Below are 72,089 nucleotides of genomic sequence, written 5' to 3'. Positions count from 1 at the left end.
GAACTTCTCCAACTAACAGTGTTTAACCAAAACACAGAATACAGCATATGTACATTCTGACCCATGCAGAGTCCCTCTGAATGCCATCAGGCCACAAAACCTCCTATCTTTCCAATCATGGCACCTCAGTTTACCAGGCATAATTTTCTGCTCTGGAGGTTGATGACGCAAGCTGGAAGTCTGCACTGGATTGGAGGGTAAGACTTACTTGCCACTCACTTGTAAAGTCTGATTTCTGCAGGCAATACAGGAAGCCCAGAAAATCTATGAAGACATATATGATGACTATATGAAAAACCCAGGGGGGAAGGTCAACAGGACTATCTATCACTACCACTTGGCTGTGAGTAGTCCTCCTGAGCTTTAATACCTTGCACTACTATTCTACTGTCACATTACCCTTTAAAATTCAGAATGCCTTCCACTGAGGTATGAAAGAATAGAACTGTTACTTAAAATGGAGCCGGAGACTCACAACCTGGTGTTCTGACGGCTCTGTCAGAATTCTGTTTTTCAGATCCCAAGTGGTCCTTACCTTTGAAAATTAAAATGGCCAGGCTTTTAAATTTCAGCTGATGCTTCTGGTCTTTGCTGTGCAGAAGATATGAGCATTATGGCCCTTTTGGATATTAAAATCCAAGAATAAACACTCACAAATGCAGAGAGAGGTAGAAAGGTCTGAATCTCTCTGGATTTGTCAAAGAAAAAACTGTGACCCATGTCCCAGGACCTACAATGTGGCAGATCCTGTCACTGACTGAACCAAGTAGGTAAAGAACCAAAAGCACATGTGTGACTCAGTTCAGGCCACCCAAAAAGTTAGTGTCTGTATCAGAATTAGAACCTGTGACTTCCTGAATCTTATTTGTGTCCATCCGGTATCTACACTGCCTCCCACAGAGATCAAGCCCAAGCTTTGTTGCTCCTTACAGCATTCCCACGTTCTTTAGAACAAATATTTCACAACCTCAGACCCTTTTGTCCTTCTCACATAGCTGTTATTTCTGACCCAAAGAGGAATTCCAAGCATTTTATGGGAGATAGGCAAACAGGAAAAACAAATCCTCTAAAACACTCTGATTTATTACTGTCTCCAAACCCAGCACTATGTTTCGTCAGAAATAAAGATTCTAGCATTCTCTGTTGTAGCTTTTGTGCATTACCCATAATTCTGTATGCACTATTTGAACTTTCTGCTTTCTCCCTTTAACAACTCCTGTTTCCTTGTAAGCCAGGGATCTGGTTTTCCAAAATCCACTTGTTTGCTTTCTTATGAGATACTGTGATAAAAATCCCTTCTGGAAGTTGTTGTCAATACAAATTTGCCTGTTTGCTATGGCTTCAGACAATTGAAACTGATTTTTGAGAATTTTGGCCCATGCGGCTGGAACTCTGCCAGAGGTAGCAGTTAATATAGAGAATAAATTTATTACTTGATCTGTATTGTTTCTTTTTTTTTAGCTATTGTCTCACTTTCAGTATGAAAAAAGTCTATGGTCTCCCCTTCTTTGATTCTTCATATCTCTCTCTCTCCCATTTAGCTCCAATGCTGTGGTAAAGATAATATGGAACAACAAATGGGATTACCCTGTCCAGAGAATATCCAGATGCCAAAGGCAAGTGTCCTGTGTTCTAGTTGTTTTAATCACCTTTTCATGTCAATTGTTTAGTAAAATTGGAGATATTATATAAGTAAAAGAAAGGAAGAACTTCCTTTTTACATTGCAAATTCCAGCATGAAATTCTGTATGAAAGGAAGCAGACTGGAGGCAGAAATAAGTTAAAGGTCATATTGAATATGCCCAGCCCTCATTTCTGAAGCCTGCTTGCAGCATCCCATGGTAACTGAGACAATATTACATCATCTGAAAAGAAAAGTGGAAAGGACGTAGTAGAACAGGAGTCCTAAACAAAAAGCCCCACGAAGGCTGAATTTTGGCAAAGTGCCTGCCTTAATAGTGCATGGAGACTCCCGAGAAGAAACTTTGCTGGTGTTGAGAAGGATACTGTTATTTCTGTCTTTTGTGGAATCTACTTGTGAGTACAATGTTAATCTGAAGGGCCAAGTTTCCTGATTTAGCATGGCCTGTCATATAAAGAGTTTTAAATTTAGGGAAAACTGATTGTAAGAAAATGACTTGTATGTGTCAGCCTGTACAGGCAAGAGGTACAGATGTCTCACTAGAAAAGGGAATATGCTGTGAAAATTGTCCAGCAAGACACAAGGCATAGATGCAAGAATTAGGACAGTAATGCAATACCATTTTTCACGTTTATCTGTTGTTTAGTGAGAACAGCTGACAGACCTGGTTGGAGTATATTTTTCTAGGAGTAAAAGTCTTTCAATTTTGTTTTTAATAGAACTGCCTGGTTGAAATCCAGAATGTAATTGATGCTAATCTGCATTTAGTTGGAATTGTTGGAATTGCAATTGCTGGCATCACAGTGAGTAAATCCATGTTTTCACCCTCAAATCTATATTTGAGCCCAGTCCCTTACTCAAAGCTTTGTGGAAGGTGTTTTGCAGCAGCTGGTGCGATTCCTCAAAGGTGCAGCTATTCTTATCACTTTAAGTGTGTCCTCTTTCTGGGAATTGCCCACATCGGCGCAAGCAGACTTGTGTGACTTTGTTTACCAGTTCATTTTGTGTCCTTAGACAGGGTCCAAAGTATCTAATGGTAATCTTATTTTGTTGTAATAGCAGGAAAGTGGAGTGCACATGAACCAAACTGAAAAGCAAAAGGCTGTAGCAGCATTTCGTCTATTCCAAAACAACTGCGGACTGATGCTTTAGGCCCTTTGAAGATCCATTCCTTAGATTTCATAAGGAATAGAGAGTACCTACCCTTCGTATAGAAATGGCTTTCCAGGAAAATGCCGGCTGTAGCATTGGTTCAATGTGAAAGATAGTTTATAAACTGATTTTCTAGGTCACGGGTCCAGTGATCAGTGTGTATTTTGTCAAGGGAACAGGATTTAAACTGCATAGTGTTCAGAACGGCATTTCCTTCCTAAACGCATAGTACCTAGTTACAGGTAGCCATTTCATCGAGTTGTGTCATCAAAGTGTCAATACCTCTCCTTACAGTCCGCCGTTTCCCACAGCCTGCGTTGCTGAAATCCCACGGTCTGCTCCTTCCCGGCAAAGCTGTGACCAATAGGTGTCACCCCGGAGCAAGGACAGGGCGTCAAACACAGGCTTTAACAGAGAGAGTTCTGCAGCACGTGTGGTGTGTGTCATGACTTCCTTCAGGCTCAGAAATGCGCAGCAGTCTGAAGCAGCGTGAGGAGACAGAATATTAGTAAAGAAATACACTTTTAGCTGCTCTGAAGAGCAGGAGGTTCATGGACTTATGTGGACACTTAAAAGCAGATGAAGGGTTTATGTAGGTTAACAGAAACTGTGGCGTGTGTAAAGGGCATTAAACCACCTCATGATTTGCATAAAACGTGAAGATCTAGTCAAAAATCCAGCAAAGCAACATGCTTTGGGACACGTGGGACAGAGTTCCAATAACCTCCATTGCTCAACAAGTATACGCTAGAAAAACGAACATCTCTTCTGTGGCTTCCCATTTCAGATACAGCAGAAGCTATGAAATTATAACCTCTTTAGCAGCAGAAACATGTCTGTACATTTTTCTGTGCTTGTTTCTGACACTTCATGGGGTATGACCGGTCAGCTGTCTCCTTCTTTCTTCCGGAGGTGTGTGGGGAGGGGATATGAACTCAGCGGTTTAACTGCCTGATAGTATTGCTCATCTGCCATCATTAGCAATGAAATGTCAGGAGGTAACTGCTAACTGCTTTGGAGATTCAACCTGTGGCAAAAAAAGAAATTTCTGGAGACTCTGGCAACACCCACTGTTCTCTGCTTTTAACATTGCCTCTAGTTAACTAGTTCCCTAATATGAATGGAGTTTTATATTTAATGTGTAGTCTTGGTCTTGAGTAGTACCTCTTAAGAGCTTAGCTTTCTCTGTAAAACCGCAATGCTCAGCACCAGTTCCAGAGACCTGGTTCCTCTGGAATCATTCTCTGCTCTTACTCAAATGTGTATACAATATTCCACGTAGAAGCATTCTGAAACACAGAACCTTTTGGTGCAATACCAGGCATAATACCAGCAGTCACAGTTATTGATGTCAGTGAAATTTACATTAATAATATTAATGTTTGGGGCTGTTACGCTGGCCTTAACATTTAGAACAAAGAACAGTGAATCTAGTGCAAGCAGATAAAATCTTGGCTTTGAGTATCAGTGAAATCTCTTTTATGTTAATTGCCTGATGTCTTGGGGTTTGTAGATGGAAGCTACTTGCTACTCTGCCGTAAGAACCTTCAGATTGTTCTGATATGCAGACTATTTTATAACTGTTTTGTAAGTGAATCCCTAAATTGCATCCCTTCTCTTCTAGATCTTTGGCATGATATTCAGCATGATTCTGTGCTGTGCGATCCGTAACACAAGAGACATGATCTAAAACTTTCACTGCACAACTATGTCCCAGGAGTTCCAGACTAAGCTTTACAAGAAGTGCTCTTCTACCCGATTTAATAATTGTAATGCATTTTAATTAGTGTTTTAACATACTGAGAGGAAAATATCCCATTAGGTGAGCAGGTGAATTGTATTAGTTACAGTAAAACTGAAGTGAACAGAAAAGGGTTTTAAAATGTCCTTTTTAATGAAAAAAGCAAAGGTGCATCTAAGACTAATTTGATTTTTAATGTTTGTATATGTGCAGTTAAGAGTTTACACAGCTATAGACATTGTGTAAGCACATGCATATCTCTCCTTACAAATATATATGCACATGAGCAGGTACCTGTATAGGCAGTACCTTGTTTAGGTAAGTATGTGCAAATAGAATATGTTGTGTGTGCACATTTGCATGCATATTATTCCAGACTCTCACTATGCAAGAGTGCACATGCACCCACAAGTACACAGTGCTTGAAACCCTTTCATATTGAGCCCTGTTTGCCAAGAATTAGCAGAAGAACAAATGCCATTTTAAAAAGTAATACCTATGATCCATTTTGTAACTGTTCTTTCCAAAGCCCAAACAGAGTAGAATTAATAAAATTGGACTTTATTAAAAAAAATTTAATGCCTAAGGGCCTGCTCCAGCAAACTTTAATTCATGTGAGTAGACCTATTGACTTCACTGTCATGCAGAGACTGGATTATTTTTTTTTTTTAGGACTGGACTCTTCATGCAAATGCAGAAAGCTCTGGGGGAGGAAACATGTCCAAGGAGATCCAGGCTAAAGGAAGAGGGGGAAAGAGGTGGGAAGCTGGCAAGATAATGCAGTCATTTGGGAGCAATTGCAGTGCAACGTGTGCTTAAGCTTCCCAAGCTAGCCTGAGACACACACACCCACACGCAAATCTATGAGTTAAAGGGGCCACTAAAAGTTTTATTCAGAAGTCCCTTTATCCTGCAAGACTCTATATGGTATATATACTGTGCAGGAGTGGAGCCTATATCCAGAAAAGCAGCAGCTTTGTCACATACTCTGTAAAATCTAACTGGCCTGTGGAAGCCAACTGAAGAGTGAAAATGGTCAGCGAAAGACACGCAGCACTTTAATATCCTCTGTTTCTGCTTCTGTGACTATCACAGCTTCCACGGGACTCTTACCTCAACCCCTCACCCTTTCTTGCGGGTGTAAGGCAGGAAAGAAAGATGGGACATTTTTACAGAGCCGTAAAGTAAATTTTCTTACTGGCGCCTTTGGATTGCATGTCAGGTATAAAAATTACCCTGTGTGCTTGAAATACCTCAGGGCGTGCGTTTACATAGTTTGTTTCTATATTTTTATTTTTCTATTTGTCGTATTTATTCATAAGAGAATGTTCCTTTTAAAACAGCCTAGAAGGGAGAAAGGTTGTCCCCCGAAGGGGAAAATAAGTTACATCAGAGGCTCAGAATCTCTTAATGTTTGGCATACTCGAGATAATTCACCATTTCAGAGAATAGCTTTTTGCTAACAATATCCACATAGCAGCTCTGTCTCTCTGATGATCACTAGTTCAGATTTCTGATGCAGTTGTTCCATACATGATGGGGGAAAAGTTCAGCTAAACTACGTATCTCATGGAAATGGTCCATGATGTCTAACAGAACTTGGCGTTTAAAAGTCATGGGGTCTTTATTCCACTGAAACACTACGGAAAAAATGGGATTTCAGAAAATGTGTGCATTCTAGTGTGCATGTTTGTGGGCAATATATATCCGTCATGATATTTATCTCTCATTTCCCAAAGAAACTCAGACTCCTATGACTTTTCTGTTACTTCAGGATTGGAAATAGTGTTGCTGTCTTTTACATAGATCTCTCTTTTCAAGTTGTTCAACCACAAACTGTGACACTGAGACAGCTGTGCATTAAATGCTGGGTATGCAGCAGGCACTGCCAGCTGAGCAGTTTCCAGGCCTAGCTTCAGGTACCCAGCTGACAGGGAGACATTATATCGTACGCCAAAGAAGAGTTAGGTTCCTATCACTCTGTTCACAGCTGAGTAGCGATGGATGCCATGTAAAAGTAGGGCCTGGGACCTTATTTTGCAAGCATTTGACCAGGAAATAGGGCCCCTGTCTGCTCCTAAGAAAGGCTCAACTGGGAGAATGACACTGGCAGCAAATCCCTGAGGTTCTCAAGCTGAAACTAAGAAAGTAAGTTTCTCACAGCAGACAACTGACATAGCCAAAGCAATTTCCTGGATCCCAGGTACACCTGATACTGTCCCTACAACTGGTTCTGCTCTAAACAGATAATGAGATAGTGTACAACTGGGGTGTTTTCTCCCAAGGTAATACTGACAGAAAGAAGAGTGTAATTTTTGCCATTCAGAGCAAGAATTCAGCTTTCCAGGAAAACCAGTAAAAATAGCACAATAGGGAAGCCAGTGGTTCAGGTTCCAAGATTATTGCCCTACAGGTATAGAAGTTTACTGCAAATAAAGCTATTTCCTTCTGTTACATTCCCCCCTCGTAATGACAGTATTTTATTTATTTTAAACACATCTACATATAATTGGTTTTAATTCCTCAAATTTGTAGCACCAGAATGTAATGATAGGACCAGAGTTTACTTCTTTATTTGTTTACTGTTTCTTGAGTAAGTTGGAAGATGCCCACTCCTGCTTTTGAGATGCACTGGATAAAAAGTCAGCTTGCAGAAACTTCTGTTGCTTCCCCAGCCCCCCACTCCCCCAGAAGTACAAAAACATCTAAGTGCCTTATGAAAACAGGGAAGAGTGGTACAAAGAAACCTTCCATAAATTCAGACTTGAACAACCTAACCTAACTTTCTGCTGAAGTGTTTTGGGTTTGTGGGTTTGGTTTTTTTTTTCCTCTGAACAGTGCATTTGTTTTTCTGAGGACAATTACTGCTTATACTCTAGGGTTTACTGCTATTTAGGTATACAGGATACTTGCACTGCATATCAGGAACAGAATAATACCAGTTACTGGTTTAGTTCTCTAAGTTAATAGTATAATTTAAGCTGGAAATCAACATGTTACGCACCTACTAGTGCCTTTAACAGAATCCAGAGATATAGCCTCTTGTGTTGTTTCCTGCTGTTGTCTGCTGTTGTGAGGTGCATAATATATTTGCAGTTTTCTCTGCATCTTAGTAACTGAAAGTCTTTTTTAACTCATTAAGGGACAGAAAATACAGCTGTTTTTCCCCTGTCAAAGCTGTAAGAATTCTTTCCTGTTGCTTTTAGATCATAGCTAGTTAAGAACTCCAATTTCCATTGACTAGCTTGAGCAGCCCTTTTTAAATGCTCAGCTGTCTCAGGCGGGCTTATGGCTATCAAAACTGGATATATGGTGCCCACAATTTATTGTGCTGCTGCTCTTTCATTTCAGCTCTTGAAAGGGCAAAATCTTTGATCTTTGTCGGCAGTACAAAATCATTTCCAAGCAACTACACCATATGTCTTCAATAAGAAAATTTTTCAAAGGTGACTAAATCCAAACCAGTATCTAAACTTCCTCAAATACAGTTCACGCTCCAGAGTTGTGTGCCAGGATTTAATTAACAAAGTCCAATGCTTATATGCACCAGGTACATAGTAATTGCCATATAAGTCAGCAGAAGTACCCATTTAGTTCTGTCCCTTTTGCCTCTTTCAGAGGAAAGTGACAAAAGATCAAATCTCTCCAGGTGATAATTCTGAAAGCACATCACACATATTTTCTTCTTTTCCTGTCAAACAGTTTGTTCTAAAGCATAAAGATGTAAATTGTTGATGCCCTTATTATATCTCTAAACATCATTATTCACATTTCCCTTGTCTAATTTTTCTAAGTAACTGACTTCAGTGGGAGCTTCATTTGTTACTGGAAAAACTCAGCCGGTTTTGCTATCTTGCAGAAGTTGTACAGGTGATGACACGCAGCCCTGTAATATCCCTACAGTAAAGATTCATATTTCACTTTTCATCATCCTGAAAGTGATAGTTTTATAGCCAAATATATTTCATATGTATTGAAAAAGAAATTGAGTTATCTTAAGCCTTCAAATGCTATATTTTACAGCCTTTGGAGGCTACTGCTTAACAGCATCAGGTGCTGTTCCTAGAAAATGTACATAAATAAAGGTTTTCAATCTTACTTCTTCCTCTCTATTGGTGCTGCAGCCACTGGGTTCTCCAAAACACAAACCACTTCCAATATAACCTATTTGTTTCTATAGCACAAATTCTGATTTTGGACAGAACTGGCGTATCGGGTTATGCTACAAAGTCTGTAGCAGAATTACCTCTATGGCAGCTTTCTTTGAGAGAAAAAAACAACTTATTCTGTTGCCGAAATCAGCTTTCACGTGGCTTTAGCCTAATGTGTTCTGAAGTGGCGTTTTACCAGCTTTTCTGTCTTGAGTTTGAAACGACTTTCTAATAAAAATAACCCGAAATAAACGACTACCAGAGAGAACTTGTCTCCGTGCCCTCCAGCCGGCGTTGTCAGACCCAGACGCCCACAAACTCCCTCACGGCACTCGGTTCCGCGAGGAACCCGCGAGCGCGGCGCGCGGGGCGGCCGGCACGGCGCTGGGCCCCGACCGCGGCGCCCAGCAGGGACCCTCCCACCGCGCAGGGCGGCCTTCGCCTCACCTTCTGCGGCCAGAAGTGGCGGTCCGGGCAGCAGCCGAGGCGGCAGGGGGGCGCAGCGGCCACCCGGCGAGGGGCTCCTCAGGTCGGGACGCGAGCGCAGACTGCGGGGAGGGGCTGTGGGGAGCTCGGCCGTCACCCTCAGCGGTGCGATCGCCACGGGCGTGCTGCAGGTAAAGGAGCAGGCCTCGGCGGGCGAGGCGAGGCGAACGCGGCCCTTCGCCGAGAACCGGAGCCGGACTCGACCGGGCGGCAGCCACAGCATCGCCACGGCTCGCCTCAGGGACGCGCGCGGCGGAGCGGACCCGCCCACCGGGGAGGAGCAATGGGCGGCGCTCGGTCCGCATTGGCTACTCGCAGTGCGGCCCGTGCGCGCCAGCGCGCGGGCGGTGCTTTGTGCTGGCGGCGAGTGTGGAGAGGCGGCGGAGTAACGGCCGCGGTAGCGGCGGGTCTCTGCGCCCGCCGCTCGAGGCGGCAGGGCAGCCGACGCGCTCTAAGATGTAGTAAGACCGCGCGCCGGTCCGGCGGGGGCAGGGTAAGAGGTGGCTCCGTGCGCGGGGTGGGCCCGGGTTCCGCCCCGCCCGGCCCCCTCAGGCCGCCCCTCCTGAGCGCTCGCGGGCCCGCCGAGGCGGCCGCGCCACACGGCAGGGAGCGGCGCCAGCCGGTGGGTCCCTGCGGATGGGCTGCGCGCGGCGCCCCCTGGCGCTTGGGCGGTGCTGCCCGCCGGCGCGTAGCCCCGGCTCCAGGCTGCGGCGCACGCGGCGGGGGCGCAGCTGCCTCCCGCGGGAGCGGGCGGTGCCTCTCCGGACGAACCGGAGGGAAGCCGAGCGCTGTCCGCTTGCGTTCTCCTTCCCCAGTTTCAGAGGCCTCAATTCGTTCGGGGTTGTGCTCCTCAAAATCGGCGGCAGCGTGGCTGCCGCTGAGCACCCGCGTCAGAGGCCGCCGGCGCGAGCCGACGGGGAGCGGCAGCTGCAGCCCCGCGCCCCCGGGGTGTCCGCGCTCCCCGCTGCGGCGGTGGTGGTGGCCTGAAGCCCGGGCGCTTGGCTGAGAGCTGTCTAGCGGCAAAGAAGCTGGAGTGAGAGCGTGACCCAGTTTTCAAGCCTCTCCCGGGTAGGAGAGGCCTCGCTGATGTGACGACAGTATCGCTGTCGATGACGTGTAGAGGACAGGTTTGTTCCCGCGTGGGCTCTGGTTGACCCAGCCTACGTTGTGTTTTGTGCGCCCATGCTTTTCTGTTACTCCCTCGCCAGCGTCAGGGTGTTGAGAAGAGGTGAGGATGTTAGGATTGTCTGCAAATCCATTGCCTAGTTACTTGAAAAGGCGTCCTAAGATAAATGAGGTGTAAACAAACCCCCGACCCTGAGGAGTCATCACTTCAGTAGATTGCCGCCGTTGGACCTGAGGGTCTTAAAGTTGAACACAAATGCTGCTGAAAGGCCAAAAGGACAAAGTGCGCCGGGAGCATGTAAATGTGTGTTTAAATAGATGCATTAACACCACCCAAATGTCTTAATTTGGATTTTTCTTAAGTGTACAAGAAGCCGTGTTAGTTATTTTCCTCTCAATGATTTTGCATAGGCGTTAGCCATAAAAGTAGACTGCTGGTTTTTGAAGGCGTATGTTCATACTGAAGACAAATCTGTCAGTCCCAGGTATAAGGAAGCATTATAATAATTTTGCAGTGCTGCTTATTGCTGTAAGTAGGCCTAGTTCCCTTTTTTATTTTGCTGAGTTCACATGCTGCTAAATAGTAACCTGACTTAAATTTTCCTGGGCTAAATACCCTTTTTAAAGGCTCAGACACCTTGAGAAGCCGCTGTCTGATCTTAAAGCTGAAGATTTTGTTTCTTTGCCATTTACTATGTAACATAATTGCTGCTTTGTTGGGTAAATACCTGCTTCCCACTTTTTTCCTGTCATTCTCTATGCTCTTCACAAACTAGAGAGTAGCAATTCATGTTGCAGCTATTCGCTGAGAACTCGGGAGTCCGCTGCTCTTTTGCATGCTGTCACTGTACAGTTTTTACAGTTGTGTTGGGGGCTGTGGAATACCAGACTTTCTCTCCACCAGAAAGTCTTTTGTAACTTAATTGAAACTAACCACTCCTGGTCCAACAGTTGTAGAATTAGTCTTGTATATATCTAGCCGTAACTGGATTGTTTAAACCATAGGTGTAAGGGATATATCTTACAGAAGTAAGGCTCCTACTGTTCCTGCAAAATCCTCTGGATTTTCTATTAATTTTAAATGGTGGTTTTGGAGAATATGAATTTTCAAACCTTGCTTGCGAAGGCATTTCTTTATCACCAAATTTTACATATGACAGTTATAGTTCATGCCTTGTGTAGTAATCCGTGACAAACATGTAAATGCTGTCAGCTTGTTATTGCAGTTACCCTGCACAAAGCTTTTGCTATTATCACAGAATGGTTGAGTTTGGAAGGAACCTCTGGAGGTCGTCTGGTCCAACACCCCTGCTCAAGGAGGGCCACCTAGCAGATTGCCTTAGTCTTTCACGGAGGCTATGCTGCAGTTGAAATAAAATGAAGGTGTTTGGAATGGAGTATCAGATTCCAGGAACATTCATGAAAACTGCAAAATTGAAAGCAAGATTTTTCTAAGAAAATTAAATTTCATATTTGTATCCTGTGAATTCTGGTTCCTTTATTTACTATTTCAAGCAAAGTGTGAATGGAATATCTAATTTCTTGGGAGCTACAATTGTATTTCTAAAAGTGAATTTGTGTAGACGGAAAAAAATATACCTTGCATCTCGGTAGTACTTTTAGGTGTTGCAGTTAATTTGACCCTGGTAACTCACAAGAATGCAGTCAAGCTGACAGGAGATTACTATTTCGGACACTTCTTTGGCAGGGATGGAAACATTTCTTTTCTAATATTCCAGATCATTCATGTTTTGTCTATGTCAGAGTTTTGATTTTCAGGTTGATTAAATTGTTTTAAGTACTTTGATTCACCTTAATGGCCTTTCTGAATGTAACACTTAATTTAAAAATGGAAGTTAGTAGAATTTTATAAAAATGAGCAGTAATGAGTTTACATCACAGTACGTAGTATTAACTAGGAATCTGATAGTTTGCCACATACTGACAATTTCTTGTCTGTCATTATATGCTTTGCATTTCAATCTGAGTAAACTTTGGTAATCAGGTTAAAAACTCATCTTGTTGGTCAGAATAGATGTTTCCAGACTGATTTATTTCTCTCTCCTGCTTTGAATGGAGTTGGGATTAATTAACCTATTTAATAAATGGTAGTGGCACAAACAGGTGCTGCCATGGTTGTAACTGATGCGATACAGTGTAGGATTAGAGCTGGGTAATGAATATATCAGTAGGCTGAAATTACCGTTTAGACTTTGCTCCTGTACATGAGAATAAGGTTACATGCAACAAGCATGGCAAACTAGATTATTATGATTCCTGCTGCAAAAGAATAATAATATTACCCTTTCATGATCTTTTCTCCCTCTGTGTTAGAAAGGGCTTATTGTAAGTGAAGAGATGGTGGTGTAGGACATTGGTGCTGAAACATGCCAGGTCGTTATCACCTTTCCCACAGAGACGTTGAAAATTCAGTTACAGGATGCTAGAAGAGTGGGCAATTGAATATTTATTTGTCATCCTCATAGCGTATGCGTTTGGTTCGAGGATCTATTTCTAAGTATTAATTATTTGATGTTACTGTTAAAAATTGACTTTTACACTTTCATGTAGAACTTTAAGGCTCTAAGTATTGTGGCAGTTGGCATTTTTTCAGGTTGTACTTTTGATTGCTTGAGGGCTACATTCAATGTAGGTAATTTTTTTTTGTACATAGCACATGGGTCCTGGAAGGGAGGGCCGGGGGCAGAGAGAATTCTTGGGATGAGAAAGGGTGAAGAGCAGGCTATTGATGTCTTCAGTGCTAGTACCTAACCTCTGTGAGGTACAGGTTAGTCACTGCTACTTTTCATAAGAAATTGCATGAGTGAATGGAGATACTGCGATGGATGGTGGCAAGAACATCAAATATTCCCGCGTCGTCCTTAATGAGGGATGAGGAAGAGCAAGAACTGGATTTTCAGGAGAAAACGTAAGGTAATAAGTTACTTTCTGCTTAATTTCAGCATCACAGTACCTTATGAGTAAGGTCTGCTGTTCAATACCTGGTTGAAAGTTTGTAGATACCACCCCAAAGCTAACTAAAGTATGTAATGTGTCAAACCTGCTGTGCTCAGAAGAAGAGTGGCACACTCTTAGCAGCTGGGTGCGTGCACACAGAGGCCATTAAAAGACTTTACAAGTTTTAGGACCGTCTTGCTGAGCTGGGACATTTCTTATTTTCTTTTTAATACTTTTCACCTGTTAACTATGGAATGCTATGTAAACTTAACATATGCTTCTCTTAGGACTGTTCCTTTTCTGTCATCTACTTTCCCTTGTTTGCACACTGAATAGTATAGGAGACTATGAAAACTAAAAAAAAAAAAAAAAAGCCCTGCCCTATTGATTTTTCCTAACTGGTTATGTGGTTGTCTCTGGATGCTGTTAACAGTCAACCCCTAAAATGAACTCTTCACAATAGTTCCCTGCTTGACTCTGGGCTTAGCTATGGAATGGCACCTTGTGCTGCTCCATAAAAAGTAATCAAGCAAAACTCTTGGGAAGGTAGATAAACAGTTTTAAGGTCTAACTGGCACTTACCTGCACCATGAGGCTTTTCCCAAGAAGAAATACTGATGTTTATGTAAGACACAAGAGAAGTTTAAAAGGTCAAAGAATGTATAGCAGATGTATGCAACTTCCCTCCCACACAAACAAAACTAGAACTTTATGTTAATACCAACAAAAGCAGGAGTATGTTAGTAGGTGTGTCATTGTTTTTTGCCTTATTTTGGTTTTGCTGTAAGCAAAAATAAACAGAAAGACAGACAAAAAAAAAATCTATGCCAACAGCTGGGAGTACAGTGTCTCTGAGGGTTATCAGCAGGTTAATTCTCCATGGGTACAATGGCAATCTTTGAGTACAGCTGGCGGTTCCAGGTGGGCATAACAAGTTGGTCTTCATCTACATGGCTGTAGGGATCGTTTGGGTCTGTTACTTGCTAAAATAAAGCAAATCTCTGCCTGGATAACTGAAAGAGCACAAATGCTGCTCTCCTGATGTGAACCTCTGGATAAATCTGTTCCACTTAATACTCCACTTTAAAAGTGAAGATTGTTTTACATAAAGACACGCTTGCAATCACTGAACAACTGAGAGAGCTATAGTGAAGTAACTCACTTTACAAGGCAAAACACAGGGCTGGGAAGGGGTGAAAAAAGACAAAGCTTTTGGTAGTGATTTAACATGTTAGTGGCATGTATTACCTGAAAATTGTATTTAATGGGTTTTTGAACTTTTAGTGCATCTGCACAGAGCTGCAAATTCTTAGCTCTGAGATAGGTGGTTTGGTTTTTTTTTTACAGTTACATGTTGTTAAAAATCCTTTTACTACCATTTAATTTGTTTATACACTTAGATTTTTTTTTTCCTGGCTGCATTTGCAAAGACATGCAGAATGGTAGTGCTGTTCCTCAGTCAAGGAAGCATGGAGAATTTTATTTTTTGTCAGCCCTGTTCATGCCTTGACTGTAGTCTTGCTGTCCTGTCTGCAGTACTCCTGGATCAGCAGAGGTCACCTTACTTGAGCAGGGACAGTTTAATCAAACTGTGCTTTCATCACTCCTGTGGTATGTAGGTAGTAGAGGTGAGGTGCAAAGTTGCAACTCTGTCGCTGGATTCTGTAAGCTTTTCTACTTTGTTTTGGAATCACTTAAATCAGGTGAAAACTAGCTCTCATTGTCAGGGATTGGTTTAGTACAATCATAGCTTGCCAGAGTCATCAGGTCTGATGAAACAGTAGCACTTACAGGGGGTGGGGAGGGGGGGAATCTCAGTGCAAAGGAAACATTTGTAGTTGACATTTATTTCCTTATTCCTGGGTCTGCGCTTCTCACCTGTGCATGTTCAGCACAGAGGGTGGGGCTCAGCTCCTTCCTACTCACAAGGGACCAGCTGACCTGTGTGGGGAGAAAGTTTTTTTTCCCCGAGTTTCACTTTGATGGTATTGCACTCCCCTGCGGGAGAACAGAGTAGCAAGATTTGAAGCTTCACTGATTCTTCAGTGCTCACAGAGAGACAAGTGTTCCAATGTACTTAATAGAAAAGAGAGGCTTACTCCACTAGTGCAGACATGAAAAAGTACACCTAATGAACAGAGGTCTGGACAACAGTTGTGATGACATGTATCTATAGTGTAGATAAGCAAACTGTATGTGCTTAGTCCCAGCTGACTACACTGAAGCTAGGGTCCTTTTAGATTACATATATGGAAAAATACCGATGCTAATACGAAGGCTGTAAGTATATGTCAAAATCTAATTAAAATGTTCAATACTAAGAGTATGTGTTGCCTTTTTTTTAACTCTCAAGTGTATAAAATGTTTTGTCTCTGAGCATCTCTTCACAAAATAGCTGGAATTAATGAGCAAAGGCTTATACGTACACAGTTGTTTCTCCTTCACCGAAGTAAATTACAGGTGTGTTCTAAATACAAACCTGCAGTCCTATGATGCTGCTTTTGTGCACGGCACAGGATATCCAGTTAATTGAAGTAACTAGCAATACATCTTTAGAATAAAACTTTGTGCACACCAGTTTGCAAACCTGTTATGAAATACACTTTTATTTATGTTTAGTTGTGAGCAGAGAGGTACATTTTGACCACATTCTGTTGGAAGCTTACATATTACAGAGCTTCTGTGGTTTAGTGCAATAGTTAGTCCTAACCTTCTCATGAACGCAGTCACTATAATCAGTGTTACATTTACCACACTTGCAGCTCACAGCCACAGGGTAGGAATAATACGGGAGGGTGTGATGAGGACAGCCCGGAATCAGTGCTGTTTGATACAACATCTCTTTATATGTGCACACGTTCTGGGACAGAGCACTTTTGAGTAGCAGCTTCTTGCCATTGCTGTCCTACAAAGAAAAAAGAAATGCGTTGTTTCACTGAAGCATACATGAGTGTCAGCAGACTTTTGACATTTTCTCAAAGGTGCAGAAGGCAAACCTCTTTACACTTAGACTGGCTCTGATATTTTCAGCGTACTTCTGTTCAGATCTGTAATTTTGAATCTGCATATGATTGGGGCTCTCTACCCCCACAGGTATGTTCACCTTGCTTTTATGGTTTTAACTAATCTGCTTGGCTCAGAGTGCTAACAATGCTTTGTCATTTGTATTCGCTACCTACTGACCAAGGTGGAACTTGAAATGCTATGTTGAACAATAAAGCTCAAGCATAGTGTTAGGCATGCCTACCTGCGAGATACTCTCCCTCTCCACAGCTAGCTGTCGTAACAGTAGTGAGAGTAGAAGTTACCCAAGTAATTTACATTAAATAAGTGACTAAATAAAATCTGCTTCTGTTCCATCCTGACCCCACCAACTGACTACAGAGGCTCTGCAGTGACAGCAGCAGCCAGTTCTCTGCTATGCCACTGGTGTTATAAACTCCGTAGTTCCAGAAGCTTGGTATTTCTCATCCATACCTTCACAAAAAGCTAACTTGAAAACATGATAGTGTGATTTTTCTGTCTGTGACAAACACTATTAGAATTGGATCATTTACACACAGTTTTCCAGTGAGAATAGGCACTTGTTTTGCAGTGATGGCCATTATAGAAACAACTGCCAAAACCAGAGTAACGTCTTGTACCCGAGTCATGCAAAATCCAGCGCAGATGGTGGTGTTGATGGCCAGGCAGTAGGCACATTCCCTTTTCTCCACATGGATTATATACTCAGAAGGAGCACAAAGTGATGCTGTTTGACCAAAAGTCAGGCCAAAGAGCAGAGACATCACAAAGAAGGGACTCATTGCTAGATGGGAGAAAAAACAAACAAACAAAAAAAGCAAACCCTAAGTAAAATCAGATGTGCCTTCCAGCCCTTTTCTCAGAATTTGACAAGAACAGTTACAATAGTCACAGATTAGAAGTAATCTTAACTTTTTTAGCTACAGCCTGACAAGTTCTTTCTAATCTCAGAGCTTTAATTGAAATAGTACTAACCACTAAACAGAAAAGAAGGGTAAACAGGCCATTAACAACATATAACAAATTCACTTTTTCCTCCACTAAAGCATATTACATGGAACTTTTCACTAATGAGTGATAAAATGCTGACACAGAAAAATAACAGGAGCTAAAGGATTTGCAAATGTGATGTATGTGAGAGAGCATGAGCTCTAGAATTAACCAGAGATGCTAAAATAATATCACTGGTTTAAAAATAATTTTCTAAAGAAAGCTTCTTACAAACTGTTCCAGAGAAAAAGAAACAGCTGTGCGTATCAGGCATACCACTGTATTTTTTACTTTCCAGTTGGCTTAGAGGCATGATGAAATGGGAACACTGCCAAGAATTAAATAATAGATTCAAACAAACTACAATAAAGAACATCAGCAAGGAGTTCAAATCAATGAATCCCCAATTTATCTGTCTCTTGTGTGGACCTCATTTCTCAGACCTGCTGGGGGATCCCAAGAACAAAGCTTTGATTAGCTCCGAGACAATTCCAGGGTCTACTCTATAGCCTCTAAACTACAAACTTTAAATGACAGCATATACAAACATACGGACATCACCCTCTAGTCTCTTCCATCTGTCAGTTTCCCATAGCAAAAGCCATTCATTACACAGTCTGGTTTACCCCATAGCTGCAACAATGCAAGTCTGGAAAGACCAACCTCTTGTCAGCTGAATTCTTCCCTATTACAGGAACCCGATTCTGCCTTGAGCTGGGGGAGGCAGTGACCCAGCATAAGCTCTGTGTGTGCTTTATACTCTCCAGGCTAATTCCAGGCTGATCTTACTGTTTATATAATTGCATCTGAATTGCTGCTTTCTTATCACAAAGTCATCTATTGAAAATTCATACTGAACCACAAAGCAAATGTGATAGGAACAAATGTGTCCACGATATCCTAACCTGGAAACTGGAGCTGGAAATCTAATTATTTTAACAGTCATTCTCCTCTCAGGCTTTTAAACTAACCACTGCTTTAAAAAAGTTATTATTGATGAATTTAATCGCTACACAGGACAGCAACATCATGACAGGAAGGCTAGCAGGGAAATGGAGTCATCCTGAATCACATATGACTAATTCTATACCTATGTTTTGCAGAAGTTTAATGAAGTCTGGTTCACTCAGTTTGCTCGTTACTGGGCAGGCGCAACTGAGAGATGCAGTGTTATGCACGTAAATTAACAAATCTCAAATCAAAGCAATTGCTCTGCAGCATGGTTAGGTACAGCCTGACTTACCTACTCAAACAAAACACACTGAGAAATTATCTGGCCTTGAACCTATTGAGCATATATTGAAGTAACAAGCAATTAACTCTGAAATACTAATTGATAGGGGAAAAACTTTTAAGAAACCACTCCTTGTAGCACAATGAGAAGCAAAACATTGCACCACCACCACCACCAGTGAAACTGAGATGTCCATAGATGAGGGGAAAAACACTCACGTTTAGGACTTTGTGGAACACCTGGGAGGAGCAAAAGAAAGGGTAGAGTCAGCATGCACGTCTTGCACTGACGCGGCACAAAGCCACTGTCCTCTACGGCTTTATCAGCGTTCAGCCAGCCTTCTCACTATGCTTATTCACTGCAGCTCTGTTAACACCAACCCTTTCAGGTAATCACCTAACTGCCATTTGGACTTTGATCTGATGTCTGTCTTGTGCAGGTCAACCACATTCTTGGTTTAGGTAGCCATAAGAAATATGGTAAAGCTGAGTTTGAGCTTGTTAACATGGTCACTTTGGGCTGTTGGAGGAGTGATCCAGCCAGTCTCGGCTGGTGTTTAGCTAATTTGTGAATAATATTGTCTCCTTTTCCTGTGGTTTTGGACTGCTGCACCCAGCTTTGTGTCCTGGACTAATTCCCCAAGTGGGTTTTTTTGGTAACATGGTAGAGTTCTTGTTCTGTTAAGACTAGCCAAATGCATTCTGTTTTCATGGAGTCTTTAACTATGGGTTAACTTCTACCATATAACTTCTCAGGAATTAAATATAACTCTTTCTGGCTTAAGGACATAAGCACAGCATTAATTGTACTCGCAGTAACATCTGTCCATCTACACTTAGCAACAGAAGTGTAACAGTCTTATTTTGATGCTACTCCAATACGTTATTTAACTGTATTTTTCTGACGTATTTTCAATGTAGTTAAACATACAGGCTATATGAGTATACACATACATACGCCCATATGTAGATAATATGTGTGTGTGTGTATATACATGTGTGTATGTATATACATGTATGTGTATATATATGTGTGGGTATACACACACACACACGTACACATATACACTACATATATGTATGGGTTTGGTTGTTTAAAACTTTAATCACAGAAAAGAATGTTGGTTCTTAAGCGTATTTCAAAGGAGACAACGATCCTGAAAGGAAAAGGAAACAATTCGTAAAACTGAATCCTGGAGAGGACAAAAAGTGGCCAAAATAAGAATAAAAAATGGCATTCCTAAAGCAAGAATATCACATGACCCTTGCATGCACAGCTGAAGTAGGTACAGCTGATTCTTTTCTCTACAGGTTTCACAGAGATTTACAAGCACAGCTTTATGCAATTGGAGCTATATTTGTATACACTGGTTCTGACAGGAAGACCCCCACATCCAGGTTTAAAGTGTCCTCAACGTATCCTATAAGAATAGAGGCAGAGGACAGATCAGAGTATGAAGGCATATATCCTTTGCTGCTTCAAAGTGCTAATTTCTCTGATTTGAGAAAAATGGATGTAACTGGGGGGGAAATTCAGATTAGGGTAAAAAAGGATTAAGAATTTGCTTTAAGAGGATTTAGGGAAATGTCTGCAAACATCAATAGCAAAGAAAAAATTATAACTGCTTGAAAGTCTATGATAGTGAAGATTAAAAAGAGAATGCAACAATAAAAACTATAGCGATGAAAAAAAGGAAAGCAAACAACAATCACTGTTAGAAGTGAGAAAGTGTAGAAAACTCACATGGGAAGCTGGAGACTAGGAAATAAACTTCTGTCAGGACAGAGGCCAACAGTAACGTCAAGGGACATTACTAGGATGAAGACAAGCTGTTGATGCAGAGTAAGTGCAAAGTCTTCAGTAAGTACATGTGCATTTGAAAATGTAGTGGCTGAACAACCAACATACATATTTGCAACAAAAAATATTAAATAAATTGTATAAGGAATAAATATTTTTAAATCAACATCATTAGCTAGCTAATACTAATTTTAACAAGTCTTGCAATACTGAGGAAATTTCAAAACATTAAGAAAAGTGCTAATATTATGCCAATATTTAAAGAGAGAATGTTGACCCAGGTAACTCTCAACCAGTTAGCCTGGCATCTATCCCTAATAAATCAGGTAAAATAACAGAAAGTTGATACAGGATTTGAACAATAAAGAATTAACAGATGAGAACATAATTAATGCCTGTCAAGATGGTATTATATAAAATAGGTCATGCCACACAAACCTGATTTCATTCTTTGAGGTGATTACAAATTTGGTCGTTAAGGCAACTACATAGATGCAATGTCCTTGGTTCCATCTGTCCAGAGCCCTACTGTCACGAAGATTTTGAGCTATTAGGCAGAGTCCAACATGGTGTATGCTGAATGTTGGGAATTATTAATTACTGGAGCAGGTAGTATAACTTCAGCAGTGCATCTATTCACTGCAACTTTTTTACCCAGCCTCTGAATGCACTGCAGTGCATTACAGAAATATCTGACCAAGTATTAAGCATGAAAACTCATTTATCTGGAAGCACAATAAATTAGTCTGAGTGGAGCTTGAAACTAATGTGACTACTGCTGCTCATACTCAGGTTAGGTCCACACTGATAAGGACACAGAACCTCTTGGCTACTACCTCTTCTTTGCTGGCATCACGTTAGCTTGCCCATCTGTCAGAGATGCACTAAACATCACCAGAGTGATATACACATTCACATCTTTTCAGCAATTTACACAAACTATTAAGCTGGTAGAAAAACATTTCCTTTATTGTCCTTCTGGATATGACCATAGAGTTCATTCACTACTGACTTCCGTGAACACTTGATGGGAGTGAGATCCCACTACCTACTGGGAGCAGCAAGACGAAAGACTGTGGCAGGACGAAGTCCAGTGTGGCAATCTATGAGTGCCCAAAGCTTCTTTCATACAGTTTCCTAGAATCCATAGTCAAAAATCTTATGGATTAATTTCTTTGGATCAGCAGGATCCATCCTGCTGACCTACAGACTATTCAGTGATAGAAATTTTTAATGTGTTTTTACAGCCATCAGCTTTGTAGCCTTGTTCTGGAACAGCCAGTTACACTGTTAATTATTTATCTTTAACCTTTCTGTTAACTAAACCAATCCATTCACTGACATCAGTTATTTTATACTTTCATTAAGTGAAAGACAGTACGCTGATGTTCTACAAGAAGTGTTTTAAGTGATCTCTGTAAACAGAATTTAGTAATCATAAAATCATTACCCAGGAATCTCTGTAATGGGCTAAAGAAATTCAGTGCATACCAGAAGCTGATATGTAAAAGTAATTTAATAGGATTCTCTATCACTGACCAATGCCTAAGATAAAAGTAGGAAGTTATCACACATTATTCCTACTCACTCTTCCCCTGTTAGTAGTACAACACAATGAAAACTTTGTGATCTTATGAGCAGGTTAACTTACAAAGCAGAGTAACTTGTTTCCACTGCATGTAGCACTGTGGATATTAAAATAAAAACATGTCCATGCTTGCAAACAACAGAGAATTAGAAGCTATGCTGATGAAAAACAGACAAAGCCAATCAGATTTCTAAAAGATTAGTATTCTGGTAGAGGAATTACTTCCAACTCCATCCTGTTGCAGACCTCCACTGATAAAAGGAAATAAGATCTTAATATGCTGCCATAGAAACAAGTGTTTTTGCCAGGTTTTGCATTTAAACAGACTGTGGCTGCTGAATTTTCAAAGCTAATCTGTCTATTGCAAGTCTCTCTGTAACAGCTTGAAACATAGCTCTCATCTCTTAAATTTATAGATTCACAGATGACCACTCTTCTCTTTCTTTCCAAGGATTAGCTGCAGCATTTCCTATCAACCACAGGTTAAAATAGCAATTCTCTTTGTTGCAGATCGTATGCCAACGATACCATTTATGGTCTGAAAATACTTCATAATCCTATTTGCTGTTTGGCTCATATGATAGACCAGTTTGTACCTGGTTTCATGTCTTTGGAAAGTGCTAGATATTTCTGTTTTTCTAAGATATACAAGTGCTACACTGAGGACAAAATTTAAAAAAACCCAAACAACAACAACAAGAAGACAGACAAGCCAGAAGCCTTCTGCAATATTATCAGGGATGAATCACCCAATATCGTAACAATGCTAAGGGGTAAAAGTCACAGGCACTTTTCAGTTTCTAAGGGTTGTACTGTTCTGATTTGACTGGCAATTTGACTGGCAATCTGGTAAGTAGTCAGCAGGTAAACAGACAAAACCTTCACTGATGAAGATCTGGTGTGGAGACTTGACGCTATGCATGTACAACTGACTTTTTTTTAGATCAGAATTTAAGCTAATCGTATATGCTCAGTACGAACATTAGGGTATGTTTCTGTTTCTTCTTTTAGACTTTGGGCATGCAGTCCTGTCAGATGCTGCTCCTACCCAAGATGCATTCCTCTCTTAGGCAATCTCATATGCCCATCTGAAAAAGAAGTGTCTACCACAGCTATGACAGACTGTGAAGGCCACCAAAGTGAATGCCTCCCAATAAGGAAGCCACTCTTAAGATTCCAACTAAAAATTAACATGGCTGTAAGGAAGGAAAAGGGAAGACTGTTCTTCCTCATGAACCCTTCCCCCCCAAGATACTCCTGGTAGAATCAAGGCAAACTAAATTAAATACTTTAATATCTAGGGACAGAAAAGGTTGTAGGAAGAACACTGTTAATTGTGCTGGGTTTTTCTTATTAAAGACATTCAATTCCTGTAGCAATTTTTTCAAAAAAATCCTTTTAGTTCAGAAATGTAAAGAAATATTATTCTTACTGTTTTAAAAATAGTTGTCCTTTACAATAACTATCATGCATACCTGAGGATATTTTTAATACATCTTTTTAATCAAGATATGCTTGGGGAAAACTGTTTAAAGCAATTCTTCCAGTACAGTGTCTGATTCTGAAAAAGCTACTTTTTAAAGCCACTGTGAAGTAAGATCAGCAACTGCTGACAGGTAACATTCCCCTTCCTCTCATGTTACCCAGTTAGTCTCAATCAGGTGAGGTCAGCACTAGCGTGGGTATACCGACTAACATCTAACTCCAGTGCAGCTTCACTGGTTTCCATGGAGACATCCCTGCCTTCGCCCAGCCCCTCAGGGAGGGTATGGGAGAGCCCGAAGTACAGGCACATGCTGGGACACCGGATCTGTTACTCTGTACTACCTGCGAGTCCGTATGGGTGAGTCCTGAAAGTGTGATTTTCTTCAGATCTGTTCTTATTTTCCGCATTCTATTTTGCACTTTCTGCTCTTGCAGCTTTTGAACAAAACACAATTTTAAATACCATTCGGAAATAACTATCAGTTATAGTCAAGTGACAATTATGATGCACCTGGAAGTGCTGGCATATGCTCACCTTGTACTGTAGTTTTAAACTCTGGCAGTGGTTACATTATTCTTTTTTAAGTAAGATAGAAAATGTGGGTTTTCTCAAGTTGTCAAAGTAACCTTGTGGTCCGATTTGAAATACTTGGAATATTGTATGAAGTTTTGTCACAGTTCTAGAGTATTCCATTTCATGACACAGTATGTAATAAAAATACCACAAGGTATGAGTCTTTTGCTGAATCTCTCAGTATTATCCAGTATAGAAGTTAAATATAAGTACTGGGTAATAACAGGGATTGGAACATACATTTAAAAATATTCAACTTTCGAGTAAACTCCCAACACTCTGTACTAATGAAATAACAAGCTAATAATTTTGAAATTTCCTGTGCTTAATAAAGCCATGATGGACAAATGATACTGACTTGACATTTGAATATTTTATGAGATCCAAGACAAGCATTAAATAGGTAAATGTTCATTATTTACGTTCTCAGACTTAGAAATGAATTTTCAATTCAACTTTTTAGGCTTTCCCCTCTAATGCTTTTGTTTTAGGCTGTTGTAACAAACAGGTGTACTAAAAAATTATTACTTATCACATAGAAAAAATAATTCTCAGTTAAAAGCAAGTATCTGCACCAGAAATTTGAGATCAGGCATTAAACATACGGCAGCCAAGATAAGTATTTCAATTGAATCAGCTCTTTTTTTTGATACATATATTTTACAATCTATAGACCCAGCGCTACTCAGTTATGCAGTAAGTAAATTGAAGGATAACTATTATTTATTCCCAAGGCAATTCAGAAAAAGAGGAAAGAGCAGATTAAATAAATAGAAATAAACCCACTGCTGAACAAGAAAAGTGAGACAATATAATGAATGGAATTCAACCTATGCATTTTCCAATCCTTTTCACTTGTTGTTACCTTATGGCAAAGTACTTTGCTCAGGCCAAAGATCATGTATTTCTTATAAAAGAGAGCGTACAAAGACACAGAGTGGATCTGGAAAAACAATAGCAACAAGTTTTATAGCATCCCGTATTTCAGCTAAAGGCAATCAAACCAAGGCGCAAAATGCAGCTGTCAGCTGGAATACAAAAAGGATCAGAATGGACAGAAGCAGTTCCTCTGCTTTAATAACCACATCACATCTGGCACATGTTGCGTGTTACACCATTCGTCACACTAAGAAGTCTTCAGATACCACAAGGCTCAAGCTGGTTGTCACTCTGCCACCTACATTTTTATCATTTAAAAGAGCTGTGAGTCAAGCAACGTCAGAAATGCTGAAACTGAGCAATCGGCTTTTCACAACCATACCAGTAAACATCCTTGAAGTTCTGACTCCAAATCATACAACCCAGGCTTCATGCAGGTGTCACTAGACATGACAGCAGCGTTTCCTGGAATTGCTGGGGCCAGACCGGTTTATTGTAGTTGAAGCCACAGTACAGATGAAGAGCTGTATCAAGAACTTGATGACAATGTAAAAGCCTGAAGGACTAGGACATACTGTTCTGTGAATGGGGGGGTGCTGAAGAGATGAGAGCAGGAAAGTGACAGCACCTGCCTTAGGAAAAAAAAAGAAAAATATTTAAAGTACTAGAGAAAAATAAGATTGCACACATGGTAAATAAGTATGACAGGAAGAAAGAAAGCAGACATGGTAGGCCAGAGCATTGCTCACCCTCCTTGAAGAAGTATTTGACAGAGAAAGAACTGGAGAATTGTCTTAGCAATATTATGAAGGAAAGTAATAATATATACCAACAGTTCCAAATGCTTGCTTCATGTTAAGGTAACCCGATATTGACAGGCTTCCTGTTGGAAGCTGCAGGTCCTCAGCTGCTCCGTTGAAAGTATCTGCAATCATTATCAATTACATTCTTGCTCAGGAGACATATCATACCTCAGACACTGAAGGCCACATCCTCCTTAAAACTGATTAGTAAAGACTCAGAGTAAAAATAAATGTGAGAAATACATCATGTATATATATTTCACTGGAAATAGCATTGAAAAAAAAGGAAATATTATGTTTAATTGATAACAATTAATTACATTTATTAGCACAGGTTAATATACATTTTAAAACCTTGTGAAAGAGGCATTTAGAAATAAGCTTATCTTGCTAATGCTTTTAAATAAAGCATATATATGTATAAATACGTATATATATAACTTGTAGTAAATGGGACTAGCCAATAACAAATATCATGGCTAATGTCAGAATATAGCCTTCAAACATTTATTAAAGTTCCACAGATAAAAGCATCAATATTCACTACTATGAATAGCTGCTAACTGGTAGCTTTCAATTTTTACTTTTTTGAATTGTGTGCTACCTGAAGGATTCACAAGCCAAAGCACATGCATTTATTAATTTTCATTTGCTTTTCCTATGCGAACTGGATTAATGCTGAACATAAAGTTGTTTATATTTTATTTACTATATACAGTTGATTCACAGAAACAGGTATAGTATGAGGTAAATATGATTTTACATCCTTCCTAGTTGATTACATTTCCTGTAAGCTTTCTATAATGGTATTAACAGTATTTTTGTAATTTTGCAGATGATTTCTACAATAGACCACATGACACACTCATGATATCAGAAGGATTATACGATGCACCATGGATTCACAACCCTCCCACGACAGTACTGGAAAATAATGAGGTCCTAACTGATTACTTATTATTTGAGTCTAGATGTGGGCAGTACAGACTTGAATTTTCACCTGTTCAAGGGGAAAGACTTTTGTCCACCTTCAAGACATTTTAATTACACGACTCACTGTGACATGCAGAAATTCTTACAATAGTTAATTAGCATTTCTAATTATTACTGCTTAAGTTTCTTGTCATTTCTTCTCCTACAATGTCAGATACTGTACACATACCACTATACTGGAAATCATGTTTGGTAGATACCAATTTATTTTTCATGTAAAGTCTCAAGGAACAATCAATTTAAATCCTATTTTTTTATAGTAAAGCATTCAAATATCACATATTCTGGAATTAGCAAAGCTATGAACATGGGTAGGCTAGGCTTGATGTGGATTTTGAATCTTAACTTCAAGATTGCAAAACTATAGTTCATGGATCTATATGTGAGCCATAGCCGAGAAAACTAGAGAGTAGAAGTCTCATTATACTCAGAAACAACTGGAATTTTCATTTTTGATTGCTCAGTAACTAGCTTAGGAGTCGAGTCTGCATATCTGTTGAAGATGTCCACAACAGCAACAGTCAAAACTAGAAATATGCCATCTTGAAGTAACAAACCTTGGCAGGTATTTAGATCTTGTACAAACCGCGACCCCTTATTAAAATAAATTACAAACTGCACATGTATGTTGGCATTTCCAGTGACTGCATTTTCTTTTTCCTGCAAAGTAGCTGAAGAGATATTAGTAAGTAAAATCCTCAACTAAAATGAAGAATAACTGACTTTGCATGACATTCTCTGTATCCAGTCAAAAAATAATTAATTAATGTATCTGGGAGATGTTTAAATGGATTATTTTACACTGCTTATGGTAAAATAATCTTTCTTGTAAAGAACAGATATTTGGAATTTGTGTGTTATAAGCAGCTTCTCTGTTCTTCATTTGGTCTAATTTACATTATTTCAGCAGATATATTATAAAAACTCAATATTCCGCAAACATATGAAATATCTTTCCAGCAAGAAAAGACATTCTAAATTCTCAGAAAATTTGCTTGCATAACAGATTCCATTTCCAAATATGGAGAAAAAACAGTATATTCTTTCAGATCTTTAGAGAATATTTGTCAGTTACATACAATAAAAGATTATTACTAATTTCACTGCTCAACAGATAAAGCATAAGGAACCCAAACTACTAGCCTATACATAAAATTGCTACACAAAAAGAATTAAGTGCATATGTTTTGCTGCCCACTTCAGCTGAATCCAGGATTTTGATTTTTCATAATATTTTCAGATGTACCTGTAGTTTTCTTGTTATTTCTAGGCTCCGAAGCAGGTTTTTGTTGTTGTGAAACAAAGATTAATCAAGGATTAACCCAGAAATATGTTATTCTAAACTATTCCTACGGGTACATGGCAGAAGCTGTTAGTCCTTAGGAAGGCTGCCTGGTGATTTGTATCTATATTCTAATACGTAAAGCAACAACATTTGGTCCCACACTTTACATTTCAGCTAAATTATTTAATGACATCTTAACATTGTTTTTACAATCTTAAAATGTGTGCATATTTTATTCCTTATGAAGCTGAAATCTTTTTAAACCAAAGTAATTTAATTGAAAATTCAATTTTGAAAGTTTCAAAACTGTTTTAACATACTGAAATAGTAGCTACTGAAAACAAAACAGTCTAAAAAGACAATTCTGAGAACATTTAAAATGAACGAAAAAGCAAGATGACTTCAGGTAAAAGTGCATGCATTTTAACAGCTTCAATATTTCTTTCACTAAATAATATCTTTTTGTGAATTATGTATTAAGAAAAAGAGAGTAAATTTAAAAGAACAAAATCAAATTTCTTTAAAACCAGTATTTCTAACGCCAGACTTTTTCTTTTTGAAACAGCTTTCTATGTAGTTATACTTATTTCTAAATTTTAAAACGGGCTAATTTGTCTTCCAACTTTTTATAGCATAGGGAAGAAATGTAGAAAATGCTCTGCAGGTTGATGTAGTCATGTATCTATAAAGTTTATGTGTGTGAAGGAAATGAATGTACTATTCAACATATGGAGTATGACAGAAAAATGCAACAATGTATTAACTAATAGAATAATAATACTGTGATTGTACTAATCAAATAATGATAGGGCATTTAGTCTTTTTTTTTATTTTAAGTAAAGAGCTTTTCAGCTTCTTTAATTTTTCTTTTCCTGTCCATTTTAGAAACTGCAGTCCATCCAGCCTCTCGCATTTTTCTCATGGTTGTCAGTTTAAGTGCAGAGCCTGGAGTTTTCACGTTTGATGTAGTTGGTTTCTAAGAAGAAAAATAAAGCCATCCATTAGTTTCTCTAACCAATTTGTTTAACTGTTCGTTTTGATCTGAAGAAAGTTAAGGTACCTTTTTTGGTATCATGGCATATAATTGTGAAGCTTGAGGATAATCTTTGTACAATTTTTTAAACATTTCTTCCTCCGAGACTATGCTCTTAAATTAAAAATAAAAGAGTTACTTAATCACAATATATTTAAATATATATTTTCTTTCCCTCTAGGAATATTAGGGTATGAAAAAAGTTAAGATGTTACTATGAAGCTTCAACAGGTCAATAAAAACAATGTAAAAATCATTATAAAAGTTAATAGATATTTTTGTATAGTGGTACTCTGTCATATAGTTACTAACTGTGTACATATAAATACAATTCCATAAAGGACCAATGAAATAAAAATACACACATAAATACTGCCTTGGATACAGAACCCCACATGCTTTACATATATTCTTAGATATAGCAGTGTGCATAAATAACTGTTAAGTACACTATTTGTTCTCTGATTTTTACCAGGAGGTCACTGTGTTCAGAGCTATCTGACTGAGCATCCAGCTGTAGAATCACTTTTTGCTTTTTCCTCATGCACTGTTCTGAGCACAGATTTGTGCTTTCACTTTGCAGTTTATGTATTGGAGGAGTCTTTATAATATATGTCTGGGAATGAAAAATGGCATTTAAAATTACATTTTCAGTGCTAATTCTAGAATCTAAATCCAAATTCATAACTGAATTTACAGACTGAGTATTCAGGAAGACACTAGAGACATGCTGTGGAACAATTATCTTTGCATCCAAAATGTGAAGCAAAGACCCAAACAAAAAAAACCAAAAAAAAAAAAAAAACAAAACAAAACAAAAATTCCTTCTTTTGTTGCCAAGCAAGGAGAATAAACATGAAGCTATGGAAGAACTGAGTTTTATGGCACACTATATCTAACTTCTTCATGCTTATCTGCAGAAATTCAGGTGATTCTGAACTGTAGTCACTACATGCAGACTATAACCACCATCTAAGAAAATGCGAACAAACAAAACTACAGGAAAAAGCTTTCAGAAAGACATTGATAGTGATATCAAGAACAAGATTGGTTTTACTTAAATAGGTCTTCCACTAGAAGTTAAACTTCTCAAAAACATTGCAATGGAACAATGCAATCCTTTTTTAGAAATGGTAACATAAAAATGGTAGTTTCTATTGCTAAGATACAAATATCACATGTGACCTTCTGACAGGGTAGAAGCATAGGGTTGACAATTTTTACAGCTACACAAGCTATTTTCTGTTCCATAGAGAAAAACGTGCCTTTAGAAACAGACAACACTTTTCTTTTAAGACTAAGTAAAAGAATTCTAGAGACATTATTAAGTTCACAGTCCCTCTAGGACAGGAATTGTTACTGATCAATGATAACACACAATTAAGTAACTGAGCAAGAAAAATGACAAACTGCTTTCTAATATCGCTGTGGAATACATTTTTTTTTTTGTGCTTATCTACCTTTTAAATCCCTGCTTATCACAACAAAAAATAAATAAGCATCTACAGAGAAGGAAGAAATACAGTCAGAAAAATAAAACAAGAACAGTTCACTATTATGAGTTACAAACCTTTAATGATGGACTACCCAAGGGACTTTTTGCAGATACTGAAGGAGGCATTTGTTTCTTTTCCATCATGTTGACTTTTATAGGAATATCATTTGGAGACTTTTTATTTTTTACATTAGTAGATGCACAGTCCAGATCTAAATGAGGTTCAGGAGTCTCAGAAAAATGAGTTTGTATTTTCTAAAATTAAAAAAGGTTTAAATTAAAAGCATTTCAATGTCTTTTGTTGAGTGTACGTAATTTATCATGGAACTTCAATTAGATTGCATGTGTATAAATACCAAATTCTAAAATTAATTAATGATAAGGTTAAAGCTACCTTGTGCTTCTTTTCATTTTCAGGAACCATATTTGCGGGGGGTCCTTTTGCAAGATTCTCCTAAAAAGAGTTATGTGATAGGAAGTAAATATTTTATTTTAGTTCACTTGAAAATGTTTTTGGTACAATTACAGAACACAGTCCACAATCACACTCTATTACAAAGTTCGCACAAATATATGACCCAGATTTAGTCAAACTGCAGCATTCAAAAGACATTACTTTTCTATTCAGTTTCATTTCTTATACAACTTCTCCCATCTCTGCTAAGGAACCTACATACCATCCCCTTTTTAATGGGAAAATAGGACACAATTTTTATCACAGCTGTATTTAAAAAAGAAAGAGCTCTATTTTCTAGTTATTATTTCATCCAAGAAACTGGAAGCATTTTTTTTATTGAAGTAAATGTTCCTTCGCTGTCTTTTTAATACTATTTTGCATTTCTTTTGCCAGCTGAAGAATACTATATAGCAATCACAAAATCACAGAATGGTTAGGGTTGGAATGGACCCCTGGAGATGATCTAGTTTAACACCCTTGTTCACAGCAGAGTGAACTACAGTAGGTTGATCAGGACTGTGTCCAACAGGGTTTTGAATGCCTCCAAGCATGGAGACTCCACAACCTCTCTGGGCAACCTGTTCCTGTGTTTTATTGCCCTGACAGTAATAGAGGTTTTTTCTTGTGCTTAAATGGTGTTTCTTGTACTTCGTTTTGTTCCTGTTGCCTCTCGTCCTTTCACTGGATACCACTGAGAAAGTCTCGGTCGGTCTTCTTTACTCCCTCCCATAAGGTATTCATACACACTGATAATATGACCCTGAGCTTTCTCTTCTTGAGGCTAAACTATCCCAGCTCTCTCAGTTCCTCTTTTCTGTCAGATGCTCCAATCCCTGAATGATCTTCATGACCTTCTGCTGCATTTGCTCCAGTAAGCCCTTGTCTGTCTTGTACTGGGCAGCCCAGAATCGGAAATAATACTCCAGATGTAGTCACACCAGTGCTGAGTATAGGAGGAGGATGAGCTCCCTCGACATGATGGCATCACTCTTCCTAATGCAGCCTAAGATGCTGAGCACATTTCTCGCTCGTGTTCAACTTGTTGTTCACCAGAACCCCAGGGCTTTTCCTGCAAAGCTGCTTTCAAGTCTGTCAGCCCCTGACCTGTACCAGTTCTAAAAGTTATTGCTTCCCCAGTGCAGGACTTTGCATTTCCCTCTGTTAAACTTGATGGGATTCCTGTTCACCCATGTTTCCAGCCTGTCCAGATCCCTCTAAAAGACAGTATAACCACCTGCTGTATCAACTATTTCTCCCAATTCTGTATCATCTGCAGACTTGCTGAGGCTGCACTCTGACCCATCACCTATGTCATTAATGAAGATGATAAAAAGTATTTGACCCAGAATCAGCCCCAGGCGTACATCACTAGTGACTAGCCTCCAGTTGGACTTTGTGCCACATTAATTGCAATCCCTTAAGCCCAGCAGTTCAGCCAGTTTTCAATCTACTTTACTGTCCACTCACCTAGCCCATACTTTTATCAGTTTGCCTATAAGGATGTTATGAGAGACAGTGTTGAAGCCTTACTAAAGCTGAGATAGACAACATCCAGTGTTCTCCCCTCATCTGCCAACTCAGTCATCTCATCACAGAAGGCAATCAGGTTGGTTAAGCACAATTGCCCCTTCATATAAATCGACGCTGACAACTCCTAATCACCTTCTTGTCCTTCCTGTGTTTGGAAATGGTTTCCAGGATTATTTGTTCTATCACCTTTCCAGGGACTGAGGTGAGGCTGACTAGCCTACATTTCACCAGATCCTCCTTCTTGTCCTTCTTGAAGATAGGAGTGACATTTGCTTTCTTCAAGTCCTCAAGAACCTCTGCCAGTTACCACGACCTTTCGAAGATAAATTGAGAGTGGCCTTGCAATGATACTGGCCACCTCCCTCAGCCTTTATGGGTATATCCCATCAGATCCCATGGACTTATGTATGTCCAGATTGTTTAAAGATTTCCTAACCTGATCCTCCTTCACCAAGAGTAAGACTTTCTTTCTCCAGACTTTCCAGGTCCCATTGAGTACGACAGCCTTTTCCTTGTCCTTTGTCATCAGAACTCCTGCCACACTTGGCAGCAGGTCCTGTAGAAGCCTTTCTTCTTGCTCTTCACTTCTCTTGTCAGTTTTACCTCCAGATTGGCTTTGGCTTTCCTGACATCATCCCTGCAAGCTTGGACAGTTCTTCATAGGGTTTCAATTTCTCCCTGCTTCCCTCATACTTCGCAATTAAGGAGTAATGCAAAACATTCACTACCACCAGAAATGAGACATAATGACTTCAGAGAGCATCAAGCTCTTGAAATCGGACTGCAAGTGAGAGCAAGACCTAGAATCAAAAGCACACTTCACAGCTGTCATTATTATAGTGCTTAAGGCCAAGCATGTCACCCATACTGCTACCTTTAGTAAAAAAACCCAAACCCAACCTTCTCTTCAATTTCTGCTTTAAGTTGTTCCTTAAGGGATGACAGTTCGCTTTTCAAACATGACAGCTCACTTTCCTAAAAACAATTAGATAAAGGATAGGGTCAAATATGCTTAACCTGGAAAAAAGAAAACAGTCCAGATGAGACAGTAATTAATAGGGATACTAATTACAAAAAAAAGAAAATTCCATTTGTTCAATAGGGCTAACTTATCCATAAAGTTAGCATGCTGAGAGGTATCTACAACTAATTTTCAGAATGATTCAATCACTAGACTAACAGATCACCAAATTAAAAAAACCAAACATGTAAACTTGAGTCACACCTCCTTCTATTAAAAAATTCTAACTGAAAAAAAGCTCTGTGAAGAAATATTCTGTGAAGGGAAATGTCAGAAAAATACTGCATTTTAAGTAGATACTGTAGAACTACATTTTTGTGAAGGTCTTGAGGGGATGTTGGCTCCCAGAATATTTCTCAAATCTAAGCTTCCCAGAAAGGAAAAAAGAAAAAAAGAAAAAAGAAAATAAAAAAGGCAATGCAAATCTAGACTTGAAGTTTTGTTTTAGTTTTTTTTAAAAAGAGCTGAAGTACTACTAAGAAACAGGTACTTGACCGGAACTGTTCAAGGTAAACAACTTAAAACACTTGTGAGAACAGGAGGGTGGGGGGTGAAATCCAAGTATTTAATACAAAAGGTTTCATATTCAGACAGTGAGGTTAGAACATGATGCACTATCAGGAAAAGTAGACAGAAAAGCGCAGCTACTCCAATTTATTTTTAGAAACATCTAGGTTTTTTAATGCACATAATAAAATCTGTAAGAAAATAACAGTAAACAGAAATTAGTGGGTTGATCTTTACTGTTCAGTCCCACTAAAGCAGACACTTAACCCCCCCAAGTGTTAAATAGGAAGAAGTCCAATATGATATTTATAATTATATTACACTTTAAGTACAGCAGCCCCTCCATTTAATTATTTAGTGCTGAAGAGTATGCCTTACCAATGATCTTTTTGATGATAACTGCTCTTGCTCTTTTATTTTATAAAGTTTTAACTCTGTATCTTTTTCTTCAACCATTTTATCATATTCATGCTGTGTTAAAAAAAAAAAAACACATCCCAACAAACTCAAAACATTTGACTAAATGTTACAATTATAGATCTATCTAGTCTTAAAACATTACTCATTTTTTTCAAATAAGGCTCTTCTGAAGATTCAGAAAGCACCATGAATAAATATTGATGCTTCAGCAGAAACTGTAAAACGGAAAATACACAAGCAGTATTATTTTGTGGGCTGACAGAAAATGCTTTATCTCTGGGCAGCAATATGTGTTCCAGCATATAAAAGCTAGCCATATTATTTTCATTCATGGTATCTGCTAAATATACTGCAAAACAGAGTGATAAGGAATATAAAGTAAAGTATGTTAAGTTAAACTGCTGTAGGTTACTGAGTAATCTCCTCATAAAGAGGCCCAAACTGATACTGAAGAATATGGCATTAGGATGGTATCAAAGGAAGACTGAATATAAAAGAAAAATCCTAGAAATTTAGATAAATGGAATTTATCTGCCAGTAGGCATGTTTTCAAAATCTGAAGATGAATTTGGTTTTAGATAATGAAAAGTCAAGCATGTGTTCAGCTTCATTTTCCTAGACTCAGGTCTTTATTATGAAGTTTCACTTTCTAATTCGTAATATTCTCGCTTTGAAAGGTTTTTACTTAACATAGTACCACTCACTACAAATCACAGAAATCAGTAAAATCTCTTACCTTGTGTTTTTCCATAAGTGCCACCATTTCAGTTATCTTGTGTTGACATCGGATATCAGTCTCTCTTTGTGTTATTGTTGCTTCATCAGCAAGCAACCTCATCTTTTCTACCTGTTAGTAATTCATTTCATTTAATTAATGAACAATTACCAACAATATTTTTTTTAAAAAAATCTTAATTTCTTCTTACCCCTGTGGATGCAATGTATAGATATAGTATCATCTAGTGAAGTCTTCATTTGCTTTTAAGATGCTTTTCAAATCCTACATCTTTTATACATATTGTTAAAATGGGCAAATAAACCTAGACTAAAAGTACATCCATTCTTCCATGGCAGATAAGTGTCATTTCAAGCACTCTGCCTTAACATTTTTTTATATTACCATCAAAAAAGTGTAGGCGGAAAATACTAATATGGGAAAAGTTATAAACTAATTTGCTTATGCTGTATTTATACCAAGAATAGAATTTCTGTGAACAGTATCTTGACAAAAAGAATTTTTAACGGGGTTCTTATTTTTAAAGACATATACAAATACTTCAACTTAAGGTTCTAATGTACTAAAGCTTTGCTCACATGCATACACAAGAAGTTCCATGTATGTTGATAAGAATGCTGTGTAAGAGCAAGGACTCTGGCCAATATAGCTTCATAAAACTATCATGCATCAAAAAATAATTAAAAGTTGCAGTAAAAATTAACTCTCACCTCTTCAAGAAGTTTATTTTCATTTACTTTTTTTGTTTCAATGTCTTTTTGATAGATGTCAACTGTCTCCTTATATTGCTTGTTCATATTTTCCACCTCTAACTGTAATTTATTCACCTTTTGAGAATGCAGAATGATTGCTGTTATTTGTTCAGGAATAAATATGCCAATGATTTATTTTTTTTACCTCTTATTTTCGAGTAGAACCACTCTGTTACTTTTCAGGTATATGATCGAACTATTTCCTATTTAATGTTCAGCTTTTTCCATAAAGAGTTGAACTTTGGCCTGAAGTGAGTTAGAAAATACTCATAGAAACAATGGCAACACCACAATGGGAAAGACAGCCCATACCAGTTTTATGCACCCCAGTCAATAAAACAGTCCTAAAGCTAGGGGCTAGTCAATCACAAAGAATCATTCCAATATAAGCAAACCCTCCATTAGCAATCTCACACTGTTCTGCCGTTTGTACAAAAGACTCTTTAGTATTGCTGGCATGGAATGCAGGGTAGGAAAATGAAGCATAACTGATAGTCTCCTAAGATAGTCTCCTAAGACTTAGCAGGATGACTGTATGACTGTATTATGTTTACAATTAGATCTTTTCTTTTTTTTAATTAAGAAGTGAAGAAACAGTTTATACAGAAATAGTTTATTTTCAGAATTTTATTTAGTTCTAAAAAAGATTAATTTCTTTCAGCTGCTAACATCATTAATGAGCATTTGGTATGAAACAAATAGGAAGAGTCTATTCCTAAGCAGTCACCCTAAATGCTATGAATTCTTCAGAAAAAAGATACAGATGGAGATTTTATTCCCTCCCTTGTAAATCTATTTAAGATTTTAACTGGTTTATGGTATGTTTTCCTCCCAAGTGTGCATTTTTATTATAATTTTTCCTTTTAAGTTTCTCATAAGAATACCCTCAAAACACTCTACATCTGTCTTGAAGCGTGGTACGCAGAACTGGACACGATATTCTAATCAGGGACTTACCATTGCAGAACACAGTAAAAGAACTGCCTAAAGTGAATAATGTATGTATTTCTTTTCATTGCTTTGCTATTTCAATGGGGTGGCATTACTGAATAATGTTCAGTACACTATCAACCAAAAAAGAAAGGGAATGATTAGGAACATAATTCCTTGAGATGTCTGATAAAAATATCTGATAGCCACTCAATGTCCAATGATTAAAAATGGAAGCATCTTCCAAAAATTATAGGCTCATTCCTGTAAAATCTGTATCACAGATCCATAAAACAATTAAGAACGTGCTTAACGTGTTATCATTAGTTACAATGGGACTTAAAACATTCAGCCTTTGTGCTTTACCCTCATCTTGTACATGAAGTTATTTAAACCTACCTTCCCTTCATAAATACTTGTTTTCTTGCTTTCTGCAGTAATTTTCTTTTTCAGTACCTTATTCTGTTAAAATAAAGTAAACCAAACACTATACTTCAGTAAGTTAATAGAATTATGTAATGATTTAACTGCATCAACCAGGTCAGAATCTTCAAAATTCCAGCTTTCAGCAAGCAAATAACTCTCTTCTTTTTGTTGTGCAGTTCAGGTTCCAGATCAATTCTCCAAACAAAAGAGTGCTCAACTACTTATTTTAACAATACTGTTACTTCATGACCTTATGAATGACTCCTCATGGGCAACAACAGAGAATAATGAAAGAGAGTGCAGACTGGGAAGAAAAACTAAGATGCTGCTGACAGAAAACGTGCAGATGTCATGACAAAAAATACAAGTTATATATTTTTACAGTACAGTTAATAACTATTTGTCCTAATGCACAATCCTTTTCTACTATTGGTAAACAAGATCGGACATTATTTGAAGTATATCAGTGATACCATGTACTAAATGAAAATAGTAAAATTTTATTAGATACTATTTCTGTAATTGCATTTTTCAATAGTAAGGATAGTTTTAAAAATCAAGTAATTCCAAATTCCTTAATTTGCTCAGAGTTAGGATAAGAAAGGAAATGTTATAAATTACATAGGTATATCTAAAGATATCACACTAGACAAAAACTGTTGAAAAGTAACAGTTACCACAAAATACCATGTTTTATATATTTGTGACTTTTAAAAACTGTACATACCTCTTGTTGCAACTCTTCAATGCATTTGGTTTTATTTTCCACCTGTTTCTTTAAATTATTCAACTAAAAGAGATATTTCAAACATTAATTAATAAAGTCCTAAAAACTTACTCACTGTGTTAGAGATTACTGCCAACGTTCTTAAACATGCATTTGTACAAGTCTGGTTAATTCCAATGGGACGGAAACAAATGCTAATGTGTTACAATGATTGGAGTTTTAACCATAAAGTACTATTAGAATTTTGCTAGCCCAATATCATCAACGTTAATAGCAGTGGACCAGTTCCTCAGTGGCTGTAGAGTTTAGAAAAAAGAAAAAAAAGTAACTTTGCAATTTAAAAAATAATCTTGTATGAGACTCTCCACCGTCCATGAAAAAATGAATTTACATACCTTATTTTCTAGAATCTTCAACTGCTTTTCCTTTCTTGAAATTTCATTTTCAATACTCTTAGCCTGGAATTATAATTATAAATCTTTGACTTTTACAATAAAATTTTGAAATCCATTATGATGTTAAAAAAACAGGTGTGCTTTGAAACTACAGTAAGAAAGTAAAAATATTTGAACATATTTAAACTAAAACTTATATAACATATTGAAAACTAATTCATACCCCATCCATCACTAAGCGGGTATAGGGAAATAAAAAAATGGGGGTTCTCTGTTTGCCTGAAATCTAACAAATCTGGACTTTTAAACCTTCATGTAAAGATTGAACACCCCAGTGAAGGTCCTTGTATTTTAAAATAAAAGGGCTCAGCATGTGTACAGATGATGACTTAGTTGGTAGCAGCACTGAAAGAAGAAAGACTCTGTAAGAGATTACATCCCCAGGTAGAGCTTTGTAGAAAAAAAAAGTTTTACATTTAGATTTTGTCTTACAGGTTATGTTATATATTTTCATGATAAAGTACATGATATGGCATACATTTTCTTCTCTTTCATCCAGTTTACTTTTAATCTCTTCACCTTTCTTTGCTATCTTCTCCTTCAAAGACTCCAGTTCACTTCTAAATTCCAAATTAATAAGCATTAATAAATATTTACTTAATAACTTTAAGTTCTTTTCACTACTGCTAAATAAACCCATAATTGTTCATTTCCTTCACACCTAAGACATTAATGCAGAACAGGATAGCTGTATGTAATACGAAGCTATGGCTAAAATTGTTCCTGTAGCAATAGGTATCACTGACTTGTAGAGATTTCTATATGGCCAACACCAATACTAACTAGTTTCTGTTTAGCTGTATAACCTAAAAAAAGCATTAATCTAAAAATTACAGAAAGCAGCATATGAACACAACATTTAGACTAACTCTGAAGGAATCGAGTCTACTTCTTTAATAATATTGTACGTTAATATTTGTTTTTACTTGCCTTAGCTGGCCATTTGCTTCTTCCAGGTTTTCAAGTAACTGCTTTGTATTTTCTTCTTTTTTTCTAATATCCTAAGTAAAGACCCAGATAAGTAAAATGAGTAAAATTCAAAGTGACATCTTAAAAAATTCAGACATCTTAAGCAGTATCTTGATCTGCCTTCTTCACAAGGGTAACTGCACTTCTGTTGTATTTTAAACACAAAAAATAGTTCAGATACTCTACAGAACCATGTCAAGTTGCAGTTTACCATATGATTTATATTTTAAATTCAATGTTGTCCTTTAAAAACAGCTGGAAGTTTACAACTTGCCTCATGACTTTCTTGCAGTTTCTTGAGTTCTGTAGCCATATCACTTTTCTCTTGTGCTATTTGTTCTTTTTCTAATAAAAGCTTATTGATATACACTGTTAGTTGTTCATTCTTTAGCCTAATTTAAAACAAATGGTCAAGAGAAATAAGAACATGTAATTTGAAATATCCTTAAGTTAAATTTTTGTTACAAAATGTTACTTCACGCTGAAAAAAGTCCAGACCTGTATCTACAAATTTAAGCTTTGCAGCAAAGTTACAGTGATGCAAAAAGGTGACAGAAGGATGAAAGAAAATGAGAGTCAACTTTTATATAAATATAATGGTTGTTGAAGACGACGTAGTTCAATATCCAGCTCAAAGCAGGGTTAACAATGAATTCAGAAACTCTCTCATGTTAACCCAACTAAGTCACAGAGATATGGAACAATTACATACATATAAATATAGAAAATACAGTTTATAAATGTAAGTATATAATGGATATACTGTGTGCATAGGTTCAAATTTTTCATTAGAAAACAATCATAGATAATTTTGTTATATATTAAAGTAACTTCTATGTAACACAAAAAATTAAACTAATACTATATTTTCAAAAATGATCATACGCCTCTCGTTCAAGATCTGTATTCAGTGTCATAAGCTGTTTTAAATAATTTTGTTCCTTTTCAGCTGTACTAGTCAGCTGTACTTTCAAATCATGGATTTCTTTCTGCAGAAGAAAAAGAAAGTGTTTTGAGTATACATATGTAAAGTCATGAAAACTATTGGAAATGAACTGACAATACAAAGCTTTAAGATGAAACAAAACTACCTACATGCCATAAAATAGCCAGACTGTATCTTTACATCTCTCTGGTGTAATGTGGAAGAAGTGTGAGATACTGAACTCCAATATGAATGCTAAATGTGTCCCCTATTGTAAGTCTAACTAGTCTGTAAAATTACTGACAAAATTATCTTTCCTTGGACATTGTTTTAAATAAAGACATTTGCTTCAGACATCATAAGCTTTTGCATTCATCTACATGAAACAACTTAAAAAAAAAACAAAACAAAACAAACACAGAATTCCAGTACTATGTGATAGAATAAGCATATATTTTGGATGCATCCCAAACCACAAAGAAAAACTCTTCTCTCAGAAATTTGCTTCCATTACAAGACAAGGCAAGCCTTGTAATGTAATAATGTAATGTAGTTTATAATATATAAATGCTTTAAATACTGTTTCCTCCAAATAATTGGTGATACACTGATACCACAGGCCCTAGCAGGCAATTGATGGGGGAGCGGGGACGGGACAGGCAAGTAGGGAGAGAGGGAGGGAAAGAGAGACAGATCAGTTTTTAAGCACAGCACATAATGAACTTCTGGAATTTCTTATTACAGGAGGCTATGGAGACAAATAGTATGAGGACGTTCAAAAACAGATGAGACAAGTGAACATGAATAAGTCCATAAACTGATAGCAAAGGCAACTGACAGGGATGTGCCCTCAGACATCCTTAATACAGCTACTGTAGTAAGAAGAATGGACCATAAATAGGATCCTCTACTACATAGTATCTTCTGCTGTCATTGTCACAAGCAGAGCAGTGCATTGGGTGGAGCACTGGTCTGACAATGTGGTATTTCTTATGTTCTTATATACAAGTGATAATGTGTAACTTAACTATTTGTAAAAATGTGTTACTATCACCCTTTATTCAGACCTCTCTGATTTGGAGAACATTTTTCGTTTCTTTTTCTCTCTCCTGCAATTTTTCTAGAGTAGCCTCAAGATCTTTCTTCTTCACTAGAAGTCCTTCAACTTTTCCCTGTTTAAGAACATTAGTGAAACTCAATTTAGAAAATTCAATGCACAGTTTATAAGGAACATACATGGTAAAATGCAAACCTGGTTTCACACTATCTTACTTTAGCTGATGCAGTTTCTTGTTAGACTTGTAAATGTAAGCTCATAACTAAAATAATCCTGTATTAAAAGTGTACTTCATACAGCTTAGACTTCTGTAACAGAAAATGGCCCTGTGTCACAGTTCAGTAGGGTTCACAGAGACCAGAGCTAATTACCTCAGGAAACTTCCCCACAAGTAAGAAAAGAACACCCAGTACAATGGGAATACATGGAACAGGCTGTTATAACACAAAAGACCTTTCTGCAGGCTCTTAAATGCTTTCTACAAAAAGACACACGCATCAACACAGTATGCAATGCTTCTAGATACTAAACACTGCAGTATGGAGGACACCTCATCATAACTAACACCCCACAAACAGCAAAATAATCACAACAGATTTGTGAAGTAATAAACCTATGAAACCTATGAAATTGCTTATTAGTTTCCTCATTTTGTCACACATAACCTTTTCACAAATTCCACTGCCTTTTCTGGGTAGTGTCAGAAGCTTGGTTATCCTTTAAACACCAAAATGAGGTAAGCCTTTACAATGCTTAATTTTTAGAAGATTATTATGAAGAAAGCTAGCCACTCAAGAAATTATCTTTACTGTTGAAAATTAGTTGATCCCTCAGCCTTAAATGTCATATATGTGGTGCTCACAAGGTTTGAGCTAATGTTCATCACACACACACACAAAGAGTATTTTTCAGAAAAGTTCAGAATGAGGAAAGAGAGAGTACTAGGCATAAATAAAAATGGGAAATCTTTATGTCCAGAGGGAGTGGCATATGAATAGGTGTGAATGAAGAGGGAAATGACCATAAATGTTGACAAGGACAACTAAAACAAAGCAGAACAAAACAAGAAAAACAGCGGAAAGAATCAAGTCCTTCAAAGAAAGCACTGAAATCATCTAAAACACAGGCAAGAAAGTTTGGTAGCAACATAAAGGCAGATTAGACAGTGTTTATATATGGCATTTAGAATCATAGAATGGTTTGGGTTGGAAGGAACCTTAAAGATCATCTAGTTCCAACCCTCCTGCCATAGGCAGGGACACCTTACCACCAGACCAGGTTGCTCAAAGCCCCGTCCAACCTGGCCTTGAACACTTCCAGGGTTGGGGCATCCACAACTTCTCCGGGCAACCTGTTCCAGTGCCTCACCACCCTCATAGTGAAGAATCTCTTCCTTATATCTAATCTAAATCTACGCTCTTTCAGCTTAAAGCCATTACCCCTTGTCCTATCACTACATGCCCTTGTAAAAAGTCCCTCTCCAGCTTTCTTGTAGGCCCTCTTCAGGTACTGAAAGGCTGCTGTAAGCTATCCCCAGAGCTTTCTCTTCTCCAGGCTGAACAACCCCAACTCTCTCAGCCTGTCTTATAGGAGAGGTGCTCCAGCCCTCTGATCATCTTCGTGGCTCTCCTCTGGACTTGCACCAACAGATGCACATCCTTCTTATGTTGGGGGCCCCAGAGCTGGACGCAGTACTCCAGGTGGGGTCTCACAAGAGCAGAGTAGAGGGGGAGAATTACCTCCCTTGACCTGCTTGCTGATCACGCTTCTTTTGATGCAGCCCAAGACAGGGTTGTCTTTCTGGGCTGCAAGCGCACATTGCTGGCTCATGTTAAGACTCTCATCAATCAACACCCCAAAGTCCTTCTCCTCAGGGCTGCTCTCAACCCATTCTCCACCCAGCCTGTATTTGTGCTTGGGATTGTCCTGACCGACGTGCAGGATCTTGCACTTGGCCTTGTTGAACTTCACAAGGTTCACACGGGCCCACCTCTCAAGCCTGTCAAGGTCCCTCTGGATGGCACCCCTTCCCTCCAGTGTGTCAACTGCACCACACAGCTCAGCGGCATTGGCAAACTTGCTGAGGGTGCACTCAATCCCGCTGTCCATGTCGTCAACAAAGATGTTAAACAGCACCGGTCCCAATACCGACCCCTAAGGAACGCCACTTGTCCAAAACATTTAAGATACTTAAAAAGCAAAAGAGACTTCATATGAAAAGTAAATGCCATGAGACTAATAAAATGAACATTTACCAGTGTTTTTGACAGCTCTTCAAGTTGCATTTCTTTGTCACATTTTAGCTTAGTCATCTCTTCTACAGCACATGTAATGTAAAATTAATTGAACAGAAATAATTTTACATATATAGCAGACAGTATAAAGCATTTATCCCTTTGCAGTACCCAAGTTTCAAAACTTGTTGGATTAAGTTCAGAAATTGTAAAGCTAAATTATAACCTAAATTATGACTTAATCTAAATGTAGAGTTGGAAAAATCATTCAGAAAGACATTAGCAAATATATATCTGAAGAGAAACTAGTCATTCGTCTTAAATAAAATGCAGAGCCTATTAAGTTTTCCACAATCATAGCTTCAAATAAACCATGGACTGTAAGAATGTTTACAAAGGAGTCATATCCAAGTATTGATGCATCTGCATTTTTCCAGAAAAAAATCTGGACTGCTGAAGATATTCACATGGATATACTGAAAAAGGAAACCACTTATTAATAACTTAAAAATGTTTTCTATGTGCACATTCACATTACTGGTATTTTTTGCAAGTACTGGATAACAAACTCATTTTTGCTCTGGAATTCTCACAAGTCACATCTCACCTTGTTCTAGACAAGCATTAGCAGTTAACTTTTGAATACTTATCTTTAGATGCCCTCAATACATACAAGGACATCAAACAATATTTCTCATCTATCATATCAGGACAAGAGACACATGCTGCACACTGGGAAAACTGCTAAAGATATATCTCTTAATCTGGGGGCTAAGAAGCGCATATCTAAATCACAGGATATCAAAGCAATACTTAAAGTTAACCACTGTCAGAGTGATTCTACATCCAACACGGGGAGAGTGGTCTGCAGGAAAGCTTAATGCAAGTGTTTTGTCTCTGCTACAAGCTACAGATGTCATTCCTGGAATCTACTGCTCAGCAGTCTAACACTACCTCTCAAACAAGTCTGCAGTGCTATCAGTCTTAACTGGAAGAGTGCAGAGAAACCAAAATTACTTCCAGGAGAATCCATGCGTGGTCTTACTATTGGAGGCCTGCACAGCACTGCTGTTTGACTGTTGCCAGCTACAATGACTACCAAAGAAAAAGGAGTCAGATGAGTAAAAATAAATTTAAGCATTCCTGACAGGTACAGGATACTGTAAAACCATTCTTCCAAGCAATAGGGACACATTTTTCCAAGCAATAGGGACAGTCTATTTTCAGAAAACAGCAGAAAACATTTTTATTACTACCTAACTCGTTTTCTTTTTTTCTACAAATCTTACCCAGTTCAGCAGACTTATTTCTGAGCTCCAAGGTAAGTAGTTTTGACTCATCTTCATATTTCTCCAATCTAAGAAAATAGTAATTAAAAAAACCCAACATTGTATAATACAAAGCACTGCACCTGAAACTTAAAGGACAATAAGACAAAGTCTTACCACAAGCATTTTAAGAACATTTGCCTTTCAACAGGCATGTGATATATTTGTCTGCAACGTGTATCAAATTTCACTTTTACAACTTCAGAACAGCAGACATAAAAGTAAACAAATATATACATACATAAACCTGTATTCCTTAAATAGAATTATGAAAGTCGGGGAAGGGGAGCAAAAATTTGCTTTCTTATAAACCAGTATCAACCAACACAAATGAAAAAAATTACATTAAATTCTCTGCATTTAGACCAGTGTGTCAAAAAAACCAAATTTCAGCTTCATAACCCTTTGTTCGTGGATTTGTCATAACTACAATTACTTAGAAAAGACCCTAATGCCACGTACCCAAAATCACTGTTTCTTGAAAAACTCATCTGTGATAATGTATTAAAATACATCTTTACTGCTCTTTTCTCATTTTTAGAAAGGTTTATTTTAGTTGCTATCAGGTCCTTTGACAAATACATAATTTTTAAAACTACAGAAAACCTGAAATACTTTAATAATAGGTGTCAGCATTAAACAGTACTGTTATCACATACTGAAGAATATCTTCGTCACTAAATGTTCCACTAATAAAGAACTGTCAAGTACTAAATGAGATTACTGCTCTCTTAACTAAGAGATGCATCCACTCAAAATCAAACAGCATAACCGTCTTCAAGTGCTAATAATTCAAATATCCAGACAGGTGAAGGACTTTAAAAAAAAAAAAGCTATCAATGATTACAAAAAAGCATAATTACACCAGATCACGTATAAAGTTTAGGTTTTATTCCCAGCAGCTCAGTATCTAGTATTTTACCTATAAGACCATTCTTTGAATTTAAGCTGTTTAATTTACCTATTTTTCTCTTTTTGCAGCAAGCTTTTCAAATTAGAAATAGAAGTCTCAAACTCCTCTCTCAGGGATGCATGCAAAGCCTTCGTTTTTTTACATTCTTCCACCTGTGCTTCTTTTTCTCCAGTGGCCTGAATTAATGCTTTCATTGCAGTCTGCAATTCAGTTTCTAAGTTCTTTTGAGTAACCTATGAAAAATTTATATAATTTCTAAACATGCTTTGCAACAAACAGATACAAGTGTTTCATATCTAAATTATCAGTAATTATTTATGCAATTACCATCTAATCTATTTACACTGGAAAATTATAAGCAAGCTGTACCTCTGTGTTTTGCAATGAAACCTTGACCTCTTCCAGTTCCGCCCTCAAATGTTCTTGACTGATCTGGGATTCCTTTAACATTTCTCCTTCATGTCCTAAGCAAAAAGATATGTGCTTACATTTAAGAAAAATAGGATATTTAATAAAAAACACTTGCATTTCTATTTTGCAGACAAACACATTCCCACAACTTAATCAAGTTACATAATGTATTCATGTCATTGTTAACAAAAAAGCCTCCAAGATGATTATTCAACTTATTAAGTAACAGTAACCAAAATGTAGAATAGGTATATTTATAAAATTTAACAAAATGCAGCCACTTACATGTATGTGGCGTAAAAACGATTCTAAAACCTTACTCCCCTCTCCCCAGGGAAAGGGAGACTGAAAATTGCCTCAGTTCTAAAGCACAAAGATACTTGCATCATACACTATAAATATTTTGTAATATAAATGACTTAAAAATACTGAAAATCAAGTTCTGAAAAGTAAGTTTCCTCAGTGGCATCTGACTGTAAGTTTGCAAAACTCAAGCAATGTATTTTCCCCTTGCAATCTTCAAAAGCTCTCACTGCTTGACTCACCCTTAAAAAAGAACCCTTCAAAAATAGTTATACTTCCAATCCCAGTCAATCCTTTATCTATTTGCAAATCAGATTCCATTTAACAGCTGTAACATTTTGGAGGATTATTTGGCAAAGATATGAAAATATGTCTTGTTGAACACAGAACAAGGCTGCTATTTATGGGCTACTGAACAAATATTATACTTTGAAGACCCTTCACTAACTTGATTTGAAACAGATCAATCCAGTAATGAGGAAAAACACTTTTATCTATTATCGTGCCATGTTTATTATACAAGTCCAACTGAAACAGGAAAAATCTCCAGAACAGGGGCAGGGTTATACAGTGTCCTGGTAAAACTTAACTTCTGATAGAGAAAAGGAACGACAGGGTATATGGCACCTTTACAGTAGTATAGTATGTTTACGCTAGAGTTTATTGAAGAGTAAAAGAAAAATCCCTCAGAATGAAGCTGGCATGTCAATACAAAAACAGTGTGTAGCCTAAGCCCAAAGAGAAAACCTTTGTTATGAAATAAGGACCTAGATTTTATAGATACACAGATTACACTACCAGTACTGATCCCACTACCAGTACTGGTCCCACATCAGCAGCTTCTATTCCAAACAAAAATATGGCCTGCAAGGCCCCAAAATTCTGCTGCTGACTAGTAACAGGGTAAAATTATCACAATCCTGTTTCCCATACTTCTATAACCAATTACATTTTAGTATAGCAGAGAGAACTCTTACTTTTTGCTTCTACTAAGTCAGCAATCTTATTTTTGGATTCCTGCAGTTGAGTCTTGATGTCTCTTATCATATCATCTTTTTCATCACTCTGTATGGTAAGAACTGAAATCTAACAAAATTAAAATAATATCATAATGAAGTCTAGAAAAAAGGACAGATTCTCATTTTCATTTGTGCACTGTGTATGATTAGCATACATACTGCTGTCATTCAAGTTAAATAACGTGGTCGGTCTTAGCCAAATATTCATCAAGTCATATTACTCTGGATGAAAAAGCTCTTAGGTTCAAAATAAAATCATTACATTCCAACAGACTAAAGATACTGGAACATCACTAAAGTTACCAGAATCTGACTTAAATGCAGCTCCAGCTGTTATTTTTGTCCTTTTTACTGATGCCCAGAAACAGTCCTTGCCCCTTTGCAATGTCACATCCATCCTTGGAAAAAACAACAGCTCTTGACCTTCCCAGATACAGACAGATGCTCTGCTTCTCAGACTCCTGCTTACAAACTAAAAACTCTTTATCACAATTAATTTCTTCAACTTAATCAGTCTTCCATCACGGCTACCTCATCACCACTACAAAAAACCTACTCTAATCTCAGATTCCTAAACTCTCTTACCAGCCTGAGGTCTGATGTGCATTATAATCCTTCTTCCCACCTTCCTTCTTACCAGGTATGAACTATACCTTTCTTTTAACTATGAGGAGTGATGATGCTTTGCTAATTTTATGCTTCTGCACAAGCCACTTTTATAAAGGCAAGCGTATGTATAGAGAACAGAAAGTGTATTCAGTGTTTACATGGTGCCTTCAAATCCTGTCGCTAAGATGTCCCTTGTTACGATACAGCAGCCTAATTCACATTTTATTCCAAATAAAAAACACAGAAGGAACATACCATCAAAATGTCATTTGCAATATTAATTTCTATCCTTCCAAAATAGAAATATTTTACAAAGAACCAAGCACTTTTAAAGTAATTATTTTCATTTGATATTCAGCAAGTCACAAAAGCAAAACAGAGTTCAAATATTAAAGAAACTGCAAGATTTGTTTCAAAAATAAAGCTGTACTTATTAAATGGTAAAACTGAGCAAACCTGCTTTTCCTTCATACTGACTTCCAGTTTGCATTCTTTTTCAAACTTGTCCACTTTTTCTGCTTCTTCTTTTACTTTTGAGATATGGTAATATCCATAGTTAGTATACTAGCTAAAATATACTCCAAGTTAAATACAATTTCCAGTTTAAGATTGCTTATAATTGTACAGCTGCACAATTTGTTTCCTAATCAGTAATTGTTGAGGTCATGTTTGAAATCATTTTCTAATCAGACAAATTAATTTTTGTGCCAGCTTTCCACAGAATTAGTCCATTATTCCATGTATTACTTAATAGTTCGTTATAAGAAACTAACAGAAATGTTTACTAATGTGTAAAAATGAAACAGGCATGTCGCAGTGTAAATAAAGCAAATATTTAATTAAAATTTCTGTAGCTATACGCTAGTGCATTATCATTTAAATAAACCAACTACATAAAATAAGTAGTGATCCCTAGACTGTACTTCACAGACAAAACTTAAGACTTCGAGTGACTATTTGAAAAATAAAGTTCCAAATCTGACCCAGTGGAAAAACGGTAAAAGGGCCCGGCATTTAATAGCAGGCAGCATGAATGAAAGAGGGTCCAGACTGTCACAGTGTTAATGGTTCACCATTCTAGCACTTCGTGTCTTTCTGGCATAAAACTGCGTGCAATAAAATCTATGAAGTACAAAAAAATTGTTAAGCCTACAGCACAAACATAATAAACAGAATTCTCACATTTGAAACACATTTCCAATTTGGTGTTCTCTGCTTGCACACGAAGCTCTTCAAAGGCCAGTATCATTCTCTAAAAATAAAATTCAATATATATGTTCGTATAAAACTAGGTACTTTCAGTAATGAAGAATTATGGTTATGGATTGTAAACAAATAGTATTACAAGCTCGTTCGTATTTGTAGGAGAAATTTTGTTAAAACCAAAATTCAGAGCATAAACATACTTTAAGAGAATGTTGTAATTATTCAAAGTTGGAAGTTTAAGAATTTCTGTACTCAAGATCTAAACAATTTCAAGGATGAAATATTTTTACTGGTCCATGTTTGTAGATCCCTAACACAATGGAGGAGTTGTTGTGTTTCTCTTAGTTGCTACAACAACCTATAATTAATATTTAACTGTTACACCATGTACTCTCTGACTGCTTAATACCAAGTTCATCCCTCTCAAACAATGATGCCTCACATTTCTCTATTATAAATATAATAGGGTTTTATCTTCCACACTGGAATAATTAATAACAAAAATATGATTAATTAATTTATTTGGCAAGACTGCACTTCTTTTACAAATTAAAAAGGTAAAAACTCTCTTTCAGTCAAAGAATATTCACACCTTATACTTCTTATTCCACACAAAATCACCAGTTTCCATAATGAATTTTGTTGTTCTGTGTCACACTCAAAACTGAAATGAATTTTCTTTGCTCATCTTTATTTTATATTGCACTTTACATTAAATAAAATTATCTAATAGAATAATCCTAATACACCTGACTGAACACAGCCCTGTGCAACCTGCTCTAGTTGACCCTGCTTTTAGCAGGGGAAGTTCTCCGGATGTCCTCCAGAGGATGCTTCCAACCTCAGCCATTCTGTGAAATCACCAGATAGGTGAAACAGAGTACAAAAAGAAGACAGAAGTTATGGCAGTCACCTAACACTAAGCAGATCATACATATCACACAGATCATACGGACTATATCCCAAACACTGTTGCGTTTTATCCAATGAATGTGCCCTATACAATTCGGAAATAATTCTTGAAAAGGAACTGAAGACCTGACTTCCTGCATCACATGATGGTTCTAATCACTTGATCAGAGAACATTCTTTGTACAAATAGTATTTCAACATATGCACATAACTCAACATATCCCTGTAACTCAGATCACGTTTGACCCTTTCAACAAGCTACGTCACTTACTTCAACATTGTTATTAAGTTCCACGTATAGCTGTCTTGTTTCTTCTCTTTCATGTTCATCTATCAAAGCAAGAATGTATCATAAAGCGTTCCTTTTGAAAAAGAACGCCAGCTGTCAAAGCCATTATGCTTAAATAGCATAATGAATTAAAACAAGAATTATAGGCTCTTTTCTTATTAAAAAAAATCATTATGAAACAGGGTACCAGAAGTTATATAATCTGGAGAAAATGTATATTCCACTGAAACATCAAGCAAGCTCAGCTTTTCAAATTTCCTTCCCAATCTCATGTTTTCCTTGAATAGTGTAATTCTGCATCAATTTATACAAGTATATTAATTTTGACAGTATTAATGTTGTTGAATACTAATGTATCAAAAATGTTAGTGTTTTAAAAAACGTAATATAAGGTTCAGCACTGAATTTCTTCCCATCAGCAGAGATACCCACGATCCCAGAACTATCATTATAGAATTGTAACAATACTCCATCCCCACCTTTTTATTTTTTTCTTTCATTTTTGTAATTGATATTATTTTTCCCTAAGAAAATTATAGAAGGGAAAAGTAAGAAACACAGCTGTCAAAGAAGTACAGTACATCTATACACAGGTGTTTGTATAAGCAAGGCTGAAAAGAAACAGACACTTCTTAAGTATCCGGGATCAAGTTAGTAAAATTTTAAAGATTACAATATCAATTCTGAATTTCATATAGAATAAAATCCCAAATCAAGAACATATTTTAAAACCTCAAGAACTTAAACTTTCTTAAGTTACCCAGCTGTCTTGGCTTGGTCAACTTAGTGAGAAGAATGCTCGTTACTCATAGTGTCTTGGGTTTGGACCTTTTTTCCCCACGAATCTGTAACTGCTCTGAACAGGATAATGCCAACTCTGGAAATTTGTTCAAGAGAGCTGGGAAAGATAGCTAGAGTAGATTCTACTCCCTAAACACAGGCATGAAGTGCTATCTCATATGTCGTAATATATGCAAGGTATCCAGATGGGACTGAAAACTGTCAATGGACTGACAAGACTTCAGGAGACCTGCAGTCCTCTGAAGTGGCTGCTAGTGGCTCATCAGGGTTGCTTACACTGCCTTAAACCTGTATCAGTAGCTCCCAGGCTTGTAACCTTTTAGCAAACAATCATACTAACTTCAGAAAACCTCTGGATTTAGCATTACAAAACACGTTTATTAGACCTAAGGCTTCACTTCTAACTTCACTCTGACGCAGAGCCACATACCGTTTACTTCACTCCGAGAAGGTATTTGGAACAGAATGATAGCTTTTTCCTTTGAGAATTTAGAGAAAGCTAGAAGTACATTTACTTTCATAAATCAAAATTTAAATAGCATTTACATTTGGTGGACTTCTCTGTGAAGTGAGTACAGGTTTCCTTGAGCAGATTACACAGATGCCTTGAAGCGCTGTTTCTAAAAGAGGGAAAAAATACCGGAATATGTCGTCACAGGAATGCATGGTACTTTGCATACCTAAGTAGTAACAATGTAAATGCCCTGATGACCTTTACAATTTAACAGCTATGTGTAAATTCCTGTACTAATACAGTTCTCAGCACAAAACCTAATTATTTTCACAAAAATGTATTTGGCTGTATTACTTACTCTTTTAGGAGATCCTTATTTTCACATATCTCATCTTCCAGTTTTAAACTTAGTTTTTCATTTTCAAACTAATTTCATAGGGAACAAATATAAAAACACATTGTTATTGAAAAATATACTAGAAATATACCTTCACTTCTCAAATCTCACATGCAAAAGTAGTTTTCTGCATCAGAAATCTGTTTTATCTGATATTACATGCTGAGCCATCTTTTGTCACAGTTTGCATGAAAGACATAATAATAAACAATAACTTACTAGCAACTTAAACACTTACAGGTATGCAATTCATACATACATTCACACACTACATGTGCACACCTCTTCTCAGAATAACCATCTTCTCAAGGCAAAAGTCAATCAATCAAAGATGACTCAGGTTACCAAAGCCAATGCAAACAAACAACCAACAACAACAAAAAAGAAGGGCCAATAAATTGTTTAAAATATGTATTTCAGTCACGAAGCTGTCCATCACTACCAGCGAGATAAGGAACTGGGATAAAGCAGAGTGTACTACTTCCTGTATGTGTTGAGTACAGAAATATGCATAAGCACACTTTACACATACCAGGAGGATGAAAGCTTATTCAATCTCAAAGAGGTTTCTGCATAGCCACAGTGTGATGTGCATGTGAATAATACAAAGATGGAATGCACATTGTTAAAAAGAGGGAAACCATTTCTAAAAAACAAAATTATACTTTTTCCTTTAATAACAGTACAGCCATAGGTCATTGGTATCTAGCCAAATGTCTTCTTTGAAGTCATCACATTAACAGTTCAACATTCTTCAACCTCTGCAACATCCTTTAATATTTAATTGTATGAATAATATTTTCATACTAAATCAGGAAGAACTTTCTCTTTACTTTACATATTCAATGTATATTGTACAGTACTGGCCTGCAATTCTTGAATGGCTTTACGCTGTGCTTCAATAATCTTTCTATTTTCTTGCAGTTTTCTTTCTTTCTGCTTTAGTTCTGATTCCACAGTTAGTTTCCAACGCTTGATCTTCTCAGCCTCTTTGTAGAGTTTTGAATACAATTCATTCATTGTTTCTATATTCTATTAAAACAGGTTCCACAATTTAATCTCAAATGCTATTTAATTAATAATGTTTTAGGTACATATTTATCTCTTAGAAATATCACAAGAGTAATTTTTTTTTCCAGATGGCGACACAAGCTTCTATACAACCAAGAACCAAAGTTTAAATCTTTGTGCATCCACTGTGTATCTATCAACAGACATTACAGAACAAGTAAGAGACACAAACACAAGTGAAGAATACCCCACTGCCTTCAGATATAGTGACATCGCTAAATAGGTAGCCTTAAAGATATGGATAACTGCACTCCACCAAAAGTCAATAAAAGTTTTGCTAGTATTATCAGTAGAGCCAAGATTCCTTACGTTAGGTTCTTCACACCATTTCCCTCCTCCTATTCTGACAGATACCGCTGAGTTAAGTAAACGCAACTTCAGAGATCTTGTCCAAGACTCCCTGCGATATGTTTTTGCAGTTAACTCATACACAAAGCAGGAAGAAAAAACAACCAACACTGTGCTCTTAGAACATCTTTAAAGCACTGTACAAGCAGCACTTAATCAGTGGTTTAGGCAGGTAAAAGTAGTACAGTAGACCACAGGGAAGTTCTGCAGTTTGTTTTAGGTATGATGTCACCTAACGCTATCCTTGTTTTGGCTGCATCAGCATATTATTACACCCCTGACTGGACTTTAATAGCTGCTAGGGGTAAAAGAAGTTTAGTCCTCAGGGATATGAAAATCATTAGGAGGACTGCAAGAAATATGTTCCATTTTGTTGCAGCAAACAGCACTTTGTATCTGGGAAGCACAGGAAGGTACCAAAAAAAAAAAAAAAAAAAGCTTTACTGAGCTATACTAAAGCAGAAAAACGTTGGTAAAGGCACTATGAGAAGAATCAAATCCTTGAGGAAACCACTCCACTAAATTCATTGTTTTACAGATAAAACAAAGCCAGACAAGGCAATTGGGATAATCTGCTTCGATTTTCCAAAGAATACTCTGACTTCAATCCCTCTGCCTTTCAACAGGCTATTCAGAACCGGTTTCACAAAGACATTGAAGTGCCTAAATCTTTAATTCTGATTAAAACTCCCTGGGGATTAAGATTCCCCAGGCACTTTTTTTAAAAAAAAAAAAAAAGCCCACAAGCATCTTTGAAATCACCTTAATAATCAAAGGTTTCTCTCCAGGCATGTCCACTGAATCGCAAATACCTCCTCCAAGTGATTCAGCTTTAAACAGGAGACAGAAAACTATTATTCCCCTTTGACTACTTCCTTTAGCCCTGAAGCATCTACCGAATAGTGCTTTAGGCACTGTTTTGGGAACAAATTCAGAGGCCCTAAGAAATTAGATATGCAGAGTTTATACTTAGCTGACCTCTTCATCTACATCAGAGCAAAGTTTTACTTGCTGTGAAATCGCATCTGAAATATTAAGAGATTTCGATCAATGTATTTCTAGAAAAATAACAGTGGAACTGTATTTAACAGTGTTACAGCTATGAAATTGTTAAACTACTCATAAAAAAATGTTGACAATATTAAAAAATTTTAAAAGCATGTGCAAGGTAAATGCTTATTTTAGTCTTACCTGAATCAGTGGTTTCACCACGGTTTGGTGTACTCATCATTACAAGTGGCAAATTAAAATCATCATCTGGGCATTTGTTAAAACCCTGCATAAATTTAAAAATTAGTTTCTTATGGGTAGGTTTCTAAAGAAGGATTATAAAACCCAGAAAAAAAAAGTACAGCTATTGTGAAAATAGAGTTTTCCATTAATAAATCTACCTACAGTTTTCAAAGCCCAAGGTATTGGTAATGCTATGGAACTCTCCTGCTTGCTTCTTACTTCACAGTGGCTTTTCAAACTGTTGGTCTTTTGTAGTTTGCTTTATAGACTACACTGCGGCCAAAGTGGAAGCTTTTGATGACAAGAACTTATTAGCTATTGCATCCCTGTACACAGTTGCATGGTAAAGGACTCATTAACGAAAATTATTTTTTTCAAGTCTAGTATTTGAGACTTATTTTTTGCTTTATTCCCGAGAGTACTTCTAAAACACATCTGATTATGTTTTAGCATGACATTTTCATTTTACAAGGTGTTTTAAAAGTCAGAAATTTGTCTTGTAAATAGTGTAACTCATCTCCTGTTAGAATATCACGTGACTCTAAGCATATTTCATAAGGAGCCTCAACATGAAAAAAATATCTTGCTGAATTCACATAACTCAGAGTGTAGCGACAGAACATTTTCACTGCACGCTTCATCCGGTGGGACCAATAAATCAAAGCCAATAAGGGCATCCGAGTGGTGTACTTCCCGCTTACTGTTCCACATTACCCACATCCAAGGTGTATCTATCACCGGTGGCGTACAGCTAAAATACACGGCAGACGCTCAAGAAGATGACTCTCTCCGGTTTTGATAGAAAAAAGTCTTTGAAATGAAAACTTATAATGTACCCCCCCAGCACCAATCTTAAGAGTGTGCAGAAAAATGGGTTAAGCGCACATGCCTTCACGCATAGGCATGCGTGTGCTTCCCGGGACGGAGGTCCAGGACGTCGCTGGGGGACGACCGGGGAGGACCGCTCCCTCCGTATCCCCGTGGAAGGGCCCCGCGGCCTTCCGCCGCTCTCGTCCCGCCGCCCGCTCGCCAGCCGTCGCCTCGACAGCAACGCGACACGAGGCAGGCGGCAGCGCCGTTTACCTGACACAGCCCCGTTGCCGGAGCGCTCGTCTGGGGTTTGACTGCAGACACCTGACCACCGCTCAGGCGCGGCGGCACGAACAATTTAAACGGTTTTTCTTTTTCCATGGCCGCGGAGAAGAGGGCAGGTCTCAGAGCCAACACCTCATGACGGACACACTAACGCCCCGAACTCGTCGGCCGCTGAGGGAGGACAAAAAGGCGGGAAGCGAAAGCGCGCGATCGAGGCGGGAGGGGAGGCGGCGGGCGCGGCGCGCGCCGGGCTGCGCGAGGCGGAGCAGCGATGCTCAGGAGAGCGCGGTTCTGTCACGGCGCCGCATCGCCGCGGGGGCCGGCGCCGCCTAGTGCAGGTCCCAGATCTCGCAGAGCAGGGAGGTCAGCCGCGGGTCCTTCGTCCTCCACGTCACCAGCACCTCCGCGTGGCTGTGGTTGAGGGTGCGCAGTTCCGTGAGGCGCCCGATAAGGCGGGCGAAATGCTGGGGGTCCTCCGGGTGGTGGATCTTCGAGTACTTGTAGAGGATGCCGAGGAGCGGCTCCTGCAGCTCCTCCACGTGCCGCTTGTTCCTCAGGAGCGGGCGGTCTGGGGGAGCGCGGCGGGAGAGCGCGGTTAGCGAGCGGCGGCGCCGCGGGAGCGCGCGGGGCCGCGGGAGCGCGCGGGGCCGTTGGGCGGGCGGGGGCGCGGGGGGCGGCGGGCGGGAGCGTGATGTGCTGCCGCCCCTGAGGGCTCGGTGGGTGGAGGCGGGCAGCGCCCGGGGCAAGCGAAAGCTCGTTGTAACACGCGTAAGAGCTAGCCGCCGCCCAGTTTACCTGAAAAAAACACAGTTGTTGCTACAAGCAGGGCATATTCGGTCTCAGTCACTTTCAGTTCCCCCATGCTTCTGTAGAAGTAAAACAGTGCGGTAATAAACTCCTCGGTTATACCTTGAAAATGAAATAAAATTATCAGAACGTTACTTCAGTGCAGGAATGGGCACTGCTATTACGCATCAGCTCTGTCCTAATCTTTTACGGCTCCAGGCTGTTCCACTGCATGGAATAGTTAGCCAGCTTCGTGAGAACAATGCTAATTTCTAAAGCAGTAACAAAAGTTGTATTGCAGCTGTACCGTGGAGCGTTTGATACATAGAGCTCAAGGCTTTATCCTAGGAGATACGAAAGGTGAACACCGCCTCTTCCTTCCAGGAGGATGTAATGCCTGCGCCGTGTAACGGAGCAGCTCGAGGGAGGGGAGAGGAAAGAAGAGAAGAGAAGAGAAGAGAAGAGAAGAGAAGAGAAGAGAAGAGAAGAGAAGAGAAGAGAAGAGAAGAGAAGAGAAGAGAAGAGAAGAGAAGAGAAGAGAAGAGAAGAGAAGAGAAGAGAAGAGAAGAGAAGAGAAGAGAAGAGAAGAGAAGAGAAGAGAAGAGAAGAGAAGAGGAGAAGGAGAAGGAGCAGCGGCCACGCCGACAGGGTCGCACAGTGTGATTGAGAACAGGGCCAGCAAAGCAAAACATTCCCAAGTATTTTGATTCTGAGGCCTCCGTTACCTGTGGTAGTAGTGGAAGTTGGACTCTCTTCATTGTGAGACATTTCCACGGAATAAATGTTTTTATCAAGGTTTTGAATGTGACAACATGTCCCATGATCAGAAAGTCTTACGTGACCTGGAACAAGGGAGATGACAGTTCCCAACCAAGCTTAATGTGACTTTAAATTTTGTCTGCATCTGCTTTGCAGATAAATACCTCAAAATGTGTGAATTTTTACCAGATCCATGCAGGTAGAAAAAATTGTTCTTTTTGGCATCCAGCACCGAGTTCATTTGTTGCATTATTGGTGGTCAAAGTCTCTGTGTTAAACTTGACACAGTATCTCATTAATATAGCTAATGTTATCCACCACCCCCCCCCCAATTTGTGCAAGCCTCAAAAATGCTGCTCTTTGTTTGGAACCAATGGGAGGAAAACAGAGATCCATTTATTTTTATTTTTTTGGTACACTCTTTGGAAAAAAAAAAAAAAGCCTATAGAAGGTATGTGGGCATTACCGGTACTATTCTAAGTACCACTATGCTTGAACAGGAAATTATTTGAGAGTAAGTGAATTAAAATGAATGGAAGTTGTTTCAAAATGGTGGAACCTCCTACTGGTGGTAATAGAAAGCCTGTTAGTCAAACTTACTTTCACTTGTTGATGGTTGGCATTCACTAATTCTTTGGTTATATATTTGGGCTGAACGTAAAAACATTGCCTCTATTGTTGACCCTTTTAGCAGCGCGATCTGATCTTCGCTAGCTAAACTTTCAAATCCTGCAGAAAAATATACGTGTTAAGAATCAAGGAAGGCTGCGGCTGCATTTAAGCCCCTAACATGAGTTGATAAAATGATTTGTTAATAAATGCCTTTACTGGAAAGGAGGAGCCATAGTTAAAAGATGCATGTACCAAAGACTATTGGGATCTTTCTTGCTAGTTTGCAAGTTAGGAAGGAAAAAAAAAAAAGTGCAGTTGTCAGTGTCCAGTGTTAGAAGATTCACAGGAAGATACAGGTAGAAATTTTGGGACTAAGCAAGACTACTGAAAATTTCTTCTTACTATCTGATTTATATCACATGACCTAAATTTCCTATATTGATTACTGACTGTGGATATTCTCTTTATTCGTTGATACCTCATCTTTTTAAAAATTGTGTTCATCTTTTTACAAACTCATTATCTGCACTTATAATTCAAGAGCAAAGGAACTTTATTGTTTCTTTTCTTAATCCTGATCAAAGCAGGATATGTAATGTAAGAAAACAAACAGCTCATCCTTTTTTTCAGATCTGTTCCATAGCAGTGCTAAATTACATCAAATATCTGCTTTAGACATGTTGATTGACTTTTGTCAATAAGTTTTACAACTTAAAGAGTAATGAAAAAACTATCACCCTCCCTGTCAAATGTTATTTTGTCAACTTTACATTGAAATGTAGTGAATTTAATTGCATGTTCCTTTGTTCTTTATTAAAGGAAAACATGAGTAGGAGCACCTGGTTAGTCCCTTCCATGCTGCCTCTTCCTTTGAAAGAACATCTGGTTTTTTAGTTGATGACTGTAATAAATTGCAAACTGAACTGGATTTCAGAGAATGTGTTAAAATAGTATTTCACTCGTGATGGCATTTTAAAGTCCAGGTACTTTCAGAAAATGTCTCTATGTCAGAAATGAAAAAGAAATGTAATCATAGCAAGCTGTTGAAGTGAATGCTTCTAACTTGTCCTTATGACAAGTAAATGGTAATCCTGATCGTTAGAGTTGGAAGATAAAATAGTTGAATGAGAGTTTTCTTAAAGCCTGTGGTTTTTTTCTGATTCATGCCATCAGTATGGTTTCTGCCTCTTAAAAAAAGAAGAGTCACACTATTCTGTAACATTTTGCAAAGGAAGGAACTTACCTGGAAGTTTTTTTGTGAAATCCACTAACACTTGTACATGGACAACTGCTGTCTCAGAGAGACGGAGAAAGCTTTCCTCGGGACTTGCAGTTTCTTGTAGCTGCATGAAAGAGCATTTAGACACCTGATATAACCAATACACGGTGCTTAGGATAATATTAACTTAGCAATGCAGGCTGTTTGTTCTGTATACATACAAACTTCTTTGCTTCCTCGAGGGGAATTGTGTATTTTTGGTGTGCTGCTACAATGTGGTCAAGAAGCTGATGTTCCCCTGGAGTAAGTTCCATCTTCTCTGGGATCTGTTAAAAAAATAGACCAATCAAGTGACAATGACTTGGGGCAAAAATAAGCGATAAAAAGAGATATTTTAAATAGAAAAATATCTCACTTTTCCAGATCTTGTTGTAGATGATACGTGCTTACTATTCAGTCCCTCGTCTTCCAGTTTTATGTTGCAAAGAAAACTGCTCTGTTGTTTGAAATTCTTCCTGAGTCGCTTTGACTTGCACTGTACTTCAGTCAGCAAACCTGTGAGGCATGGAAGTGTGTATCAATACATATATTTTCAAATAATTACAATTTGAAATAATCACTTCTATTATTATAGATAACACAAGTCTTGCATCACAGGAGCCGTCACCTATAAGGAACTATGCTTCCTAGAGAATATGGCAATGTGTTATTCATTAGGGGAGTTAGTGTTCAGTAGCCACCAAAGGCCTGAGTGTTTGCAGTCTTCTTATGTTATCTTGCTTGTGGCTCTGCGACATACAAGTGTGAGAATTTTCCTTGAAAAAATATTGTGCAATTTTTTAATTTTTTTTTTTCCCCAAACACAAAAGCACATCTGATATGCTTACTGCTGTCCTGTCAAGGTTCAGGATATTTAGCTGTGTCTTGTTAGTACTTTTTTTTTTCTTGTAATGTCTTTGAACAGCAGTCCTCTTAACTTCAGGAGGTACTTCACTTGAGAAGTTGAGGAGATAGATACATTGGTGGTTTCTGCAGACGAGGATGCTACAGGTCCTACAGTCTCCAAAGTTAAGTTCTTCTACATCTAAGTGAAGTTTAGACCAATACCATTTAGCTCTAATGAGGAGAAGGGATTGACTTTGGAAAAGGTTTTATCCGAGTTGATTAGTAAAGTAGCCAGCATGGAAGGAGCACTTACATTCTGCTAGCATTCCCACAGCTTTACACTTCTTCAAGCGACATTCCTGACACTTCCTTCGCATGTACATGTCCATTTCACAATGACCACCATTCTTGCATCGATATACTGCATTTTTGGTTATGCTACGTCGAAAGAAGCCTACAGACAAGGATCGGGTTATGACTGAAGGAATCTAAGGAGCTTTATCTCATAATGATTTAAAGAATTAAAGTGTCTTTTGGGGTTTTTTGTTTGTTTTTTTTTTTTATAATGGAAACACTACCTTTATTTTAAATTTGCTTTCTAACAACGTAGTTATGTCTTGTTCTTTCTGACTAATATTAATCGCTGTTTTCCTTCCCTGATCAAGACAGCTCCCATATAGCAAGTTAAAATATAAGTAGCAAGTAATTATTACTTGTTTTTATTTAATTTTAATAAGTAAAATTAATAACACTGAAGTAAATCTATAATAAATGGTAATGAGAAAATCAGCACCTGCTTCAACAGACACTATTCTAGTGAATAATCAATGTGAAAATCAGTTCCATGAAATGCTCATATTAAATACATGGTGTGAAAGCATTTCTTCAAAAAATGTTACAAAAATGTGAATCTGGAGTAAGCGTGCTAGATAAAGGGTTCCTTAGACAAATTACAATCCTCTGTAGAAACGTCAACTTAAAAAATAATGAAATCTGTTCGCTTAAATCACAGATGTGGAACATGATGTTGAGCACTGCGGGGCCATGGTCCTGGGTAAGAGAGAGATCAGCCTGTTGTCCTCTTACCTTTACAGCCTTCGCAGGTAAGTGCATTGTAGTGATAGCCCGAGGCCTTGTCACCACACACAACACACAGCTCCTCCTGTCCCTTCAGCCTCAAAGAAGAGTGGTTTACTCTTGGCCGTTTCAGTCCTTGGTATCCACCGTCATCAATGTGGGGAACCATGAAAGGGGGTTTGCTTAATTCACAGCTGCTGATGATACACTGCCCATCACTGTACTGAGAGTCCAGGCCGTATGTGCTGTATTGGGACTGAGAAGGTTGTGACTGTAATACTGGAGGAGGAATTTGAACTGTTGAGTATTGGCAGTAAGGTGCAGTCTGAAAATCGGTGTCTTGCAGCTGATAGTTGATGTGTTCCGGTAAAACATCTAGATACAGAAGGAATTGAAAATGAAATAAAAACCTGAAGAATATCTCGACATCAGCTACTTGAAAGTTCTAAAATGTTTTATAGATTAAATATTTAATCATAAATCTTAGGGGAACACATTTTCAGAAGGGCAGTCTGACACATTCTTTTTAAATGTGCTACCTGTGATGTTTTTGAGTAAAATCTTCGATGTAGTGAAAATGGCTTGGTAACAGTTTGGACAATGTGATGTGGGTGCCACCGGATTCTTGTTAGTACATAATTGAATATCACTTGCCAACAGATGATATAGCTAGCTTTTGATTTTGCATTTAAAGGTTGTTTTTATTAGTTTTCCACATTACAGAAAATATTTTCCCATAAGTAAGTGAATTTTTAATGAGTAAAATGTTTATTATTGATACATATTTCAGGCATAATTTTGAAAATGTCGCACAACAAGAGTACTGAGAAAGATGGTGCAGAAATTATAGATTAATAAAAATTACTGTGACAAGAGTCTTAAAGTTGAAATTCAGTTGAGTAAAAAGCAGAGGCTTGTTGTATTTAGTATTTTTCCACATATAATCTTTTATAGTCACAGCATTTCATTTTAGCAAAATGTTTTGTACAGAATTATGAAGAGAGCTTCTTCCTGCCTTTCTGTCTGTAGAGTTTTAATTTTATCCAACCCCCCTTGAATGTACACAGCTGTATTGAAGAAAGCTTGTGCAACATGCATCATGTTTCATTCTTCTGTAAAAACAAATTGGAAAGTATTTTTTTTAAGCACTTTGGAGGTCTTTTTCTTCTTAATGGGCTTTGGGTCCCGCTTTTACTCATCCAGAAGCAAATTAGTTATTGCGGTTATAGTTCTACAAGATATAGAATAACTATTATCTATTTATAACATCTCTGGAATACTGTAATAAAACCTGTATCTTCTTCATGCAGGTCAAAGGGAGACAGCACCAGTAATGTTTATATGAAATGATCAGTCAGCATAATCAGATTGTGTACAAAAATCTGTATGAGCACATGCTCGTGTATTTCAATACACTTTCAGTATCGGCTTGATAGTCAAATGTGTAGCTTCTAAGAGCTTGTAAGAATAAATTAAAATGAAGACAATAACGGGAATTTCCACAGATGTTAATTTTGCTATACTGCTTTTTCATAATATAAAAATTTTGGTTTACTCACCATAATACTGTATGGGCTCGGGAAGACAATACCCATCAGGTACAGTGACAAATGTATTTGCCATATTCTGCTCCCAACTGCACTGTTTCATCCACTTTGCTATGTGATAGACTTTTAAGAAGGCAACCTAGAGAAATGTGAAAGTAAGAGAAACATCACGTGAGAAAGAATTGCTGGGTAGGTTTAGCTACAGAGCTAAACCCAGAAAGCTCCAGAATATTAAAAACTTTGCAGATCATAAGAAAATCAGAGGTATGTGCGAAGTCACATAATACTTTCAATGAAGCTGCAAAACATTTGATTGTCCTAATAGTATGGATTCAGGATAGAGTCCATTCCTAAATCTCCAAGTTATATTTAGAACTGTTTTGCTCCTAATTTTACACAAAACCATGTGGGGGAATCAGATTAATGATTGGTAAATTCTCTAGTTCAGGAAGAGAGTAAAAGGATCTTCACTGGATAGAAAAAACTTGCTTTCAGAGTTAGGGCATTTGGATTAATGTGGATGTGGTTTCTGTACGAAGATGGGCTTCTAGTGAATTTGCTTCATTCACTTTTTATGCAGATTTGAAGCAAGTGAATATAGGAAAATAGCCTAGAAGGGCCAGCATAGAATATCTCTTCTTCCCCATGTAAATACTGTTTTATGCAGTAAGAGGCAGCTTTGCCCCGCTTAAGCACTGCCTAATTTACATGAGGTTCCAAATTTAAGAGCCTGTATTCCTTTAAGAGTACAAAGTATCCTGTGAAAACCGAAAAAATCAATCTCATATAGGATGTATTGCCCTCTAGAGAGCTTTTCTCTGTCCCTTGATTATTGAAGGAGCCTGGGCTCCTGGTTGGATGCTTTGATGTTCACCATAACAAAGTGTACTGAGAGCTCACAGTGACACAGTTGGTACAGAATAGCTATTGTGCTTTGAGTTCAAAACTTTCCTTATTTTTCAGTAATTTCATTTTATGGAGAAGTTCTGAAAAAGTGTGTTCTAAAAATTCTTGAAAGCGTTTTAGAAAAAATGTCTACATGGACTCTAGCATCAGCTGGCTTTGAGTTTACATATGTGTATAGACAATCTCTGGTATTGCTTAGCAATTGAGTGGTAATGGACTAGCCGTTAGAGAAGTAGGAAATATTTTCCTTGCCCCCTTGTCCCTCTGCATGTGTGGAATGTATGAGAGTTTCACTGGTGAAAAGTATGTTGTATCTGATGCCTATTCAGTAAGGACTTTACAAGACAATTTGCCAGTGAGCTATTCATAGGCTTTCCCTGAGCAGACGGGAAAGACAGAAAAGATGGAAAAGGCAAGTAAGTTTTTGGAAAGTATAGAAAATGAAACTGCTTCGTGTGCAACAGGATTCTCTGTATATGCCTCTTGCAGAATTTACAGCAAATTGGGTTTAAAGATCTTCCTTGAAAGATTCACATGTTGGGTTTTTTGCAATACCTATACCTAGCTACAGCTGAGAAAATGAATATATCATTTCAGGGAATCTGAATTGAAATCATGTCTTGAAAGACACACATTCCTTCCCCCAAAACTGGACACAGCTTTGGAACTGAACACTTTCCCTTTGTGTTGTCAGCAGAAGGTGAAAAGATGCAGTGAGGCTGGAATGCTCATTTTTTTGTTATCTCTGCTAGTAAATATTTGTTTGAAAGAGAAATGACTCACTGAATCATGAGGTCCTTATCAGTTAGATCAATTTGGCCTGGGCAAAGTCTACATTTTTCCCCAAAAATGTGTATTTGCTGAAGAAATGTGTTTCTGGATTCCAGTAGTTTCTTTAAATAAAAACAATAAAAAAATAGAAGCTAAAATAAAATTACACTGATCCAGTCTGATAAAAATATTATATTGGGAGTATGAAGTACATATTACCAAATGCAAGGTGGTCCGTTGATTAAACATTCTAAATCTTGGAAACAGGCTTTCATTAGGCAAAGTTTTCTTAATTTAGGTATTGTATGAGAATGGATTTGAGGATTTAGCCCTTCTTACTGATTTTTATGGCTAATAAAAGTTATCAGTTGCAACCACAGAATTCCCAGCTTAGAATCAGACTTTGTAAATTGAAACTCTTAAATTAAAAGAATGTTATAACAGTATTAATAGTAAATCCAGTGGTTATTTGAGGAATGCTATACGGTCTTGAAATGAGACTTAATGGTCATGCCTGTGCATGAATGTTAACTCTTTCATTTTCTGACACTTGAGAATTTAGCATTAACAAGCTTGTTCTTCTGACATAAAATAGCATTGGGTTTTTTAAAACAAAAATTACAAAGACTAGAATAAGATATGTAAGGAAGGAATTTAATTTTCTAGGACATGAAAGTTTTGATTATTTATAAGATTGACTGTCATAGTCATGTGTTACAACCTTTGTCTCACCCTTTATGTATAAGTCAGTCAGCAGTAGGGAAGTCTCCTCCAAACTTTAGGAGTTGCTGAAATTTCGTGATATGCTGGTCTCTCAAAAGTTCAGTAGCCATCCCTAATCTCTCACACCTCACTGGGAGTGAACCATGACCTAAAGGACACTTCTTCAGCCCACACATATATTCATCAACCCTTTGCCATGCAGGCAAGTAAATTCTGCACGCACACAAAGCTTAGCTACAAACTGTGAAGCTGTGGAATCGACAGAATGTAGCATACATGCCCAATTGTAATTTTCAAAACATAATAACTTGGACAAAGTTGAAATAAGATTGGAGTAAGAGCTTTGGGTGTTTGGGGCAGTTATAGTCATGCCATTTCCAAACCAAAGTATTTTGTGCCCATTTTTCTCTTTCCTGTGTATTCAAAATATAGCCATACGTTTTGTGCTTTAAAAAGGAAGCAAAAAAAGGAAATATATTCCCAGAGATGGTGCATAAAGGTCTTTAGCCTAAAAAGTGGAAATAACTGAAAACAAAAGATTATTTTTTTAATAACTTCTTTCATAGAATCACAAGCAGTAACCCAGTTAGGATGAAAGTCTTTAGTCCTTAGTCAGACATACTGACCTGAAAGAAAATGTCGTCTGCATAAAGGCCCATACTGTTTCCTGCTTTTCCTTCTTCTCAGTTACTTCTGAAGTACTATTTCTGCTGGGTATTTTCATGTGTGAAATCCTGATCATTTTGGGGAGGGGGGTTGTTTGGTTGTTTGGTTGGTTTTAATTTTAAAAGCCTCTACAATTGGGAGAATCTAATTTTTGCTTTTTCTCGAAGATGTGACCTAGACTCTAGGTTGCTTAAGCATGTTTGAAAATGTTGCACTTTTCCAGGCTTAGTTTTGACGGTAATCAGTCAATATAAACTGGAATGTATCTTGATTCAAGGGGTTAGTGATCCATCTAATATGGAAATTCAGCAATGTTCAGTTATTAGTCCTAACTGAAAGACCTTTCAATTTATCAAAGATGGAAGCCATTACAGGAAAAAAAAGCCATAATAAAAATGCCATTAATTGACAGAAGTAAAGGGGAATCACAAACCTATCACTTAGTAGAATGTACACGTTCAGACTAGAATACATACTGTACACCTATTGTCATTTATGGGGAAAGATGTTGTTTTTATAATTTTTATTACTATAAAATACCATATCATAAAGTAATATATCATCAACTCGTATTATTAAATTTATTAAGATGCAAAACATACTACTTCTAGAAGAGGCTCCAGGGAGCTCTAAAGAGCTCTAAAGAGGTATGTATTGACAGTACTTTAACTGCTATTGTAAATATTTTCACAGTTGAGTCATAGGGAAATTTCTTGTTTACAGGGAATTTTAGGAACTCAAGCTGAAGGTCTTCAACATTTATTTAACACACCTTGTGGCATGTTAATGATCATGTAGTGGAACTAGATAGCACATTTCAATCTCAGCGTTAATCACTGTACTTCTTTTGTTTCTGGAAAGCATAGCTTAATTTTTTAATTTGTGAAATTTAAACAAAAAACTGAAAAAAAAAATTAATGGAGCACAACTGGGGGCAACTATGTGCGATGCCAGGTGTGACATTCAGTTTCACTCGAGCAATTCAGTAATCACTGAGTACTGTAATTAAAGAATGATTTTGCAGGGGAAGTTGTAGGATCACTTGATTGATCCTGTATGTAGCTTACATGCATTATTAAGGTTTTATCTGTTTCTCCCAGGTTTAATGTGTGAAGAAGCTCCCCAAAGCTGCTGTTTGAAGAAATCCCACTTCCATTAAATGCATTCCTTCCTTGTCATATAATAACCATAATATATCATTAACGGACTGTGTTGTAATTATCTTGAAATCTTCCTTTGGAATTGTTACCCCATGAATAATTATTTCAAAGGTATAATTTTTATACATTGTAAAACAAGAGGTTAGAGGTTGATTGAAACTTACAGTTTTCCAGGTACTTTGGGGAAGGGAAACAAATAATTGAATTTAAAAGTCGTTTTACTTCAGTCTGTATGTCAAATGAAGTACTGTTGGAACAAATTCTTGGCGGTAGGATACCAAATTTAAAAGTGCATTTTATCTATTTTCTTTTAGTCAGCCGTTTAAAAAGAAAGGGAAAAAAAAGGAAAAATAAGAAAAACCCCAATGCCTGAAATATTTTCACATGCAAATTGATTTATGTCTAGAGCAACAATTTATAATCCCAGAGCATTCAGAGAAGTAAATGAAATACTTACGGTAGTTCCAGAGAGTTTCTTGCTTCCAGAGTTGAGTCCGCTGGGCTGTCACACTGATCCTAGCTCTGAGTCCAGCTGGAGCAAACTGGGCCTTTTCCCTATTTATCAGTTTCTGTGCATACACTAGGCTCCAGACACTCCGCAGAGCAATGCTACAGCTCTGAGACACAAACTTCCCACACAGCCTATTCTGGGGTCGAAGCGAGGGCAGCTGCAAGTCCACATAAATCAAATAATAACTGGGTCATCAGGGACAGAGGCCATGGGGACCCCCACGTCACTATTTCCCAGAGTCCTCCCTGTCCAATTACTAAATATTCTGCTTTCTTGGTAGAATTTTAAATTCTCCCATTTTGATTGCTTAACATTGAGTGTTAATGTGTCTGAGTGTTAATGGGTAATGTTAATTTCCTGGGCAGAGAAAATACTGCAGTAATATTATTTGGAGATATCTACATGACATAATAATTGAATTTGGAAACACTTGATTAAGCCAGGATCTCTGAAGATAAAACACTTAACCTCGTTCTCCCTATTCTAATTCTGACATACCTGTGTTGATGCAGCACAGACAGGGCTCGCGCATGCCCCCGTAACAGAAAATTATTGTTAGCAACTTTTGTTGCCACTAATTTTGCAAAATTTCATTCTTAAAACCCCAAGTATTTCCATTATTAATAATTTCTAATAAATTAATCATTACAATTTGAGGTTTTCATCATTTCCTAGATACAAGAGGTGATCTTTTAGATAGGGCATTTTCTTGTTAGGTATCGTGTCATTACGCTTGCTCCCTAATATGACACACAGCAGGTTGGAAACATATAAACTCCAGAAGGAGGTAACTTTTCTTCTGTGTAAGAGCAATTCTCGATTTACCTCAGGAAATAATGGTTCTGTTGCATACTTCATGGAATTAGATGGCAAAGGGAAAAACTAATTTCCTGCTGGTTATCTTACAAACTGCAAAGTCACTTAAAACAGTCTTTAGGGACAATAGGTTTTCACGGATCTGTGGCACAATACACAGCAAACTGACATGACCCTTCAAAGGAGAGTCATATTTGTATTCCATAGGCTCCAGAGAAGAGCATGCTACTTATTTCCATGTAGTGTGGCACCATTTAGGAATCTGTTAGTCTTTGGAGGTGGAATGGTTGAGTTTGGCTTTCAAGAACAAAAAAGATTGACTCACAGATGTTATTTGGGCATCTTGCAGGGTTTTTTTAGCTTTCAAATGCTCTGCATTGATAATGTGCGGTGACAGAGGGCTGGAATGCATCGATTATGCAGTAGAGACAAAGATAATGATCTTGTAAGTTTAATTATGATTGGCATTTGTTTTTCCTGTAAAAGCAGCCTTATACAGCAACTGATGTCAAAAAGATTTCAGTGGTAAAAATGAAGGATTTACAATTGTTAGAACTAAGATTCTTTTCATAGCAGCATCTCTTTCACCTCTACCATTGGCTTTTTCATCCAGCTTTTAAGCCTTTCTCATGAAAGTTAGAAAAACAAGCAGAGGTTTGTGAAATATTGCCGTTAGCTTTTAAATACTACTAACTTTTTTTTAGTACTTTTTCTGATAGAAGATACCTTACTGGTAAACTGTTCAAATGTACCTATGGAACGTGGATATTTAAAGCCTATTGACTTTGGGAAACTTAAGTCTGAAGCCCAGGTTTTTAGAAGGTATCTAATCCCCATTCTGTTCAGTGTTATAAAACCTAGTGGATTCAGAGTAAATTAAATTTCTAAAATAAATATATAAGAACCTAAAACTTAGTTGTAGTAGAAATTAACTGCAGTGACACATTAAGTATTAGTCCATGGTCATTTACTCCAACCCACATGCTATCTTCATAGCTGTGGTAATAAAACTATGTTGCATAGTCATGCAGTGATTCAGGCCAGGTGACTGGTCCATATTAAATACATATATTTGCATTATTTTAACAGATCACTTCTCCTATTCAAAGCTTAGCGTGACAACAAAAATGGGAGACCTGAGAGCACACCTGAGTCACATAAAGAACTGCTGCAGAGAAGAGGAAAATAAACTGTTTTACATGCTTGTAAAGAATCAAGAAATAAAAAGCTTATTTAGGAGTAAGGAAGATTTAAATCAGATGCTAGAGAAAGCAGTTAAGGTGGTAAAAATAGGACTGGAATAAGTTGCCTGTACAATCTTTATCACTGGATGTTTTGAAGATCAGTTTGGGCTACCTGATAGAACTTATGAATTGTTCTCTCTGAGTTATTTTGATATGTACAGGAAGAGAAAGGACTTTTGAGGTCTCTTCCAGCTCTATTTTCTGTTATGTTTCCTTACACACATCAATTTTGTAAAACACTGATAAAGTCTCTGATCAGTAACATGCCTAGTGCCATTTTAATGGGCAAAGGAAATAATCATATACTTCAAGCATGCTTTACTAGAGGTGAGTAAACAAAACGTTACTCATAGATATGGCCTGAAAATATTAGCTGCACAAGTTAATGTCATGAGCCAAAATCTAGAAGTGCCACTGAAGTGGAGAATAAGGGACACACGTTTTCCGTAGAAAGTAATCAGATCTGATAACCTGAACACCTTGCATTGCACCACTTTTGCAGCCTCATTTCCATCATTAGTGTAAACTGTGAGCTTCGGTGCAGTCTAATCTACATAGAATGTCTGCCTTCATGCAAGTAGGTCTCAGAATTTGATGAGTGCTGAACTTGCAGATCAAGAAAGAACTTCCCTAGAACAATACCTGTTGAGAGAATTCATTTTCAGGCTAAGCAGAATTATTTGTTCATCTGTACTAGAGATTCTAGATCTCTGTAACTTGTTTGGTATCTGAATAGTTAAAGGAAATCCTATCTACTCCAGCTGGATCTTCTCTACATAACTGACCCGTTCGCCTTGATCTGGTATTGGATTGTTTACGTAACTTCAGTAATTAACCACTATCAGCCTCATTAATGAAACATAAACCACCTCTTCTGCTCATTTATAAAGCATTTGTCAAACAAAACTTAAACAAAGGGCAGAATCTCAGCAAAGTAACAGTCCTTCAAAAGCTACTGAGACTCTGACTACAAGTCATTACGGTCACTTTGTTGTTGTTTTTCAGTAAAAATGAAACAGAAGTGATGGCATTGTCTATTGCTTTTGGCTAACTTTTCACAAAAACATCTGAGATCTGTCACATGAGGGCAATGATGCCTGGACAACTATTTTGGCCATTTCAGTACAAAATGCTGATGTTCCAGCTCATTACTGTAAATCATTAAATGATGAAAGCAAGAGTCAAATACTGAACAATTGGGAGCCTTTGGAAAACTAATTGCTAATTACCAGTAATCGTTGTTATATGTTAAAGGTTATATTGAAATACAAATTATTTCATTATAGGATTAAGTCTCTCCTGTTAGTAAACTCTTCTGAACAATATTAAAGAAAGTTGAGTATTAACAATACAGCTCATGTATTAAAATGATCTAACTTAATCTTTACCTATTTTTGCTTTAGCAAAATAAAATGTTTTAGAGGCATAAAATACACTGGCAGACAAATACATGCCAAAAATTTTGTGTTCTGAAAGCTACTTGCATTTACAATTTGTTAGGGAACTCATGAAAAAAACTGCAAGCTTTCTGTTCACCCTCTCTTCTGGATTATTTCTTAATCTTCAAAAGGTGCAGTGGTTCTGGCACTGTTAAGATTTTCTGCGTGGCATGGATGAACCTCAACCTTAGGTTAGAAATGGCACAAAGCCTTATGACTAAAATTTTTGCAGGTTGGTGTTATCTTGCACTCCTGACCCTCAACAGAGAGATTTAATTTGAATAGGATGTGTGTCTGTTGTATGTGGTGGTTTTGATTACTGGATCGCATGTTCCAAGATAGTGTCAGGTCCAGAAGCTACAGTAGTAGGAAATTGTCCCTTGTATTCAGCACATTCGCCAACAACTGGGATGGAAAACTTGACAGGAAAAGGAAGCCTGTGTGGGAATGGTACTAAACTGTATAATACAGGCATCAGTTATGAGGAGGGTTGCAAGGAACAGAAGAGGCATGGGATTGTCTGTCAAAGATGACTTGGTTTGTTTTATGTTGTTATTTGCCTAAAATGTAATTAACCTAGAATTTTGTTGACATTATTTGCCTATTTTGCCTGCAGCAGAGAGAGAAACTTGAAATTTAAGAATGTGAGTGTGGTAGGTCAGGGACTATCTTTTTCTGCATACATGTATGGCCTCTGTTGGGTGGGGCCACAACCAGACTGAAGTACTTAAGATCCAACGTAATTCTTCTAATGATGAAACAAAACATTAAAAAAGGTGCTATTTGCTCTACAAGTTCACCCAGTACTTCCCCGCTTCTGTAGATTTTAAACACGTACTCATTTTTGTAGCTTCAAGCAACAAAGTTTGTGTGTCATTTCCTTTGAGCACTGGTTTGCAAAACTTTTCTGTTCCCTACATGTAGCTTTTTAAAGCAGTACAGTTATTTGCAAAAATTAAAGAAAAATAGTCTTTACAGAGCAAAACTGCATGTTT

At 37.7% G+C, this 72,089-nt stretch overlaps 4 protein-coding genes across 5 annotated transcripts in view; 1 reads left to right on the top strand and 3 right to left on the bottom strand.

The window, feature by feature from the left end:
* The window catches only part of TSPAN2 (tetraspanin 2), a 22,084-nt gene extending 17,342 nt beyond the window's left edge, over positions 1-4,742 (top strand). Inside the window, exons 5-8 of one of the 2 annotated variants that reach the window (XM_059831204.1) lie at positions 242-343; positions 1,542-1,616; positions 2,362-2,445; positions 4,419-4,742. In XM_059831204.1, coding sequence (XP_059687187.1) covers positions 242-343; positions 1,542-1,616; positions 2,362-2,445; positions 4,419-4,484 — 327 coding nt within the window. In that variant the 3' untranslated portion in view covers positions 4,485-4,742. The remainder of the gene's footprint in view (positions 1-241; positions 344-1,541; positions 1,617-2,361; positions 2,446-4,418) is intronic. The other variant, XM_059831205.1, reaches the window with a different exon arrangement.
* An 11,175-nt stretch (positions 4,743-15,917) lies between these two features.
* TSHB (thyroid stimulating hormone subunit beta) lies at positions 15,918-17,061 on the bottom strand. The gene is made up of 2 exons (XM_009812790.2): positions 16,900-17,061; positions 15,918-16,160 (listed from the first exon to the last, which is right to left on the bottom strand). The coding sequence occupies exons 1-2, from the start codon at positions 17,059-17,061 to the stop codon at positions 15,918-15,920; spliced, it is 405 nt and encodes a 134-aa protein (XP_009811092.1).
* An 11,681-nt stretch (positions 17,062-28,742) lies between these two features.
* On the bottom strand, positions 28,743-56,069 carry SYCP1 (synaptonemal complex protein 1). Its single transcript, XM_059831313.1, has 31 exons — positions 55,962-56,069; positions 54,837-54,921; positions 54,624-54,670; positions 53,094-53,258; positions 52,188-52,255; positions 51,922-51,995; positions 50,557-50,615; positions 49,350-49,419; positions 48,624-48,697; positions 47,517-47,625; positions 46,195-46,289; positions 45,874-46,058; positions 44,874-44,941; positions 43,606-43,667; positions 41,361-41,465; positions 40,254-40,357; positions 39,643-39,760; positions 39,330-39,400; positions 38,878-38,959; positions 38,340-38,402; positions 37,945-38,007; positions 37,191-37,253; positions 35,820-35,936; positions 35,110-35,220; positions 34,332-34,424; positions 33,326-33,400; positions 30,833-30,892; positions 30,514-30,693; positions 29,416-29,559; positions 28,971-29,057; positions 28,743-28,886 (listed from the first exon to the last, which is right to left on the bottom strand). Exons 1-31 carry the CDS (start codon positions 56,067-56,069, stop codon positions 28,743-28,745), a joined length of 2,949 nt encoding a protein of 982 aa, XP_059687296.1.
* A 233-nt stretch (positions 56,070-56,302) lies between these two features.
* Positions 56,303-62,961, bottom strand: LOC104251948 (bile acid receptor). Its single transcript, XM_059831242.1, has 10 exons — positions 62,871-62,961; positions 61,321-61,686; positions 60,548-60,688; positions 59,765-59,904; positions 59,571-59,675; positions 59,374-59,473; positions 58,119-58,247; positions 57,485-57,601; positions 56,769-56,882; positions 56,303-56,541 (listed from the first exon to the last, which is right to left on the bottom strand). The coding sequence occupies exons 1-10, from the start codon at positions 62,959-62,961 to the stop codon at positions 56,303-56,305; spliced, it is 1,542 nt and encodes a 513-aa protein (XP_059687225.1).
* Positions 62,962-72,089: the final 9,128 nt, after the last annotated feature.

The sequence above is a fragment of the Gavia stellata genome, chromosome 30 (genome assembly GCF_030936135.1).
Source record: "Gavia stellata isolate bGavSte3 chromosome 30, bGavSte3.hap2, whole genome shotgun sequence".
In the NCBI taxonomy this organism is placed as follows: Eukaryota; Metazoa; Chordata; class Aves; order Gaviiformes; family Gaviidae; genus Gavia; species Gavia stellata.
Note: the sequence above shows the minus strand (reverse complement) of the source record. Positions and strands in the feature narration are given on the sequence as shown.

Coding starts and splice junctions, on each gene's coding strand:
- TSHB (XM_009812790.2), bottom strand. CDS start 17,061: ATGAGTCCCTTCTTTGTGATGTCTCTGCTCTTTGGCCTGACTTTTGGT. Junction 16,161..16,899: donor CTGGATTTTGCATGACTCGG/GTACAAGACGTT, acceptor TTTTCTTTGTAG/GACAGCAATGGCAAGAAGCT.
- SYCP1 (XM_059831313.1), bottom strand. CDS start 56,069: ATGGAAAAAGAAAAACCGTTTAAATTGTTCGTGCCGCCGCGCCTGAGC. Junction 46,059..46,194: donor TTTCATTGCAAAACACAGAG/GTACAGCTTGCT, acceptor AATTTTTCATAG/GTTACTCAAAAGAACTTAGA. Junction 29,058..29,415: donor CTGAACACAGTGACCTCCTG/GTAAAAATCAGA, acceptor TTTTAATTTAAG/AGCATAGTCTCGGAGGAAGA.
- LOC104251948 (XM_059831242.1), bottom strand. CDS start 62,961: ATGAAACAGTGCAGTTGGGAGCAGAATATGGCAAATACATTTGTCACT. Junction 58,248..59,373: donor TTTCACAAAAAAACTTCCAG/GTAAGTTCCTTC, acceptor ATTTTTCTGCAG/GATTTGAAAGTTTAGCTAGC. Junction 56,883..57,484: donor AACTTCCACTACTACCACAG/GTAACGGAGGCC, acceptor TTCATTTTCAAG/GTATAACCGAGGAGTTTATT.